Genomic DNA, 72,089 nt, shown 5'->3' with positions numbered 1-72,089 from the left:
TTAGTTGTATTTTTTCTTTTGAAATTTACAGTTACTCAGGAGTTGTTGGGGATTACAGTTACCTCAATTGAAGAAGCATTTAATTTATATAATGACTATGCTTTTAGATTGGGATTCAGTGTTAGGAAGGGCAAGCAGTACTATGTTTCCGGTAGTTAGACTATTAAAATGAAGAAATTCCATTGTGCAAAGAGTGGTTTTAAGGACAACAAAAAAGAGTCTTCAAGGTCATATTCAAGGGTAGATACACGAACAGGGTGTAATGCGTTTTGTCAGTTTGATTTGGCGTCTAATGGACAGTTGATTGTGACAAAACATGTAAAGGATCATAACCATGAGTTGTGTCCACCTTCTAACAGTTATCTTCTTCGGTCACACAGAAGTGTTATTGATACCCAATTGGATTATTTAAAAAACTTGAAAAGGAGTGGGGTTGCATTGTCGGATGGCATTTGATTTTTGAAACACCAGTCTGGAGGTTCACCTTTGGTTGGATTTACACCAAGGGATGCTTATAATAGCCTGCATACAGATTCGATAAAGAGATTAGATGGGACCGATTCAAATTCACTAATTGAGATCTTTAGACAAAGGCAGTCGAATGAACCCGACTTTTTCTTTGATTTTGAATTAGATGAGGATGCAAGACTGTGTAATTTTTTTTGGAGGGATGCAAGAATGAAGGAGGATTTTGTGTTGTTTGGTGATTTGGTAGTGCATGACACAACGTATCGTACTAATAAGTATGATATGATTTGTGGTCCTTTTGTTGGAATGAATCACCACTGTATGAATATAATGCTTGGGTGTGGGTTTTTATTGAACGAGAGGACTGACTCATTTGTTTGGTTGTTTAAAACATTTTTGCGAGCTATGGGTGGTAAGTGTCCACAAACAATCATGACCGATCAATGTGCTGCTATGTCTGCTGCAATCTCTCTGGTTTTCCCAAGTGCAAGACACAAGCTTTGTATTTGGCATATTGGAGAGAATTCAAAGAAACATATTAAATGTCTAAGGAGTCAAAACGGCTTTATGGAGTTATTTAATTTTCTATTGAAGTACACGGACACGGAAGCTGAGTTTGGATTTTATTGGAATAGGTACATATGCTATTAAATTTATCATTTTATATATTTGATTTGTCATTCTTGCATTGTGACATAGATTACTTTGTGCTTATAAAATCAAACATGTGATGTTTTACTTTTCATGTTAAGTTGGAAATTGTAGTGTTTAGAAAATGTACTTTATGTGTTATAATAATGTACCTTATGAATACTGAAAATGTATCTTTGCAGCAGCAATTTGATAAAAAAAAAATTTCTTGTTTTTCTAGTTGCATTTAAAACTTAGTTCTTTTCCTTGTTCTCTATATGTGATTCCTTTGTAGCATGTAGTAATTTGTACTAATAAAATGAAGTGTCATACAGTTTTACCTTTCATGTTAAGTTGGAAACTGTAGTGTTTAGAAAATGTACTTTATGGGTTATAATAATGTACCTTATGAATGCTGAAAATGTATCTTTGCAGCAGCAATTTGATAAAAAAAAAATATCCTTATTTTTCTAGTTGCATTTAAAACTTAGATCTTTTCCTTGTTCTCTATGTGTGATTCCTTTGTAGCATGTAGTAATTTGTACTAATAAAATGACGTGTCATACAGTTTTACCTTTCATGTTAAGTTGGAAATTGTAGTGTTTAAAAAATGTACTTTATGAGTTATAATAATGTACCTTATGAATGTTGAAAATGTATCTTTGCAGTCACACTCAGGTTTGTTGTTTTCAGGTTGGTGACGAACTATAATTTCCATAAAAATGTTTGGTTAAACAAATTGTATGATATTAGGGAGAAGTGGTGCCCTGCTTTTAATAAAGATTACTTCTCTGGAGGTATCTTATCTTCCCAACGGAGTGAGACTACAAATCACTCAATTTCAAGAAGGTTATCTAAAACATCTGGGTTGTCTGATTTTTACAATTCTTTTGTTAATGTGGTTTCTGAGTGGAGGAGCAAAGAGAATGGGGAAGATGTGCGGTGTTCTCTAGGGTTGCCTACAATGGCATTGGATCATGTAAAACTTCTTTTACATGCTAGGAATGTATACACTATTGAGGCTTACTACTTGTTTGAGCAACAATTTTTGAAAGGTGCTGCTTGTCATCAAGAGAGTGTAGCGAGCAATGTTGATGAGCTTAAATATCACATTTGGCGGCCGGATATTGACATTATTCGGCATGAGGTTTGTTTCAATATTAAGGATATGAACATATGTTGTACTTGCAAGTTTTTCTCCGAGATGGGTATTCTTTGTTCACATTGTTTGCGTATTTTGAACATTCATTGTGTTGAAAAAATTCCTGAGAAATATATTTGTAGAAGGTGGACAAAAAAGGTTGTTGAACACAGGATTATGGACATTGCATCTTCTTCTAGTATTTTGGCAGTTACTTCTCCAATTTGGGTTATAGATATGGGTAGAAAATGGCAAAAGTTAGTTCTATCAAGTCAAGACAATTGCAAAGCTCGACAAGTATGTGAAAACCTTATTGAAGATGGAAGAAGAAGGATTGAAGGTGAGGTTGGTCCTATTTGCTTTGATGATTTGGAAAGATCTATGCGAAGTAGTGGTATACAAAATCCAGAACGAAGTGGTGTGAAAGGCGACCGTAATCGAAGGCCAGTTAGTACAGTACAAAAAAAGTATAATCAAGCACGTGGCCGAAAAAATTATGCAAAAAGAGTTGAATCTAACACAAAGGCTGCCGTCCAATCTTCTATGCAGGAAGTTGTGTCTAATATTGTTGGTAGTGGGTATCTTGTTCATCCTAATGACACTACTAGTTCAGAATTGATTTGTGTTAGGTCTAAGTCTCAAAACAATTCAAATGATAATTAGGAGTTGTACTGAAATTTTGTTTACTTATATATGCACTTCACAGATTATGAATTGGTTTTATATTGTGTGAGTTATTTACAGATTATGAATTGGTTTTATATTCTGTGAGTTTTTAAAGGAAGTATTTGCACTTGACAGATTATGAATATTTGTGTTTTATGCATTAATAAAATGTTTTCTTATTTGGTGATGTATTCAGTGGGTTAAAATAATGTACCTTGTGCTCTAAAATAATGTACCCTATTTGTTAACAAAATGTATCCTTGCAGTCTTGATTTTGGGTAATGTACTCTATGGGTTAGAATAATGTACCTTGTGCTCTAAAATAATGTATCCTATGAGTTAGCAAAATGTATATTAGTTAAGGTCACGTGTTCATGAATTGATCACCACTTAGAGTCTTAGAGATGATGGGTGGTATATTCCTCAACCCCAACCCCGTCCACGCCGCTATGGGAAATTAGGGGAAGGGTTCGTTGGTAAAACGAACTATTATTTTATATTTTCAAAACATATTTTAATAATTTTTAAATTTGACTTTTAATTTTATGTTACTTTTTATAGTTTCTAAAAACATATTTTTTGGTTTTATGTATTAATAAAATGTTTTCTTATTTGGTAATGTATTCAGTGGGTTAAAATAATGTACCTTGTGCTCTAAAATAATGTACCCTATTTGTTAACAAAATGTATCCTTGCAGTCTTGATTTTGGGTAATGTACTCTATGGGTTAGAATAATGTACCTTGTGCTCTAAAATAATGTACCCTATGAGTTATCAAAATGTATCTTAGTTAAGGTCACGTGTTCATGAATTGATCACCACTTAGAGTCTTAGAGATGACGGGTGGTATATTCCTCAACCCCAACCCCGTCCACGCCACTATGGGAAATTAGGGGAAGGGTTCGTTGGTAAAACGAACTATTATTTTATATTTTCAAAACATATTTTAATAATTTTTAAATTTGACTTTTAATTTTATGTTACTTTTTATAGTTTCTAAAAACATATTTTTTGGTTTTATGTATTAATAAAATGTTTTCTTATTTGGTAATGTATTCAGTGGGTTAAAATAATGTACCTTGTGCTCTAAAATAATGTACCCTATTTGTTAACAAAATGTATCCTTGCAGTCTTGATTTTGGGTAATGTACTCTATGAGTTAGAATAATGTACCTTGTGCTTTAAAATAATGTACCCTATGTGTTAACAAAATGTATCATTGTAGTTGTAGTCACTTGAATTTTGGTAATGTACTATGTAGGTTAGAATAATGTACCCTATGAGTAACTTCACAATAGCTTCTGCTGATTGAGCAATTAACTCCACAATGAAAAGCAATTAACTGAAAAGCAACTAACTAAAAAGCAATTGACACATAAACAATTTCAGCATATCTTGATATCACTAGCTAGCACCCAATTCAACACCACCTCTGAATTGTTCAAACAAAAATTTCATCTAACACAAAAACCATCAATTACAATGATCATTGTCTACTTATAAAGATTACGGGCTGCCTGTAGTATGGATTGTTTGTGCTCATTCATTGGTAAAAATAATATGTCGGCAGCATATTTTGCCCTCAAAGATGTCAAGAATATTGCCTGCATTTATATTCAAACAAAATGGCAGTTATATAAGTCCAATTAGGTATTTATAAAAATGAAAAACATGTACTTTAAATCACAGTACTTACATTTGCAGGTGTTCTGTTAAATCCATATTCCCAATTCAGTCCATTACCCTTAAAGGTCTGCATATGACGCATGCAATAAACTCCACAATCAGTAACATTAGTGGCATTTTTCCAAGACATCTTCACCAATTCATGGTTAAACACATCATCCTCATCATCATGCTTTGTCATTTTGTTTAACAAAGTTGTGATCCTTTTAAATTTGCAATACTCTTTGAATGCATTAACCTGCACATTAGTTAATGTTCATTATAATATATCAAGTACCTAACAGTATTCAATTTAAACTCATAACAATCTTAGATTTTGCAACTTACTAGGTTTTGATCACAATTATCATATCTTTCTAGAAAGTTGGTATTCTTGCCCAGTGTTCTATTGTCAACTACTTGGACAATCCTTTTCTTGAAGTTCAAGCACATGATGAAGTAGTGATGATAGCGTATAACAGGGAAGAAAACCTAAATACATATGATTTTAGAAGTATATCCAATGAGTATATATAAAATGAATTTCACATAATTTATTAATTTATAATATTATGAATGATAAATTACCAGTTCAGCATCAGAGATGTCAATGTTAGAGGCCAATTTAATCTCATAATCCAAAGATCCATTGAATCGTCTTTGTTTTTCCTCTGCAGAGAATTCTATTTTCCGTTCAGTAGCATCATCAATTTCCATCTGAACACAAAATTATATTACTAAGTAAACATATTACACCATCAAATTCTGTATTATATACACCAAAGCTTTATGTACACAAATAATGTACTCTGTGAACAGAAATAATGTACCCTGTGAACAAGAATAATGTACTTTGTGCAGAAAAACTAATAATCAATAAGAACTTGCATTATCAATTTACTTTTTTAATATAAGAGAAAGTTCAAGCACTTACAAAAGGATTGGTGGTGAAGTAGATGCATTTTGGTTCACCCATTCCACGAGTGATATTTTCAGAATTCATTCTTAAGCTCCAAACATCTATAATGGTCTTCTCTACTTCACCGTCCCGTAGAGTCAAGAACTGGTCCCTTGCAATGTGGTACCTTTTATACCTAAACAGTGTTTCACTTCAAGAAAAATAACTTTTTAACACATATTAAAGACAAACATTAGTATTAAACATAATTAAAGTGAAAACCTACTCTATTGGATGTTGAATAGACGGTTCCATGAATGCAAAATCAGACAGCATCTTCTCTTTCGCAGAGACAAAGGAGAGTTTTTCATTGTTTTTCGTCCAATATGGAGACCTCAATCGCAATGGAACCTTTTTCAATTTTCTTTTCTCTCTCTCCCCATGTTGGACATTCTCCCTCTCTGATTCCTCAAGTGCACTTCCACATAAAAATAATGTACCCTACTCATTAAAATAATGTACATAGTGACCAGAAATAATGCATCTTAATCAGAAACACAACTTTTAGAGTTTAACTTACATGTCAAACAATGTTTGTTCCTTTTCTGTGCTTCTTTCCCCACCAGGGAGTGTAGTAGTTGTTTCGTTTGGTTTTTGAATATCCGGGGGTAGGTGTTAACAAATTGAAGCGTGGTGGTGAAAATGTTTCAGGATCAACAGGTTCTTCGGTGCTTCTGGTGGCCTTTTCCAATGCTTCTATTGCTGCCTTTTCCAATGATGCAACTGCTGCAAGAAAGCTCTCGCTGCTGAAGATTGGATCATCGTCCAATAATGTCGAAGTCTTGTCAGGCTGGGAAGTTGATGCAATGTTCAGCATATCAGACATCTTGCTGAAAGTCTTCTTTATAATTTCTTGTCTGGTGTTTTTGCTCCCAACTTCAGCCATTACTTCCCCAAATTCAACTATGGCTGCAGTCAGTTTCTTCATTCCCATAGATATCTTCTCTACATCACTCATTTTAGCTTTATCACCAACTACCTGTGCCTCCACCCCATCCCCAACAATGTTGTTTTCAATCTCACCAACCGATTTCCTAACTCTATCCAAGACTTTTCCCCTGCCATACCCACCAGAACTCTTTTCATCTGCTAATCTTTTTTGGACCATATCCATTGTCCAAACTGATATCGCAGGGTATTTCCTTGGGATTTGCTGCCCTTTAAATTGCATCCTATCAAGGTATGAAACCTAAATAAAATAAAATAAAATAAGTTAGTATGAAAGCAAAAAATGCATTAATAGAATAAGCAACATAAATTGAATTAAAGGTATTACCATCAAGAAGACCAATGGTCCAGTGAAGAATGTACTTTTTGACTTCTTCCATTTATCCACTGTTGTAGTGAGACTATTAAAAATGTACCTACACCAATTCAAATTTTTGATTTTTTTCACGTCTACCAATGAGTACAAAATTTTGAAGTTTGTTGTCCAATTAGCGTGGCCCTTGAACAAACTAGAAACAACAAACACCACAAAATCCCTTTTGAACATGTCCCCGTGGTCTTTCTTCTCAACTATACCATGGCCAAGGCTTTTCACCAATGGAGAACAATTGTCTAATTCCCAGCGTGTTCTCCATTCCTCCAACAAGGTTTTGTATTCTTCAGTTGCATTTGAGTTGTTCCCTTCAACAACTTCAACCTCACCCTTGGGGAGACCTAATGTGCTCTCCACATCATCTTCTGTGAGCTCCATCTTTGCACTCTCCAACATTAGGGAACAACTAAAAACATCATAGTTTTCTACCAAATATGTATTTAGTGAATTGTCCATGCTGGACAATCTAAGCTCGAGTAATGATCCAAACCCAATCTCTTTAATCGCATTTTTTTGTTCATCACTGAGATTTGCTACCATTTTGTTAAACTCCATTGGTGACATCCTAGTCTTGAGCTGAATTTTCTTTGGAGCTTTTTCTTTCTTTACAGTCCTATTAGTGGCCTTTTCTTTATTTCCGTCTTCTTCATTACTGGTAGATCTTTTCCTTTTCCGATAGGTTTTGGTAACATCTTTTAATGATAAATCTACTTCTTGGCTAGACATAGTTGCTGCAAGTAAAATGTTAGTTAATGGAATGTATAAAATGTATACACTATTCACTACAAAATGTATAAAATAAATCATGCATAAAAAGAGGGTACCCTGTGTATTAAAATAATGTACCTAACGAACAGATATAATGTACCTTAATAAAAAACACAACTTCCAAATCTGAATGTACCCTATGTGTTAAAATAATGTACCAACTTACCATAAATAATGTACCTCAATAAGAAACACAAGTTTCAAATCATAAAGTACTCATAGATCATGAATTAAATTAGTGTACCCTATGGATTAAAATAATGTACCTAATGCATATAAATAATGTACATCTAACAGAAACAGAATATTAGTGCACTTATGAGCTAAATGTTTTGTAACAATGTGATGCACTTATGAGCTAAAGGTCTTTTTCCAGTTCACATCAGTTTTCTTCTGAAATTTCTAATTAAGTTTTGATGATTTCACTCCAAGATCATACCATGTTTAGCTCCAAGATTTAGTGATATCTGAGAGACAAGTGTTGGCCAATTACATGTACACAACACTACTGCTGCCTAGCTTCCATTCCATGATTATTAATAATGTTTGGTTCTAATAAAGTTTACAAATTAAAGCTGGAATTGCAGAGATCACCCACACTACTATTTCTGTTTTTATCCATCCCAATTCATCGTTTGAACTATGTTCTGCTTAGCTAGGAAACCTAAATAGCATTTTCATTTGCCTATGATCAAGATTCTGGTTGTCTATTTCTGATGCTGTTATAAATGATCATTTGACTTCCTATTTAGAAGATTTAAGCACAGTTTACATACAATAAGTAGTTAACATTCTGCATAGAAAGACAACAAAAAGTAATTTCCCAACAAAAAATAATTAAACTTCCTATTTCTAATTGTTGATTGAAAACTCAAAACTGGAAACCAAAGGTGTTCTTGACAGAGCTAATCAGCAGCAAAATTTTTTGAGTTTCTTGAAAGAATTGAACGAGAAAAAATAACACTAATAAAGTTTACAAATTAAAGTTGGAATTGCAGAGGAATTTGAATTACAAATTAAATCATAGAAGACCATAAACAAAGACAGAGTGTTGAGGAAAAAAAACAGAGAATGGATAATATGCAATGGGCAAGCATTTAGCCACTATACAAGCCAATATTCTAATGTAATGCAAATATGCAATGAATGCACATATTAAATGTTCATCAGCATGCAAAACTGAATAAATACACATTTCATTCAGATTTCTGATTACTATTCTTCTCTTTCAGACACATTTGGTTAAATGGAAAAGATTCAGATGATACTTGATGACCCAAAAGTTGTTGAACCCCCCAAAATCAGTGATTAAGTGTGTATAGTTAATGCTAGTCTATGACCCTTGTACTGCTTTCTTGAAATAAGAAGGAAGAAGCCAAGATAGTGTCAGGAAATGAATAAATACACAGCTACAAGTAAAATTAGAATAGAACAGAACTACTCAAAACTCAATTTTAAAACCCTAGGTAGTTGAAAATGTACCTAATCAGTAGATGGAGATGGCGTCGGAAACGGTGTACAAGAAAGTTTTTGTGGCGTTGGTTTGTAGTAGCGCGCGCTGGAGGTCGCGTCGGAGACGGTGGAGATGCGCAAAGAAGCTGTCGAAGAAGCTGTCGGAGATGAGCGAAGAACACCCCAACGATTTAGAATTTTTTTTTTTAAAAGATGTCTAACGGCGCCGTCTCTCCTTAAATGGAGAGACGGCGTCGTTTTGGACCATGGTTCAGCCAACTTGGCTGGACCATGGTCCAGCCAATAATTTGCCAACAAAACGAGTGTAGTCGCACCTTCTAACAACCACGTTGAACTAAGTTTTTTGTTGGAATTGGCCTTCAAGTGAAACTTAAGTCGACCTCTCTTAACAAACTAATTATCCATGAATTCACATCCACATACGTCAAACCCAATCACTATGAGTGGGGGCAAATTATGGTCCACACAATTGTATGGATCAGGAATATCAGTTAGATTTTTAATTAAAAGTACATTAATTTTGTATTGAAGGTACATTATTTTTATACTGAATGAATATTATATAAAATAATATACCCTTAATATATTAAAAATATATTTTCAGAAAATATACCTTATGTACATAAATAATGTATCTTTAATATATTAAAAATGTACTTTTTATTTATAGTCTACACAATTGTGTGGACCATTGTCCATGCAATAATCATTGGTGAGTGGGACACTGCACCAATTTTTACCAATTAACTCTCTTTTTTATGGCCTTGCAAATTCTATCCCCCTTGTAGGCCAATAGTTATGCTGTGCAACCGAATGTACCATGCGCATGGTGCATACGGTTCAAGACGACGTCGTTTTGATTAAAAACGTGCGTCCCACTTTAAAAAAAAAAATCAGGTTCGACTCTCAGCAATAGCATTATTGTGGATATATAGTTATGAAATTGTGGATATATAGTTATGAAATTGTGGTTATATAGTTATGAATTTATTGATATTTAGTTCATTCATTGTGGATATTTAGTTCAATCATATATTGTGGATATTTAGTTCATTCATTGTGGATTTTTACTTCATTCATTCATTCATTGTGGATTTTTACTTCATTCATTCATTCATTGTGGATTTTTACTTCATTCATTCACTGTGGATATATAGTTATGAAATTGTGGATATATAGTTATGAAATTGTGGTTATATAGTTATGAATTTCTGGATATATAAAAATGCTATTGCCGGGAATCGAACCTGATTTCTTCTTTAAGTGGGACACGCGTTTTTTTTAACCAAAACGGCGCCGTTTTGCAACCGTATGCACCTTGCAAGGTGCATTCGGTTGCACAGCATAATTTGCGCTTGTAGGCCTATTGGGCGGAGCATTATTTGGGCTCCCAAGTTAATGGAGATTTGGAAGGGAAAGAATTAATGGGTTAGGAAAGGAATGGGCTTTAAGGGGGTTATGTGGTCCAGGGGGTTGGGGTTCACAAATTATTTTGTGGACCCGGGTCCTCCTTGAAAGGTGGATCCAAGTTCAAATGTTTTCACAATTTACTAACTAAATGTTCATTATTTACCTTTCAAAAACTCACAATTTGTATACTACAAACACACAAGGTTAACATATATGTAATTGATTACCTTGTTTTGTATTAATAAGTTCCTTTCAAATACTGCAGTCACACAATATTAACATATTAGAATTTGAGGACCATGTATTGTATTCACAAATTTCCATCTACAGTACAATTGTTATGTGTTTTGACTTAGGAATACAATTTATATTTTAAAAGTTCACAATTCTAATACTAAAAATCTACAGTTTATAAGTTGTATAGAACCATTGTCCACCTTGTAAGGTGGACCCTGGTCCATGGTATAACAACTCGTTTGGACTTGGGATGTTGTGAAGTTGTGAATATTACAACCACAATAACCTAATTGTCTACAAACATTATTGTTTATGAACTATCACAAACAGAAAATCATTTTGTTGCATTTTTATGTCATGTTTACTATTTAGTGATCAAATCAACTCTTCTTTCTTTGTTAAATTTTATCTAATTGTTTTTATAATTTTTAAATTTGAATTATTTGTGTTTAAATAATAATTTTGACCTAATTTCTAAATATATAAATTTTATTTACTAATGCTAAAGTAATAACTTGGATCTAGCCTTTTAAATTAAAACGAGACCACAAAAAAGATTATTTGTTTCTAATTCTGAAAATACTAATTTTAAAATTTTTTGTAGAAAAGTTGATTAGTGTGAACTTTTTCACTAGAACTTTATGGCCAAAAAGTAGTCTTCGGGTCTCATCTGCGTGAAAGGTTTGCTAATGCTTTACAATATCATGAAGAATTGCTATAAATCATATTCATGCATTCGTTATATGAAAGAGAACATCTATTGAAGTGATCATAAATGGGTGGTTTGTGCATCTTAGGCCCAAACTATATATATTCTTAAATTTAGAACTTAGAAGACAATTCAGCTATGGAGTGTATGGGTTTATGTTGAAATACTGGAGGATACCAAAATATTTTGTTTAATGTATAAAAATATCAAAACCCATTAGTATAAAAATGATCAAAAAAATTTAACAATGTGGGTACGAGAATTGTCAGGCGGCTTTTGTAGAAAGACTACCTGCAACGCATATTGTTAAGGTTTTTTTGAACAAAACCGCCCCAGCCCTTCGTCTTCCCCAGAGCATCTGCCTTTCTCTTCTCTATTCCAGCCAACAAACACTCCCACAGCCGCCGCCGTCTTCCCCATGCACCGTTCGTCCATCGTCCAGCCGTAGCTCGTGGCTTCTATCGTCCCCTCCATCATATATTCCTGCTTAAATGCTTTGTTGTGCTCGGCATGAGTTCTCATTTTGGTGTAAGAATTCCATGGTGTTTGTGTGGTTTGTTTATTCAGGAATCAGGACTGCACTTTGATTGAAATGTTTACAGTTTACTTAGTTATACGTTGTTGGCTACGGTTTATAAATGATGTATTCTGTGTTATTATTATTATTATTATTATTATTATTATTATTATTATTATTATTATTATTATTATGTTACCATTGTAATAGTCAATGGTTGTATTTATGTTGTTATAGAATAGTACAATTAGTTTAGACTTTTACTAAGTGTTAGTTAGAAGTCTATTACTGATATACTTGTAACTCCTATTCTGTTGATTAATTGATTTTACTATTCACATCTCTCATCTGGTATCAGTCAGGTGTCGAATCCATCTCGACCGAAAATCTACCCCCTTACCATCACCTTGAGACCAAATGTCGTCCAATTCATCGGAAAGAACGGTGTCGGCCGCCGGAACTCCATCTCCGGCCGGCGCCAATCCTCTTGCCGGGGCACACCATTACGTGTCCATGAAGCTCACGTTTCGCAACTTTCTGTTTTGGCGTACGCAACTCCTCCTCTTTCTCCGGAGCCAAGAGTTGCTCGGCTATGTCGATGGGACTATCCCGTGTCCTCCGGCGACCATCGACGTGCCATCCTCCGGTGAGTCCTCCTCCGCGGCGACTACGGTGGTTGCTCCCAATCCAGCGTTCAAAGCGTGGGAGAAGCAAGACCAAGCGATTCTCTCGCTTCTTGTGTCGGCGATGTCCGATGAGGTGTTACACCTCACAGTCGGACGTAATACTTCGGCGGAGGTGTGGGCATTGATCACGCAGGCTCTCAGTTCATCCAGCCAAGCGAGATGCCTTAGTCTCCTGGGGCAGTTTCAAATGCTTCGCCAAGGCAATGCCGCCATCGCGGACTACCTCGGACGTGCGCAACTGTTGGTCGAGTCTCTTGTAACTCCTATTATGTTGGCTAATTGATTTTACGATTCACATCTCTCATCTTGTGGTTGGTGGCGCTATATATCTAAACCATTTTTCTAAGGCTTCAGAAAATTAATAATATTAAAGCAATATAGACCCTTTCTCGCAAAATTAATCTCTTGAAGCCTTTTGAGTCCTAATCCACCGTTTGTTTTTGAGAGGGTCACATTATTCAATTCTCCCATTTGATCATGTGGACACCCTTCCCCCAAATAAAGGTACGGATTTGCTTTTCAATAATGTCACACACGTACTCCTTTAGGAATCAACATAGACTGCATAATATAGAATAGAATTGCCGTTAACACACTTTGTGCAAGGATTACTCTACCCGCCAAACTGATCGAGGTTCCTGCCCTTCCATCCTCAAGTCTCGCATCTATTTTCTCAATTAAGGGCGTGAAAAAGACCGTCACCCTTCCATGGATGGACGGGACACCTAAATACCGGCCCAAGTTATCCATGAGAAGAATTTCAGCTAGGGTGGTTATGTTGTGTATTAACATTTTCTTGTAGTTTTATATCACTTAATGAAAAGTTAAATTCTCTCTAAATTTATAATACATGCTATTCTCATAATCCGTGCATGCACCCGCTAGCGCGTTATTAGGCGCATTTTTTTTTTTCTTTTGCATCAGAATGCTTTTTTTTTTTTCTTTTTTTTTTTCTTTACTCCCCTCATCTCTCTCCTACTTTGCTTCTTAAATATTGTGAAAAAACTAACCGATGTGGTTGCTATTATGACATCCCTATTAGCTACTTTATCACAGTTTTTGAAGAATTTTTAGCCACCTTAGAAGAGAGAGAGGATGTGAGGGTGTCCAGCAAATGAGGGATTTTTGCAGAGATGTAGGACCCGCCATTGAAGAGAAGAGCCGTGAGGCGCAATTTCTTTTTAATTTCTTTTCTTTTCTTTTTTTCCCCTCCCATTTTCACTTTTCTAGTCAGCACTATTGAGGATGCTCTTAGGTATAAAAGGGATTCGAGTAAATGTGAAAATTTCTCTATGTAGTATTTTATAATTAATAACATTGTTGTAACTTTCAATTTATTCCCAAATAAGTAGTAAAATAGGAGTGCACAAAAATTGGTTTTTGTAAGGATGGACATGGACTCCAAACTTATTTATATATACACAAAGAAAACGCATGAACAATCACACCAAAAATGAAGTCTCCCTTCCTTACACCACTATCCATCATTTTGTTTCTCCAACAAATCTCCTTCGCCGCAGTTTCCCAGAACGGCACACAAGTGATTAAGATCGCTTGCGCGCAGACCAAAGCGATCGATCTGTGCATTTCCGTCATAAAATCCGATCCCCGCAGCGCCGCCGGTGACGTGAGAGTCTTTAGCATAATCGTCCTCGATAAGGCGTTGGGGGAAGCCGCCGACGGTCTGGACAAAAGATGCCCGGAGGCATACACGAAGGTCGTTGGGGACGCCGGAGATGCCATAGGGAAATTGAAGAGCAAACAGCTTGTGCCTTCGGTTGAAGATAGCATAAAGAATGCCATTAACGATGTTGCAGGTTGCCGTCACGGTGATGATTCTCTCCTCACCTTTCTTAATATTGCTAAAGATGTTCTCAAAATCATTAATTAATTAGGATTCCAATACTGCTTTAATGGAAAAATAATATTTCAAAATAGTGCCACTAATTATGTTATTAATACTCATGGTGTACGGGTACCAAGTTGTTTTGTGGTAATAGTTGATGTAGTAGGGAATCCCTCTTCCCTTAAAGAAAAAAAAAACAAACTATATTATTAATAAAAAGTGGACTAACGAGTTGGTCCGTTTATCCTGCCAACTCACTCATATCGGTGTTGGGCTTAACTACCTAACTCATAATGGGCCAGTTCATATGGACCGGACGTCCCATTTTGGCAATGCCACTGCCACCACTGGACCAATCGTTATACCATACACCACAGCGCACATAACACTGTGCGCCGTGCGCCTCCCAAAACGACGTGGTTTTGGGGTCGTTTTGGGAGGCGCGGTAGGAAATTGCTGGGATTATGTGTATTTGTTCACACAGTTATGTGTATTTGTTCATACAGTTATTTTATTTGTTCATACAGTTATGTACATTTTTTATACAATTATGTACATTCTTTTTATACAATTATGTACATCCGAATCAGAAAATTTGTGTGTATTATGTTAATAGTTGATGTGTATTATGTTAAAAGTTTATGTTTATTATGTATTATGTTAGATTATGTGTATTATCTTTTAAAAAGAGTATGTATATTTTCTTATATAATTATGTACATTCATGTATACAATTATGTGTATTCTAGTATAACATTATGTACATTCTTGAATAGCGGGTTTTTTTTTTTAAAGAAAAAACTACTGCCATTCACTGGGGCGGGAAATTTCAAAAAAAAAAAAAAATTAAAACGACGTCGTTTTGCATCTAGGCGCATAGTGCAACGCGCGCCGTGGTGTAGGATATAAATTGCCCCACTAGACACAGTGGGCAAATTATTGTGGGGATCATGGTCCACACATTGTTGTATAGACCATAACAAAAAGTATATTTTTAATATACTAAATGTACATTATTTTTGTACTGAATATATATTATACAATATAATATACACTCAATATAAAAATAATGTACATCTCCTAAATACAATGTACATCATTTTACAGTATACAAAATATGGTACATACAACTTGTGTGGACCATAATGATTTGACACAATGACTCGTGAAGATTTCAATCTACTCCTATCCATGACCAATAATCAATCCCTTAACATTTAGTTAATGATAAATGAGTCTCATCCATTCAACTACACCTCTCAGTTTATGGATCATTGTCTATTGTATAACGATTGCTTGACATTTTGGTGGATTGTGCAAAGCCCATCTGAAATGGGTGAGGCCCATAATAAATTGATGAATAATAGCCCATTTAACAGGCCTCAGCCTGTAACGGTTATGGCAAATTATGCTGTGCATCTATATGCACCATGCATGGTGCATACGGATGCAAAAACGACGTCGTTTTATTAAAAATGCGAGTTTTCCCATAAAAAAAAAATTAGGTTCAATTCCCAGTAACAACATATGAACTAAAATTTCAGAATCGATGAACTATAATTCCATAATCGATGAACTATAAGTCCAGAATCTATGAACTAAAATTTCATAATCTAATCTATGAACTAAAAATTTCAGAATGAATGAACTAAAATTCCAGAATCTATGAACTAAAATTTCAGAATCGATGAACTACAATTCCAGAATCGATGAACTATAATTCCAGAATCAATGAACTATAATTCCAGAATCAATGAACTAAAATTCCATTATGAACTAAAATTCCAAAATGAATGAACAACATAATGCTGTTGTTGAGAATCGAACCTGAATTTTTTTTAAGGAGAGACGCGCGTTTTTAATAAAACGACATCGTTTTTGCATCATGCACAGCATAACTACTCGTTAACGCCGTGATGAACCACGTAAAGTCAGACCCGTTTTAAAATTGAATTGGACCATAATATTCTTTTGCTCAATTAGGAGAGTATGAAGTCAAATCAATTCAAACTCAAATTGGTGTATTTAACAGACTCTTGAAAATTTACAAATAAGTAGGGCTATTAACGAATCCAACATAAACGAACAAAGGTTGTTCGTGTTTGTTTGTTAAGGTTTTTTGGAGTGTTCGTGTTTGTTTGTTAAGATTTTGAAAATTCTGTTCGTGTTCATTTGTTAAGTGTTCATTAGTGTTTGTTAACGTTCACGAACGTGTTCGTTAACATTAACGAACACGTTCACGAACATGTTCGTTTACATTCATAAACACGTTCGTGAATGGTTAATAGCCAAATATATGAACATGTTCATGATCACAATTCGATCGTGAACAAGAAATAATATATGTTCATGAAAAATAACCAAACAAGTAATACAACTACAAAGAGAATACAAACAAATATTAAACGAACACAAACGAGCTTGTTAATAAACATTATTAAACAAACATTAAACGAGTTTGTTCGCGAACATTATTAAACGAACACAAACGAACCTGTTCACGATCTCTTAGCAAACGAGCTTACAACTGTTCAGACTCTGTTCGTTTATAAACCAAGCTCTAAATTTTATTTGTTAATGTTCGTTTACCTTAATAAATGAACAGAAACGAACCGAATACGAACACGAGTAATTTATCGAAAGCTCTGTTCGCTATCACCCTTACAAATTACAAGTGGAACTGGAACCCATATGTACCACATACTACTACATAATTATGTTGCGTGTGATAGCATATATGTTGTACGGACTATATGGTACGTGTATATATATATATATATATATATATATATATATATATATATGTAGAATAATAGAGATAATGGATGAAATGATGAGCTATAAGTGATTATATAGATGAAAGACCTTCGTACACTCTAAAGATTACAAGCAAGCAAGGTTGGTAGCCTCTGCTACGATCAGAATGTATACTAAGGTGCTTAGTCCAAAAGTCCCTTCTAAAATATGAAACTTGGCTTTTATAGCGCTAAAGGGGAATGCATGTCGAAATATCTAAAGATAGAATTGTTAAAACGGGTTAAGCCGATCGAGCCGACAAGTCATGTTAGCCTACAATAAAGTGGAACAATCATTATCCTATGGACCTGTGTCTAGCATATATACATTATGGATACAATAACAGTGTCAATAGTGACACTGTTATCTTCCACTATTTTTTTTTTTTAAAATTTCAGACCGCTTCGTTATAGGAGTATATGCTCATAATTTTATCACTATATGTTCATAATGTCAGAGCTCTGTGTTCATAATTCCATAACTGTACATTATGAAAAGAAACAGAATCCGTTTCGCGTCGTTCTGCAAAAAATAATATGTTTTTCAGTTTCATTTTGTATACACTGCAGTTTCAGTTAAACACAACTACAGTTTCATTTCGATATAAATACAGTTTCATTCAATATTTATACACTAAAATATGCGAAAATGTTATTTAATTTTATTTTATATACACTATAGTTTTATTAAAACACAACTACATGATCATTTTGATATAATTACAGCTTCATTGTACAATATACACTCAAATATGTGAAATGTTATTCGATTTCATTTTATATATACTGCAGTTTCATTTCACCACAACTACAATATCATTTTAATATAACTGCAGTTTAATTTTATAATATAAAAATAATACGTGAGGCAGTGTCAGTTTAGATACACTATAGTGTCACTCCATTAACACTAACAGCGCGCCGTTTCTTTATTTAAAGAAACGGGGCGCTGTTTCTTTACTTAAAGAAACGGCGCCGTTTTGATCGATGGGCGGTGCATAATCTATTATGCACCGTGGTCCATGATGAAAAAGCCCGTGTATCTTGAAATCAATTTAACACTAAGGATTCTACTTGATTTTATATTACGAGACAATTTCGCTGTTTAATTAAATCAATTTAATCAACGTATAAATAACGAAATTGAAAGCATAAATAAAGTAAAGACACAGTAGAATGGTTACGCAGTTCGGAGCTCCTTCTCCTACGTCTGCGGGGCAACCCACGTCTGCCCAATCCACTAGATGTTCACCACAGAGTATTACAATAGGTAACTACAAATGGCTCACAGCTTTTACCACTGCAACTCTTCTAAAACACCTATTCAGGACTGAACCGTGCATGCCATAACCATCTTTGGTGTAGCGCTTCAGCTGTCACAGGTACTGACTTGAAGTACAGAATTAAATCACAAATATAACATAATCAATATTAAAGCAGTAATATAGGAAGCTTGCGTATGTGTTCAGAATTTTAGAATTGGCAACTTCCTCTTTCGTTTTCCCTTCCTTATGTACTGTACGTAATTTCCATTTCACCAAGCCTTGATTGTAGCTTTCATATGTGGCTTGAATTCTTCTCAACCACATCTTCTTTAACTTGAGATCTTCATACTTGCTCTTTGTCCAACTTATTAACAATAAATCTCCACCACACATTTTAGCTTGGTCCAAAATACTAATTACAACTCATACTAATTAACATTACATATTAATGAAATAAACTAATAAATTAGCCAATCTAAAATGTACTATTTGGTACACTTACAATATCCCCCATTGGCAATTTATTTGGTAAAATAATAGTATCATTATACTTTGGGAAAAAAGAAATGAATATTTTATTAACATCCCATAGTATACGTACTAAACATATAAAGAAAATTAAATATGCAATTTTAAATCTTTTAGAACCTGACCAAAGCTTATTTGTGTGTGGGATTTTATTTTGGACCTTAGTTGATGTTGACTCACATACTTCATCCAATCAATAAATAGTGAATCATGCACGAATTAGTGTTGTATCAAACATACAATATATGTCACACTTTTCATACTGTAATTTGAATTACTCCCCCTAACTTGGAGCTTTCCTTTCTTCATATGCATTCCAATTAAAACCAATTCATACCATGCAGTCAACATACCAAATATCTCAAGACATTCATACTTAAGTCATTCATAGTCATACCAAAATTATTAATAGCATCCGAACCAAGGATTAACATCATACCATACCAAAATATACCAAAAACCAAAAACTTACCAAACATCCAAACATTCCAAAATTTCCTTTCTTCCCCTTTCTCCAATACTCCCCCTTTGTTTATGCCAAATAAATGACAAACAAACCGGTGAACATCATACTAGTGGATTAGATTAACTTGCAGACCGGGTGCCCGACTCAGATTCATCGCTCTCAGATATAGAACCAGTGCCAGTGCCAGTGCCAGTATTAGTTCGGATCCGAGCATAGATGGCCTCCATTCTGGCTATTTCTTCCAACTGAGCACCCAACAGCTTTTCTAAGCCATCAATGGTTATTTGTTGAGAAGCAACCGATGTGCGAATTTGAGCAATTGACGCTTGAAGAGTGAGAACAATTTGACGGTGATCCATGAGCGTCTGAGATTCCTTGAACACTGCCGTAGGACGAGGATTCGGGGCTGAAGCAGTGTCAGCAGATGATGCAGGGGCAGACACAGAGGGCGTGGCAGTTGGTGCGTCGGGAGTGATCATGAGCGTAGCTCTATCATCATAGTGATCCTTATGGGTTAAATGATCATCATATTTATAGACTGAGTCATTAGCAATCACCACCTCATCTTTGTAAGGCTTGAACCCATGTTCCTGTAGAATCCCGAAAATTAGACTAGGAAACGGAAGATGTACCTTAGGTTCCCTATGTCGCACAAATTGAGCGAGATGTCCAAAGATGATTTCTCCAAGATTGAAAGGGAGTCGGTTCCTGATCTTGTAAAGGAGGGCAGCAAGCTGGTCAGACACAAGATGATGACGAACAGCCGGCATCCAATTTGTTGAGGCAAGCCGTAAAAGAACAGAGTAGACCGTGGTGAGCTTTAGGCTTTCGAGTCTGGTGCTTGGCCAAGTGACGATTTTGTTGTGAGTTAAAGCAGCGGCTAGGAGATTAGGACTCGGGTCAGGGGCAGCCTGATGATTTGGAGTACCCAAATAGGAATTGATCACGGTCAGACTTAAGGGATACCATTTATCCCGGATGAAAACTTGATGAAACCGAGGTGACCCCTCCGAAAAAGTATCCAAAGACAAATTCGTGTAGAACTCGGCAGTGAGCCATGTGGAATATGGTCCAACATGAACAAGTGAGGCAAGCAGGCATTGATCTCGCAAGATAGGGACAATGTTGCATTTTTCTGTCAACTCATCCACATTGATGGATTTCTCCAGAATAAGATCTCTAGTAGCATGAACACTCCAATCAGACATCAAAGCCGGAGACAGTAAAATAGGGTGGTATTTCTTCTTGGGTTGTTTCATCTTTGAGCCAGAAGGGACAGTAACAGCTGCTGGTGCAGGGGCTGGACTTGGTACTGGGCCTGAAACTGATCTGGACCTTGTCATCCTGGGTGGCAATGTGGACCCTCTTTTTGATTGCTTGGAATCAGACAAGCAGACAACATCCTCCAATGCTCCAATTTTTCTTTTCTCGGCTGTACCTGAAACAATAATTTTTTCTTTCCCTTTTCGGGAAAATTTGCCCACGGGCACAGAGATAATAGGAACAGAGTCATGTGAGGTGGGCACAGGGATGGGAACCTCTGCGAATTTTGAGACTGGAATGGTTATGGGAATAGAGAATGCAGCACAAGTCATGGGAGACACATATTGATTAATATTTCGAATGGTGAAGGGAGATGACACAGCATGCACTAAATCAGATAATGGCACAAGATTTTCAGGAAATTTTTGTGAAGAAGGATCATATGGATCACCTTTTATAGGAATGGAAGGGGCACACATATCACTAGAGGGAATGGTAGACACAAACTGATCTGGCAAAGAAAGGTTGAAATCTAACTTTCTAGAAGCTGAAACATTGTCATCTAACGGTGAGGAGATTACCGTATTTTCCGGAGATGAGGCATGCACCGTCTCCTGTTGTGATGGAGGCGGTTTGGGTAGATCCGCCTGAAGAGTCCACGGCTTGGCTGAGATGAACCGGGTAAGAGCTTTGATTTGTCGAATTTCTTTGTCCGAAAGGCCTTCAAGGAGACTTTCACATATTTTAACCGTGGCAAGCACTCGATCGGTGTCATCGGATGTGAGGGGAGAATCAGCGTCGATAATCTGTCGAAGGAGCTCTAATCTTTCCGATTTCGTGGTGAAGATAGCAAAAGGATTGTCTTCTTCCATTGTTGAAGAGTTTTCGAAGGAAGCTTTAAGGATGAAGATGAAAGTGACGGTGGTGATGGGTAAGAGAGCCAAAGAGATAATGAATTAATTTGTTAATGAATGATGGTGAAGAGATGGTTCTCAAAAGACGTGAAAGTAGGGAAATGATTGACTAGGTTGCAGGGTTGTAAAAATCGGTCTAGGCGCCTCTAGACCATGGCGATTTCCCCCATAGGCGCCCGCCTAGGTTACCGGCCGCCTAGGCGTCCGCCTAGCGCCTAACTCGGCCGATTTGGCCGCCTAGCGTCTAAGTTAGTCGAGTTAACTCGTCCATTTCGGTCGAGTTAACCCGATCGGCTCGGCCTATTTTTTTTTTATATATATATATGTGTGTGTGTGTGTGTGTGTGCGCGCATACATATTTATAATATGGCATATATACACTCGTAGACTAGTTTGATACTTTGAATCTTTGGATGATTGAAGTATTTGAGTATTATATATTTGAGTATTTTTAATTTTTAATATTGTTTTAATGTTTTTTTTTTTCAAAACCATTGTTTTGATGTTATGACTTATGAATTATCATTAATTCATTTATTTGAATGTGTTATTTGATTAAATGTTGAAAACAACCTCATTAAAATTGTCAAACTGCAAGTCTACCACTGTTTTTTTTTGCGCCCGCCTAGCACCGCCTAGATTCCGCCTAGGCGCCGCCTAGACCGCCTAGGCGCTAGGCGCTGTCCGGGCGCCCGACTAGCGCCTAGCGCCTACTGCAACCATGCTAGGTTGTAAGAGTAGAAGGTAGTGTTATAATAGAAGAGTATTGTGGATGATAGAACCAGTATCTGAGTTTAAGATTTAATTTTGAGAATAAATTGAATATGAGAGTTCAAATGAGCCGTATAAGGTAATTAATTTTTAGATAGAGGTTTGGGGAAAATTTGAACTATATGGTTTGGTTTTAACTGGTATTAAATATGGGGAAAGGATAATATTATGGATTAAAAAGTTGAATGAGCCCTTCTGCAACACAGTTAAACAAACAGCCATGTTAACGTAAAAAGATTAATTGGAATTTATTTGTAATACCTGGTGTGGTAGATTAAGCCGTGGGATTGCAAACTCCAAGTGCTGCTCTAAGTAGTTCAAATCTCGATTTGTCTAACGGCTTGGTGAATAAGTCTGCAAGATTTTTATCTGTTGAAGTATATTCCAAAGTAATTTCTTTCCCTTCAACAAGTTCACGAATAAAGTGGTGTCGAATGTCTATGTGTTTCGTCCTGGAGTGTTGGACTGGATTTTTAGAGATGTTGCCAGCTGCATCGGTTTTGTTGTGAAAGATCCATTTGGTACCTACAACATTAACATTGTTAGGTTTAGGAATTAGAGACCATACCTTATTTCGTTCGAACTGCCCCAGTTCTTCTTGCATTGCCTTGATCCAGTGTTAGTCTGTTAGAGCTTCTTTGATATTCTTTGGTTCGATCTGCGAAGTATAACAAGAATATCCTGCTAATTGAAGATAATCACGTTTCGGTTTACCTCTGGTTTTTACGCCGGAACTGGGGTCTCCAATTACGTTTTGTATTGGATGAGCTTTCTGGATGCGAGTAGGGATATCAATGTTACAGTGATCAGTGTCAGATTCAGACTCAGACTCAGTTCCTTGCTCAAGTTGAGTTGATGTGGGAGATGACATAGAGGACTCTGGATTAGGTTCAGGGGTTCTGGAATCAGAAGTTTCAGGACAACTTGTGTCAGGTTCTGTCACTGGTCCAGGCTGAGACGTTGTGATAATATCGCCCGGTTGATCATCGATTACAACATTTGTGGACTCCATGATGGTTTTGGTAACTTTGTTGTATACACGATATGCTTTGCTGTTTGTTGAATAGCCGAGGAAGATGCCTTCATTGCTTTTTGGTTCAAACTTTGCGACAGGGTTTCGATCCTTCAAGATAAAACAGCGTGATCTGAAAACATGAAAATATTTAATGTTTGGTTTCTTACCTTTCCATAATGTATACGGGGTCTGATTCATGCTTGGACGTAGATAGACTCGATTGATGATGTGATATGCAGTGTTCACAGCTTCTGCCCAAAATTTTTGAGGCAGTCCTTTGGCATTGAGCAGAACTCGTCCTATTTCTTGAATTGTGCGGTTCTTTCGTTCAACAACTCCGTTTTGTTGAGGTGTTTTTGGTGCTGAGTATTCATGTGTGATTCCTGTTTGGTTGCAGAAGGTATCGAACAGATTGTTTTCGAATTCTCGTCTGTGATCACTTCGGATTCGAATGATGGGTTCATTTCTTTCTTTTTGAAGTTTCAATGCTAGAGTTTTGAAGGCTTCAAGGGTCTCAGACTTGTCCCTGAGAAAGGTAACCCAAGAAAAACGAGAATAATCATCTACGCAAACTAGTATGTATTTCTTACCTTCAACACTTTCTGTTTGAGTTGGACCAATGAGATCCATGTGGATCAGTTCCAAGCAGTGACTTGTGCTTATGGTGTGCTGAGCTGGATGAGAGGATTTGGTTTGCTTTCCTGCTTGACATGCACCACATATGGTTGGTTTGACTTTTAGCTTGGGTAATCCACGAACACCTTCAATCTTCACAAGCTTGTCAAGAAGTCTGTAACTTAGATGTTCTAGCTTTTGGTGCCAAAGCTTAGTTTCATCTACATTGATCCTGCAACACAAAACATTGTTAGTGAGAATAATCATCTACGCAAACTAGTATGTATTTCTTACCTTCAACACTTTCTGTTTGAGTTGGACCAATGAGATCCATGTGGATCAGTTCCAAGCAGTGACTTGTGTTTATGGTGTGCTGAGCTGGATGAGAGGATTTGGTTTGCTTTCCTGCTTGACATGCACCTCATATGGTTGGTTTGACTTTTAGCTTGGGTAATCCACGAACACCTTCAATCTTCACAAGCTTGTCAAGAAGTCTGTAACTTAGATGTCCTAGCTTTTGGTGCCAAAGCTTAGTTTCATCTACATTGATCCTGCAACACAAAACATTGTTAGTGAGAATAATCATCTACGCAAACTAGTATGTATTTCTTACCTTCAACACTTTCTGTTTGAGTTGGACCAATGAGATCCATGTGGATCAGTTCCAAGCAGTGACTTGTGTTTATGGTGTGCTGAGCTGGATGAGAGGATTTGGTTTGCTTTCCTGCTTGACATGCACCTCATATGGTTGGTTTGACTTTTAGCTTGGGTAATCCACGAACACCTTCAATCTTCACAAGCTTGTCAAGAAGTCTGTAACTTAGATGTCCTAGCTTTTGGTGCTAAAGCTTAGTTTCATCTACATTGATCCTGCAACACAAAACATTGTTAGTGAGAATATAGCAATTATCAGTTGACCTTGTACCTTCCATAACACATTGATTTGTTTTGTCTAGCACACTGCAGTTATTTTTGGTGAAGCTCACGTTCCAGTTTTGGTCACATAGTTGACTTATACTTATAAGATTTGCATGAAGTCCTTTGACTAGTAGAACTTTCTCTAGTTTTGGCAGACCAACTACGTTTAGCGTGCCTATACCAGTGACTTGTCCTTTTATACCGTCGCCAAAGGTAACTTCACCTTTGCTTGTATTTACGTTACTCAAAAATTTAGCATTTCCTGTCATGTGACGTGAACACCCGCTATCGAAGTACCATTTTTCTTCTCGGCCTGTACTTTTAGAGTGGAAAGATACGAATGAGATATAATCTGTCTTTTTAACCCAGATTTGTCTTGTAAAGGGTTGGATGTTCTTGTGTTTGAACTTCTCGATTCTTTGATCCTTGTAGAAGTAGTAGCATTCAGGTCTGGTATGACCCCGTAACCTGCAATAATGACATACCGGGTTATAGGATTTATAATATGGCTTGAGTGATCTTACTGTACCAACGCGATGTGTCGCTGTGCTAGATTCTGGAATATCTCCTTGACCAGGGCCTGACGCTTTGACAAACACCGTTTTATCCTTTGAGATGTTTCCTGTGAAACCTATACCAAATTTTGCAGAAGTCTTTCTTCCAGACTCAAGGATTCGTCAAGTGTAGACGTGGTATCCATCATTTGGATTTGGCGTTTGTAGGTGTTCAGCTCCTGCTTCAGAGTCTGTACCTCTTGTTTCAGTTTTTCTTCTCGGGCCAATGTTTCTTTAAGGAGCAGATCCCTATCGGCTATTTGAGTTTGATACACTTTCTTTGCAGTTGTTACAATCCCTATTTCACTAGTTAATCTACTATTTTCTTTCCCTAGTGCTACCCATTTGGGATACAACTTATTAAACTCAATTTCAAAAGATGATTCACTTGACTCTAAATCTTCTGCAGAGATATACTCGCCTCCCTCTGATTCAGCAACATCTTCATGACAGGTCCAGCAGCCATATGTGCAGTAAAGGCAACAAAATTACCAGAAATTTCGTCTGGATCAGATCCTCCCGTTTCACCGTCCGAGTCATCATCATTCCAAGTAACTGCTGACATGGATTTCTTGCATCGAAAATAGGTGGGGAACTCTGCTTGTACATGTCCGAAGCCCTCACATTCATAGCATCTGATCCCTTTACTGTTGGGTTTCTCTTTGGACTGTCCTGGACGTGAACCAGAAGGCTTGAAGGTTGATGATCCTGATTTAGAACTCGTTTTAGATGATGACGCTCCCTTTTGCATATTCTTGTTTCGTGAACCTTTTGATACCTGTTTCAAAATTTTAGTAAACTGTTTAGTAAGAAATACAACTGGATCATCACCTATTTCATCTAAGTCAGGTATACAATTATTTCCTTCAGCGGTAAATGCTACTGTTTTTTGTTTTTTCGTATGATCTGTTAAGATTTCCATCTCATAAGTTCTTAGATTCCCCATTAGTTGTGTTACGGTCTTTTTCTCCCAGTTTTCATGTTCCTGGATCGCTGTTACTTTCATCCGGAACCGAGGTGGTAACGATCGTAGAATTTTTTTCACCAACTTTTCTTGAGTGAACGGTTCTCCGAGGACCATAGCTCGATTTGCTAGCTCTTGCACACGAGTGTGAAAGGTCACGATGGTTTCATCTTCATTCATCCGGAGCTCCTCGAAGTCTGACTGTACCAGTTGCAGTTTCGATTGTTTTACCGACGTTGTGCCTTCATAGGTAGCCTCTAGTGCTTCCCATGCGCCTTTAGCTGAATCATGGCCTGCAACAATAGGAAATTGACTTTTATGAATTAGCCCATAAATAATATCTAGTGCCTTATCGTTGTGTCCAGCACTTGTTTTCTCAGCTTGGGTCCATTCATTTTCAGGTTTCGTCACTCGAGTTTCATCCTCACTGGTACTGGTTTTGGTTGGATGTTCCCAGCCTGTTACAATGATACATCATACTGCTTCACCTTGTGCTTTGAGATGAGTACGCGTGCGCACCTTTCAATATGCATAGTTGTCACCGACTAGCTGGGGAAGAGCTTTACTGTGCTCCATTCTGTAACACTCAACAACCCGTGAGATCGAACAATTAACAAAATCAGAAATAATAATAATAGCCGCTGAAGAATTGAGATCAAGGGGCACGGAGTAGCCAGATCGACAGACTAATAACTTAAGTCTGGTGGCTCTGATACCAAATGAAAAAGCCCGTGTATCTTGAAATCAATTTAACACTAAGGATTCTACTTGATTTTATATTACGAGACAATTTCGCTGTTTAATTAAATCAATTTAATTAACGTATAAATAACGAAATTGAAAGCATAAATAAAGTAAAGACACAGTAGAATTATTACGCAGTTCGAAGCTCCTTCTCCTACGTCTGTGGGGCAACCCACGTCTGCCCAATCAACTAGATGTTCACCACAGAGTATTACAATAGGTAACTACAAATGGCTCACAGCCTTTACCACTACAACTCTTCTAAAACACCTATTCAGGACTGAACCGTGCATGCCATAACCGTCTTTGGTGTAGCGCTTCAGCTGTCACAGGTACTGACTTGAAGTACAGAATTAAATCACAAATATAACATAATCAATATTAAAGCAGTAATATAGGAAGCTTGCGTATGTGTTCAGAATTTTAGAATTGGCAACTTCCTCTTTCGTTTTCCCTTCCTTATGTACTGTACGTAATTTCCATTTCACCAAGCCTTGATTGTAGCTTTCATATGTGGCTTGAATTCTTCTCAACCACATCTTCTTTAACTTGAGATCTTCAGACTTGCTCTTTGTCCAACTTATTAACAATAAATCTCCACCACACATTTTAGCTTGGTCCAAAATACTAATTACAACTCATACTAATTATCATTACATATTAATGAAATAAACTAATAAATTAGCCAATCTAATGTGTACTATTTTGTACACTTACACATGATATAACGACTGCTACCAAAATTCAAATGTGTATTAGTAATAAATACAATGTATAAATGATTTGTAATGTATGCATCAATATTAACTATTCATCTGTGTTTGGAATTTTTAAATTTTGGATTAATTTTATATGAATTATCTATTCATTTAAACTTATTAGCTATTACTTAATTTAACAAATTATATTAATGTTTGAGTGAAATATCTAAACTATTTTAATATACAATTATTAACTTTTAAAATTAATTTTTAATTAAAAATAATATTTTCAGAAATTCGGGAGGTCCGCTTGTCAACGTGGGGGAGCTTTGGCAGGCCCTCACGACTACTCCACTTTGACAGTACTATTCAACGGTACTTAGACAATGGTCAACCAGTTCGATCATAACACATGTTGGTTCTGATATAACTTAGGATGAAGCAATGGATGAATAGATGTCCTTGAGGTCGAAACTTTAGTCAGGTAGATTGGCCCCCAACTTTGGAGCTTGGGAAGTGAACAAAAGAGGTGGATCAGGTTGGTATGCGTAGTATATGCTCCGTAATCGATATCATACATTTTAGATGAATGTGTCAGGTAAATACCAGAGTTGTACCATATGACCATAGGGGTCATCCGCATCATAGTTAAAAGAGTAATTCTACATGTACTCCCATTTTTACTTCTTATGATATGATATGTCTTGATTGTTTAATTTAATAGGAGGTCATGATGTTTATTCATTCCTTTTTATTTTTTTTCTCCAATCAAATGTGAATACAAGTAGAAGTAAAATTTGGGAGTACATGAAATATTTTTCTAGTTACAAATTGTTTGATGTGATGTTCGTTAAATGAGACCATTGGTGTACCTTCTTTTTTTTTTGGGGGGGGAAAAGGAGCAATTTCATTAATATAGATCCAGTGGAACAGATAAAGTTAGGAGGGTTAGAAAACCACTCTGAGCAATCAGGCATAAAAACGGGCATCCTAACTAATGCATGAGTTGTTCGATTCGCTGATCGCTTAGCAAACGATACAAATACTTGAGAAAAATCTCTTAGCAAGTTTTTTTTTTTTTTTTTTTTTTTTTTTTTTTTTTTTGGTAGAGGGAAGGGGCCAGGGCCCCAAGGGAACTAAACAACACGTTTCGTAGCTACGCCATTCGCATCGCGATCCAGGAAGTGGATGAGTCCGTCGGGAGGATGGGGAAGGATAAAAACCCCTCACGGAGAACTTTGTCCCAAGTTAGCTAGAAAATCCGCACACTGATTGCCTTCTCGGAGAGTGTGAACAATGTCAATGACTGGGAAGAACCGCATAAGTGTTTTACAGTCACAAATAAGCGTGTCCGCCTCCGGAGAAGAACTTGTATCGCCCTTTAGAACTTGCACCACTGCCAAAGAGTCCACTTCTGCCAACAAAGAGTGTAAACCAAGATCTTTCGCAAGGCAAAGACCTTGCCGGAGACCCCATAACTCTGCAACGAAGCTGTCAGTATTACCAATTTTAGTAGTAAACCCCGCGATCCATCTCCCCTGGTGATCGCGTAGGATGCCCCCCGCGCTAGCGATGCCAGTGGAGGAACGTTTCGCAGCATCTGTATTCAATTTCACTATCCCCGGTTGTGGAGGGAGCCAGTGAACCCACGTTTACTTTGCTACCAACGAGCCATTGACCATACGTGCAGGCCAACCTCATTGGTACCCTTCCGCTTTTGCTTTCGCTGAGTTGAGAATGCCCAAAGCAGACGCCCAAAGGTTGTTGAAGATAGCTGTATTCCTAGACTTCCAAATGTGCCACAAGATGAAAGGGAAGAGATGCCGCCAGTCATTAGCAGCACCTTGTAGACCATACGTGCAGGCCAACCTCATCCAGTTGAAAAGAGGAAGGTGATTGATAGTGTTGAACCCAGGTGGAGAAGAAGCAAGGCGCCAACAGTCGATCGTCCTTTCACACTGCCGAAAGTGGTGGTCAAGAGACTCATCACCAGCGCCACATATCGGGCAAATTCCATCTACTACGAGGCCACGCCTTACCCGTTTGCTATTCACTAAGAGACTATCTTTAGCCACCTTCCACATGAAAATTTTTATTTTCTCCGGACACTTGATGCGCCAAAGCCAATTGTAGGAGGCTGACTCGTCCCCTGTACCTGAAATAAAGGAAAAAAGCAGAACTAACGGTGACAATGCCAGTACCTGAATGAGGCCAAAAGATCCTATCTTCAGTGCCGCCCGAGACGGGGATGGGGATAGCGCGAATGCAGTCCACAATAGCCGCCGGTAGAAGTGGTTCTAACTCTGCCACCTTCCAATCGTTACTGTCCGAGATGAAATGACTAACCATTTTATGATCTTCTGTATCAGGTACGGGGAGGGGAATAAGAGAGGATAGCTCTTTATCTCCCATCCAACGGTCGTGCCAAAATCTTATTGAGGATCCAGTGCCAATCATCCAGCGCACCCCTTCTTTAAGAATTTGTCTGCCTTTCAAGATGCTACGCCAGCCCCAAGAGGGGTTGCCAGCATTGGAAGCAGTCCAGAAGTCCCCATTTTTAATATACTTCTCGCATATGACTTTAACCCAAAGTTTGGTCTGGTTGGTCGAGACTTGCCAGGCCAATTTGGTGAGAAACGCCATATTGAAATCACTAGCTCTTCGAATACCAAGCCCCCCAGCGTCCCGGGGTTTACATATCTCTCCCCAGTTGACCGTGTGGAATTTTCTCGTGTCTTCGGCATGTCCCCAGAGAAAATTCCTGCAAAGCTTGTCAATTTCCTTAGTAGTACTTACCAGGATGGCCAAAGATTGCATGGTGTACGTTGGGACCGTGGCAAGAGAAGCTTGGACCAAGGTTCTCCTACCCGCCATACTTAGCGCACTCGCTTTCCACATTGAAAGATTTTTCCTCATACTTAGAGACACGTTTATGAAGCATGGGAATACCCAGATAAGTGCCTAGATGATCCCCCACTGGTATACCTGTCTTTTCGCCAATCCTTCTTTTTACACCTGCAGAAGTGTTAGGAGAACAAAAGATAAGGAATTTAGAGTAATTTACCTTGAGGCTAGAGACCTTACTGAACCTGTCAAGACAACTCATAACTGCCTCTGCTTGGTTATCCGAAGCTTCTCCAAAGAGCACCAAGTCATCCGCAACGAAGAGATGAGAGAGACCAATCCCTCCTCGGGTCACGTGTAACGGCTTCCATCTTTTTGTAGCTACCATGTCCTGAATATCGTAGGCCAGACGCTCCATGATAAGGTTAAACAAGTAGGGGGCAAGCGGGTCACCTTGACGGATGCCCCGCCCCAGCGTGAAGGACGAAAGCCGGCCACCGTTCCAAAGAATGGAGATATCACTCTCACGTAAAGCAAAGAGAATGAGGTTGATAAGATTTTTAGGGAAACCAAACTTCTCTAACGTGTCCTCAAGGAAACCCCAGTCCACGCTATCATAAGTTTTATTCAGGTCAACTTTGACAATCATGAGACTTTTTTTTCCCTGCTTCTTGTTCATGGAATGAATTACTTCCTGGGTGAGCACCACGTTATCCAGCATCGAGCGACCAGGTAAGAAACTATTCTGATGAGGGCTGATGATCCTGCACATAATAGGCCTCATCCTATTTACCAGCGTTTTGGAAATAATTTTGAAAGCCACATTTAGAAGAGTAATGGGTCTAAAATCCGCTGCCGATTTGGGAGCTTCTTTCTTCGGTATAAGGGACACAAACGCTTGCAAAAGAGATTTATGAACTTCTCCGGAATTAAAAGCATGGTTGACCATTGTCGTTAGGACCAGGCCCACATCTTCCCAGAAGTATTGATAGAAGGCTGCCGGTATCCCATCAGGCCCCGGACTACCAAACTTTTTCATGCCAAACACCGCTTTCTTAACTTCCTCAATGGAGGCTCTTCATGTAAGACTAAGAAACTCAATTCTGGATAGTTTCTTATCCTCCGCAATTGGTGCTAATTCAAGAGACCTGTCACGATCACACCTGCAAAAAAGAGACGAAAAGAAACTGGTAATATGGTTAGACAAAATAGACGGGTCATCAGTCCAATCACCTTGGATCTTAAGGAACCGAACACGATTTTTATTTCTTTTGATCAGCAAGTTTTTGATATCATTAATAACTAAATGAAAATAGGAATCCCTAGTTGATGACGGGAGGCCAAGAACTACTTGCAGCAAGTCGATACATGATCCTTTAGCTAACTCAACGCTTCACGAATAGCAACCACCTCTGCTTCTCTAGATGAGAACAACACTTTCCAAGGAACATACCTTTAGCCGCAAGGAAGTTGCCATTGGTGTACCACTTAGTTACCAAAATACTACTTTATTTACCTAATTTATTATACAATATATTTTGTTATAGAATATTTGTAGTGATGTAGATTATTATTTTTTGTTAGTCCACGAGTTATACTGAACATGTCCTAATGGTAAGAGACACCTTCAAACCCGTACCATACTCAGACAAATCATGTTCGCATTGAGTGCTGGCCAAATATAATAGTGAAGTATGAAAAGAGTAAATACGAATAAAAAAAAACAATTAAGAAGATATTTGTAGTGATATAAAATTAATACAAAATTATAAATCCAATAAATTTTGAAATAAAATTAAGTGATATCACAAATATAATAATGAAATATCAAAAGAGTAGAGGCACCAAGAAGGAGATCAAAAGAGAAGAAATGAATAAATTAGAAAACAATTTCGTGGTGAGCAAATTAATACTTCTTTAGCTAGGGCAGCGGTTGTGAACATGGATTAGTCTAAGTATGGTAAGGAGTTAAAGGTGTCTCTTACAATTAAGATTTCTTCAGGACACCTCGTCATTTAACAAAAAAATTTATTTTAAATTTTTAAAAGTTGATGAACAAATTACCAATTAGTACCTACCTTTAATGTGGAGAAAATTTCATTTTTAGATTCATAACTATTATAACATTGTCATATTTAGCTCTTTAACTTTTAATTTGACCATGTTTACTCCCATGACTTTGAGTACATTGTCATATTTGGTCTTCAACCACAATTTTGATCCAATCAACTTTAATTTATAGGACAATTTAATATTTTGACAATTTTAATATTATATTCCTACCTATAAATGTCCATAAACAATATAATAATTTGATAAAATTTTTAATGAAAATTGTTTATAGAATTATATTTTTGGTAATCACAAGGTTTGAAGTTCGACTCTCCTATAAAAGCAGTTTGCCTTCTTTGTTTAATTGGTCAGCTATGACAACCTAGGCTGGTTTACCTTATTGTGGTCTTTTACCGACTATGATTACAATGCGATCAAGCTTCACCCATAATACATACTCGAGTAATGACGGTGAATTTTCTAGTAAATCAAAGCATTTTTCAACAATAAGATAAAAATAAAACTACTCCGTATAAAACATAAATTATCTTAGAAATTCACGTAATTTAATGAAAATCATAACAAATGACTAAATGTCGCAATGTTTACAAAGTCATAAGGCTAAATTCAGTAAATCGTAAGGTAGAGTCTAAATATGATAATATTATAATAGTCGTGGGCTGAAAGTGAAATTATTAATTTTAAATCTTGACAATTAGATCCTCCTCACTATTCCTATATATATGACATAGAAATCACATGAATGGTGCCACTCCAAACACACAACCAAAATGAAGCCTTCCGTTTTTGCTCTTCTCTCCTTCCTCCTATACACCACCGTTCTGTTCGCCGCCGCAGACGACCGCAACCAAGTAATCCAGACCGCTTGCGCGGAGACCCAAGCGCCGGATCTCTGCGTTTCCGTCATAGAATCCGATCCCCGCAGCACCGATGGCGACGTGAAAGTGTTTAGCATAATCGTCCTCGAAAAAGCAGTTTCAGTGATTGATGATCTGAAGGAAAGGTGCCCGGAGGCGTACCGGAAACTTGTTGGCGACGGCGGCGGCGGCGGTGAAGATGCCATAGAGAAGTTGACGACCAAACATCATGCGCCGTCGGTTAAATATAGAGTGAATGATGTAGTTCCTTGTTCTAATGCTGAGGATTATGTCCTCACGCTTCTTAGTATTTCTGTGGATGTTCTTAACGTCATTAAGGACTGATTAGAACTGGAATAATGCTTTAATAAATCCAATAAAATGTGATTAAGCTTGTGTTCTTAACATCATTTCTTGCTTCCATTATAATTTTTATGAAGAAATTATAATTACTCCAACTACTATGTAGTGTGATGACACCTCTGTTATCATTCTAAATAAGTGATTACATAATTGAATCCCGGTAGACTAAGTATAGAACAGATATGACCTGATAAAGAATCGTGATTGTTTAAAAAAAATTATAACTCCTTTTATTTTCAAACTTTATAGGCATATCTGATCTAACTTATATAATTATTTTGATTTTTCATCTCCTTTTATCTCTTAAAAGGAGAAAAAAAATATTAAATTTCAAAGTGAGAATGGCTCATTGACTTTTTTGGTCTGAATCAGTTAGATATGGACAACCAACATAGACTAGTTTAGGATAGGACAACATTGCAGGGTTTACTCCGTGCATACTCTCGGATAGTGACAGTGTGTTTCTCTTGTGTCACCAAAAAAAAAAAATTTTTGTTAAATTACTAGTTACAACATATTATTAACATTTAATAAAAATGTTTAGTTCATCCATGGAAAGTTTATCCTTTTTATTGTTCACAATTGTTTTATCTAAAATTGAGTAATGCTACATCATAATAATGATATACTTGCCTGATGGGCAGCTAAGTTGGTCACAGGGGTAAAGTTTGGAAACAATGACCCGGGATCGAGTCTCACCAGCGGTTTCTCTCGTGAGGGTGCTCCTTGTGTGCAGTAAGCAATACCATGATTTACATCATCCTAGATGCTTTATCAAAGTGAGGGCGCTCCTTATGTGCAGTAAGCAATACCATGATTTACATCATCCTAGATGCTTTGTCGAGGCGTGGGATTCAACCTTTTGAGAACAATAATACATACTCAAATCAATATAGTATTTTTAAAAAAAAAAAAAAAAATGGGACATGTTAGTCTTTTACTTTTAAAATTATTTAATTTCTTGTACATAACAAAATGAATTCACACAATTTCTATTTCAACAAACTTTAAGCTTTGCACGTAAGAATATTTTAAACTTCTTAGCTTAACTGTTAAAAACATTAAAACTAAATGTATAAATAAAACGTTGACAAAAGTAAAATTTATTTTAATTCATCACATACTCTAAAAAATTATTGATTTCCAACCACTATAATTGTCTACCTAAAAAGTACGTGGTAAAAAATTATAGGAAAAAGGGTCAAATAAACGCTCTAACTTTGTGTAAGAAGTCAATTAGTCCCCTAAACTTTTAAAAATTATAATTAGACACATTAACTGTTGGGTAATAAGGTGGAAAATCCCAAAAATAATAATCCTACGGAAAGATTAATATTATAAGGGAAAAACATAAAAACTGGGAAGGAAAAGGTGGAAAAACTGGGTAAAGGTTAGCACGAGTTTGAACACAAAGTTCTTTTCCTTAAAACCTTATTTGCTACCTCCCACAAGTGCTAGGAGCGTTGTAGCCTAGGTTTCCCAGGATAAAACGTGCTACGATTCTTTGTTTAAGCACCTAAACAAAGAACTCGGCAAACAAAGCAAGGCAGTGAACACTGTTGGCTAAAGAAGAGAGTAGAAGCAGAGTTTTGGTGCTGAAAACTTACTAGAATTCCTTTTGTTTCTTCATGTGTTAAAAAGCTTCTGCCCTACCTCTCTTTATATAGGGCTGTTGGAAGGGATAGCATTCAACATGGCCATTGATTGGTATTAAAACCAATTGTGTAACACCTGTAACAACCACCCACTAACTAGGATTAAACTCAGTTTTAAAAAAGGAATTAAAACATAACAGGTGAGTTTAATTTGTACAACAGGCTGAACTTTCGGGTTTCAGACCGTTGGGGTGCACATGTTCAGGACACGAGAGTACACCCTGAGGGTGCATCTCTCGTGCTGTGGTGCAACACGAGAGTGCACCTCTCGTGTTCACCGTTGCACGAGAGTTGTGCTCTCGGTGCACCAACCACAACCTCTCGTGCTCTCTGTAGCACGAGAGTGGTGCTCTCGGTTTCGGCCGAACCAAGTGACTATATCGGTTGGAAAATGATACCGAAGTTTGGCATAACTTATGCCCGGGCACACGAGCTCGGGCTTGAATCAAGCATTTTCGATCTCGTTTCTAGTTCTAATTATAACTTTCAAAAGTTTGGGGGCTTAATTGAAGAATTTTTAAACAAAGTTAGAGGGTGTATTTGACCTCTTTTTCAAAAGGGAAAATGGCACTTTTCCCCCCTAAGTTATATACTTATAGCACTTTTTCCCCCTCAATTATTTATGTAAGCACATTAGCCCCCTCAATTATTTTAAAAGTGGTGGTTTTTCCCCCTGATATATTAAATTGACATTTCTACCCTTAAAGTAAACATTTTATTTATTTTACTTCTCCAACAAATTATTGTGTATATGTAGCAATGATCACGGTTCGGTTCGAACTGAACCAGACACTATAGCAATCGAATTAAAAGTTTTCGGTTATGATTCAGATCTAGAATCCAATATTTAGATTTCAATTTATTAAATTTATGAACCAAAAAAACTGGACCATGAACCGTGAACCGACGGTTCCGGATCCGGTTCGCGATTTTGAACCGTTTTTATTTTATTTTTTATTTTAAAATAGTCTAAATTCAACAATAAATTATTTTATTTTTTCAGTTCGGAACATGAACCGGCCATTTCGATTTGCGATTTTAATAAACTCTAAATATCGCGTATTGATTCTAAATTGTAATTGGAATATTTTGGTTTGGTTGCTATAGTATCTGTTTGGTTTGAACCAAATTATAGTAATAATTTTTTGGAGAAGAAAAATAAATGAAATATTTATTTTAAATATTTATTTTAAGGGTAAATATGTCCATTTAACATTTTAGGAAGGAAAAGAGCCACTTAAATAATTCAGGGGGGGAAAGTGCTATAAGTATATAACTCAGGGGGAAAAAGTGTCATTTTCCCTTTTCAAAATTATATTTTAATTTAAAATTATTAGCATCTAAACACACAGTTGAAAAATAGTCAAATGTTTTTACCATATTTTTACGGGTGGTCAAAATTTTATTTACCTTAGTATCCTAATTTTCGTTCACTTCAATTGTGAGAAAATTTTAATAACAACAGAGATGCCACAAAGGAATTGATGACCAAATAGCTTGCGTCTTTAGTTGAAGATAGCGGAAAAAATGCCATAAACGATGTTTCAACTTTCCTTTGCGGTGACGGTTCTCTGACTACCTTCGTCACCCTTTGTAATATTGCTAAAGATGTACTCAAAAATCAAAATCATTAATTAATTAATATATGAAATAATCATTGAATGGAATAGATGCGGTTTGTTGAGTATTTTGCATTTATTACGACTGTTTTCTTTTAGACTTTCATTGTTTTCAATCCCCAATTCCCGGCATTCATAATATATATATATATATATATATATAGGTAGAGGATCAAATGAGGTCATGTTTCTAGATGAGGTTTGTGGTCAAATATTGACCCTTGATTTTAGTTAGATCTATGGCTATTGTTTGTTGGTTTATTTTTAGGAGGATTCTTTTTAATTATTGCCACCATTTTAGTTGGGGTCTTTTTAGTCTTTGTATTTTTTTCCTTTTAGTTGTTTATTTTATTTTTGGTGATTGCATGTTTGTAGTTGGCTTAATTATGGTAATTAAGATTTCTTTTGATTCCCTGAGTTATTTACCGTGTCTTTTTTATATTGTCTTCCTAGTTCACTGGTTTTAGTTGTGTTGCTTTGTGGTTTGTCAAACACTATTGTCAAACACTTTTACTTTTCTCGGTCCTTTGATTTTTAAATTAAAATTGCATTTACATAATTACTTAGGGGGCACACTTTCGTCTATCTAATTCGTTTGCAGTTGCTCTGTTTCTTAATTCTTAGTTGCACTAGTTTTAAACGGGTTAATACCCATTTTGCCAATATTAGATCACTACCAAATCCACGTAAAATTGCATTACTATAAACTTCATCGTTGCACACACCAGTGTTGGGGGGTTTCTATTGTTTGCACATTCTTTCACGCCATCGTTGCACGGATCCTAAATAATGAATATCCATTACTCGTTAGTAAACTGTTACAGATTCGCAAATTTGATTTTCTATTAACCCTCAATCAGTAGCCAGTAGCATGTTTCTGAACCTATTATTGCCAATGTTAGTCAATAACTTTAATGCTACAACTTTATGTATTCTAATAAATTAATGCACATTAAAGACTCTTCTAAAAAAATACCATGTTGCACAATCATCTTCTGGGAAAATTATAATGGTTGCACATTCGACAACTTCACTATTTTTTTCCAGTAAAACCATGATTAAACATTTGACGAAACGATAACACAAGATAGTTACTAGCAAATTTAAATGGTCTAGTTGCATGGTACTCTATGTTCTCCATGCCTCTTTAAGTCATAAAAAACTAATGTCAAAAGTCGTATAAAAAAGAGTAAGTCACTTGTGTTGCACCCACGTTAGCAATGAAATCCCTTTAAGTTGTTGCGGTAACTAGAGTGGCTACATCTGTTGCATGAATTCTCCATCCTCAAATATTGGTGAGCTTGCGAGGTTTTTACCGTAATGCTCGTTGCACTTGCTAAGTAGGATGTCCTTCATGTACTTCATTCTCAGTGCCTCTGTTATGGATTTGTCTCCTTTCCTTAGGCCACACTCCCACCTGGTTGCTTTCTCTCCTATGAATGTCTCCATGTGCCTCATTGCGTACACTCCACTATCCATATTTTCGTTTGCATCCCTCCATTGCATTTGCATTCTTTTTGGCTCCATTTTTAGTATTTCAGGTCCCATCTTATGGTCTTTCGTATCATCTAGGAAACAACCCATCATGTCTTTCTGTTGACATAAAATTTCAGTAGTTAGTAACTGAGCTTTGGTCACCATCTTTCATTATGAAAAACAGTGGGTACGCTCTAATTTTTTGTCACGGTCCATACCATGCGCTGTAATGCACATTAAATGGTGTCCTAAATGCAAAATATTTATTCATCCAAATGCGCAGTTTATTACTATGTGTGACCACTAATTTTATCACACATCTTCACAGTATATTCACAAATTTATACACACCAACCATTACTCTTTCATCAAACAGTTCTGCACTTTATTATATCACAGCAATGCACATTTTTTTTTATCTTTATTTTATTATCAGACTCATCTAATTATACAAACATAAAATGCGGGATGCTTACCAAAGCAATTTTACTTAACCGTGCACAGTCAACTGTGTAATATGTGCACCCAGAAACAATTTAAACAATGGACTTGTCCTTCAGTTTTGTAAACTGTGGATTTTGTCCTTCAGAAGAATATAAAGTTCTCTGTAAACCTAACCTTGTTTGCACATTAGACAGTTATTCAGTTGCACATTCAACTTCGATTACATGTTGATCAGTACAGTTTTGTGCAATAGCATGCTGTTTACAGTTTTTACTTTCACATTATTGACATTATTAATAATCTTCTAAATCTTTACTTGCATTGCATCCTCTTCTTAATATTCTTCGTTTGCTTCCATATCTTCTTCATCCGCAGCCTCGCCTCCATGCATCCTAGTGTCATCAAGTATTCAACACGGTTTTACTTTTTATCTAGTACTTCATTGTGCACAGTCACTAATATAAATTGTGCAACCAGTATCTTGTTTTTTTTTTCCTCATAAAATCCAGCAATACTCACCTCATTCATATCCTCCTGCATGTCCAAGGGTTGTTCAATGTTCCCTAAACCAAATTCTCCTTTTTTTATTTCTGCAAATTCACGCTCGTTTAACAACTTCGTTGTCCAACCTTTGAAAGACGGCCTTTGGCGCTCCACATAACGAATGAGGTTCACAACCATATCTACATATAGCATCTGCAATACCATATTTGTTTTTTGCACAGTCAAATAGAGTACGAATGTAATGTGGGCTGTTTTCACAAACGATCAAAAGTACATAACTATGAAATCACTTGAACTTAGGAGCTTACCGTTATAAACAATAGTGATCCAGCAAATACCTTCTTCTTTGGACTTTAACCAAACTTTTTTCTTTATCCAACTGCTAGGTCTGTGGTCCCCCATTATTTTTTGCCCAAATCTGTGCAACCATCAATTTATGCATTTTTATTACTTTTTTACCAGTTCTGCATATTCTAGTATCCTGTTCGTCAGCAGCACACCCAATCTGTTCCCGCAATGAACCCCATATTTCCCACCATCCTTTCGTAATAATGCACACAAAAACAAACAAGTCAAGTGGTGTTTTTGTGCATGAACCCCAATTCAAGAAGCGTTGCTCATACGGCCGGCGACACTCCACACCCATGGTCGGCCAATTTTTATTATCCACAAAAAAAAAAAAAAAAAAAAAAAAAAAAAAACACAACCAAAACCCACAGTACCAGAACCCCCCTCACCCTGTGGTGGCCACCGTCAGTTTGCCGTCCTCCCCAACCAATGACACTTCAACAGAGTCCGATCAACTTGCGGCCATTATCAGCAAGTTTCCATCATTAAAAATTATTAAAAAAAACAAACAAACTTACCCAATATCTACTCTAACGCACTGTGTTCAAGCAGCCAATTTCGCACACATGCAATATAATTTTGCACACAGCCAATTTCTTACGAAGTCTACTTGTTTCCTCAATCGATGCATATCGGTGACTTCGTCTTGGGGTTCCGTCCGCTATAGCTTCGTGCTTGCTCGCCGGTGTCTTCTTCTTATGTCATCGGACGGGTCTTCTTCGCTTTCTCCCCTCGTGCTTGCTCTTCCCACTATGTTTATCGTGCAATGTGGACACATTGACTAGACACCCCCCGTTTAAACCCTACACGGTACAGTCCCGGTGACTTCGGCCTTTCCTTTCCCATCGTGCACAAACATTTACCTAATTACCCTTTTTCCCCCATAATTAATTATTCCTTCAGTTACTTGTCTTATTTAGTGACCTTTTAATTTCTCACATTGTAAACTTTACAGCCGTTAGATGGTGTGATCTCATGGTTGCAAATTGTCCACAGACCTCACCTAACACAATAGCCTCACTTGAACCTCACCCTATATATATATATATATATATATATATATATATATATATATATATATATATAATCGCACTCAGGTGCGAATGCATTGCCCAGGCGCGAAATAGGAACGAATTCTGTTCGTCCACGTGTCCAGATCTAATGGATTAGAAACACTGATTTTTAAAAAAAATGCGGTGGTATTTTCGTAAATAATTGAACATCGAAGTGCAAGTAAAATGTATTACAAGTGCATGTAAAATGTATTATAGGTGCAAGTAAAAATTTACACTGAGCATCAATACAAAGTGCACATATAGTTATAAGTAGTTGCACCTATAGTTCTAAGTAGTTGCACAGATAGTTATAAGTAGTTGCACCTAGGTGCATGAATGTTTGCGGGTGGTTTTCAAGGGTATTACTACCCACTGAACTCAGATCAATAAATGTTAACAAGGCAAAATTACATGCACTTATAGGTGAAAGTAGGTGCATCTATAGTTATAAGTAGTTGCACCTATAGTTATAAATAGTTGCACCTATAGTTATAAGCACACCTAGGTGCATGAATGTTTGCGGGAAGTGAATGCTAACAAGGCAAAATTACATGCACTTCTAGGTGAAAGTAGGTGCACTTGTAAGTGATTTTACTTGCACTTCGATGTTTAATTATTTACGAAAATGCCACCGCGTTTTTTTTTAAGTTATTAGATCTGGACACGTGTCATGCGCTGATTCGTTCGCATTTCCTTCCTGGGAACTTATTCGCACCTGAGTGCATCCCTATATATATATATATATATATAGACCTGACCTCACAGGTCTTCCCGTGCGGTTAGTGCGGCATACACCATTAAGTATGCATAAATGCACCACACAGTGTTCGTAAATACACTATTATGTATATATATATATATATATATATATATATATATATATATATATATATATATATATATATATATATATATATATATATATATATATATATATATATATATATATATATATATATATGGAAATTATGGATCTACAGTATAGAAATTATGAATCTACATTATAAAAATTATAGATATGAAACCGTGCCTACCTTGCAAGGTAGACACGTGCTCACAGCATAATTTGCCGTCTCAAATATATATATATATCATAGGGAATAAAATTGTAATTTTACTAAAAGTGTTTTTTTTTTTTATAATTAATCAAATTTCCACATTTTTTTATTTTAACATTTCATCAAAATTTTAATTCATCTCTAGGAAGTTTATCCTTTTGATTGCTCAAAATTATTTTATGCTTTTGAAAAAAAGGTGGAATCGTTCTCTTCAAGCGCTCACACCTCAGCTCGACAATTTGTGGAGCGGTAAATCATGATGACTCAATTGACCAATAGAGAAAATCTAGCTAGAAATTTTTTATTGTGACATATTTGTTCTTTACTTTTAAATTTATTTCTTATTCATTAAAAAAAATGAATTCACTCTTTTGTATTATTTAAACAAACTCTATCCTCTGGCATTAGAAGATATTTTAAACTTCTTAAGTTGAATGTTTAAAAAATTCAAATTAAATGTCTCAAAATAAAAATAAAAGAAAATCATGGACAAAATCGATATTCTCAAATTATCACAAGTAAATTAAAATTAACTTCTATCTGCTGTAGATTCACATAATTATTTTGGTTATTTGTCTCCTTGTACACTTGTACCCATGTAGGAAAAAAAAAAAAAAGATTTTCAAAATTACACTATCACCCATAAGTTATTGAGTAAGTATAAATTTAGTCTCTAATTATTGTGAGATTTAAATGTGCCTCATAATTAATTCAAAAAAATTATTCTAAGTACTCTTAATCCGTCTTGCATCCTATCACTTAAAAAAAAAAAAAGAAAAAAAAAAAGAAAAAAAAACAAACAAACAAACAAAATACAATTCCTTCTTCAATTCAATAATTAACTGTTGAGTAGTATTCATCCTTCTTCGTTAGTATTTGAACATTTTATTGATAAATAATGCTATTTTTCTACTAAAATAATCCTTAATATTTGCTCAGTAACTTGAATTGGGTCTGATATATGACACTACTGTTACCATTCCAAACGGAAGACTATGTATAGGTTTAAATTGTAGAACTTAAAAATAAAAAAAAAAATAAAAAATCTTTAATGTTGACATTCTTACTCAAAATTATGTATACAATTTAAGAAAATTCTTCATGTTTTGAAGGGATAAGGTTCAAATAAACCCTTCAACTATAGGTCAAAGTGTAATTAGCCTCCTAAACAAACAAAAAAAACTCCAATTAAACACTTTAACTTCTCATATTTATGCAATTAAATTGATTAACAGGTTATCTCTAGGTAATCGATTATTTTTTTTTAATTTAAAAAATTAATTAATATAAAATATATATACTTTTAGTTCAGATAAATTAATTTAAAAAAAAAAAAAAAAAAAAAACCTCCGGCTGCTTCCCTTTCTAACCGGACGAAGAAGCCTGCATTGCTCCTCCATTCACTTGGACGAAGAAGCCATGGAAGCCGGCCCTGGCTTCTTCGTCCTAGATGGAGAAGCCGGATTGCCGACTTCTCCATCTGTTTTTTCTTTTAAAGTATTGATACTGTCCTATACGGTCGTAAGCAAGGCTCGGATCTCTCACGTGGGTCGGGAAGGTCCGGTCTTGCCTCGTGCCAAAAGTCCCTTCCATAGAGCATTTAATGCGCTATTTATAGGGTCCAAAAGTGGGTGGCGCCGGGCCTTCGGCATGTTGGACACGTGGTGAGCATGCACCGGGCGTTACCTGCGGCCGCGTGGCCGCCTGCCACGCGGCGCCTAGGATCTGACTCCTTTTCCTTCAACCGAGCCTTACTAACCGGCCTCTGGCCAGCATCACTCGGCGGGCCGTCTGCCTCCCGGAGGTTTCCCGGAGGCACCTCTTTGCCCGGGGCACGGCCGGGTTTTCCCGGTCGCTCCCGCCCGGGGTGGGCCATACGACTTAGCTGCGAGGGTCGGGTAGCGGCCCGGTCTTGGGACACTCGGATACTGGGCGCACATCCTTGATCCCGGGCGTATATCCCTATCATATAGCCCCCCTGGCTCGTGGTCGGACGACGCTTCGCTGGGGGAGGGGCTCGAACCAAGGCCTTGGGGAAGTGTACCCGGGGCTGGGCTCCCGTGGATCGCGGGGTACCTGCACCTGCGCCATGGGCCGTTCAGAACTCGGTGGGGCACGCGTCAGCTGTGCAACCTCTCGAGATGCGGGCCTGAAAAATCGGTACGCGGAGCGTTTATGCGTCAACTTCATATCCCTATAAATAGCAGCGTGGCTGAGGTCCCCACACGCTTTCGCTACTTCTTGCCAACAATCGGACGTTCCCGAGTGACCATCCAACTTCTCAACACTACTTCTAAGTCTTCTCAGTCGGTAAGTTAGCTTTTCTACCCTTTCCCTTCTTTCCTTATCTTTAACGATCCTAGAATCGTTTAGGCCCTTAGGGATAGGTCGGTCGATGACTCGGGCGTCTTTTAAGTGGGGCATCGACGTCTGAACACTACTTCTCCCCCTTCATCTTTTAGGGACGCAAACATGTCGAGCTCCGACAGCCAAAACTGTTCGGCACGGGATTATGCAACCGGCAACGACGACGGGTCGGCGAGAACGGAGTCCGAAAGCAGTTCATCCCGTCGTTCCGATTCGGCGAGCCACGGCGGTGCCCACTCTCCTCGGGCAGATGCTGATAACACGCTGGCCGTCGGGCGGCCCGGTGGCCGTGGTATACCGAGCGAAGCTCCCACGCCCGGTCACGCTGTGGAGGAAGACCGGCCGCGCTACGGGCCGGGCGAACAAGGTGACTTTGCCGGGGCGCCCGGTACTTCTGGGCAGGATCTCCCAACCTACGGCAACGAGGGACGGGGTTTGCAGCCGGGCGTTATGGCCGCGACCCTGGACCCTTCGCTGTCTCCCAGGTCGGCAGCCCAACTGGCTGACGACTTGCTATCCAAGAAGAGGGTTTTCTTGAGCAGCATGTCCGCCGAGAAGCACCAGAGCAAACTGACCAAGAAGGAGGCCGAGGACGCTGCTACCCTCTTGACCGGGCAAGTGCTGTTCAATACCCGGAGGTCCCAAGGGACGGTCGTCGAACGGACGCAGGGACTTTGGTTGGGGATGCACCTGGACTCCATCAAGACTCCCCTGACCTACCCGTCCAGTCCCTTTCTCCTCGGCTTCATGAGGCACTACGGCGTTCTCCCGGGCCAGATCTGCCCTAATGCGCACCGGATTATAGCGTGCTTTCCACAGATCTGCGCCCGGCATGGTTTAGTCTGCACCGTCGAGCTGTTCAACTTTCTATACACGGTTCATCCACTCGCGGCTCGGTACGGGGGCGGATTTCTAGCCGCTCAGACCCGGAGTCATCACTGCAACATCGTCAATCTCCCAGAAAACAATCGCGGCTGGAAGAACCGGTTGATCTCGATCGAATACCCTTGGCGGCTCCCGGTCAAGAGGTCTTGGTCGCGCCACTTCACTGCGTGCAAGCGTCCCGCTCCTACTCGGGCTTTGAAGGACGCTGCGGCCAAGATTTCTTCCGAGTATTACGAGTTCGTTATCTTCAGGTCGGCCACCGAATACGAGGAAGCCCATCTCGAGCCGCCCCGATATGACGAACCGGAGAAGTACGTCCCTCGACGCCTTGAGGTGACGGTAGCTGCGCCACCGGTCGTATTGGCTTCCGATCAGGAAGGTCCGTTAGTGGATCGTTTACGGGCGATGGGACTTCTCTTCTGTCTTCCCCGTTCTTTCTTTTGGTAGGGGCTAACCAGTTGTTACTTCCTCGCAGGTATGAAGCCCGGACGTACTTTCCAAACGGCTCCTTCGGTCGTTAAAGTCCCCCGACCCAAGGCCGCTCTTGGGGGGAAGAAGGTGGCGGCGCCCGACGCGCCTTTGACGGCCGTCCCAGTGACGTCTGTCCCGACGGCAGTTCCACTTGACACAACCGCCCGGGTTGACGAGTCGGGTCCGACCCTGAGCAGCGGGTCGGACTTGCAAATCATCAGGGCCACGGGCAAACGTGGCAAGGAGAAGGTGGGGGAGTCAGAGGGAGCCGTCAAACGGTCACGCCGCCAAAGTCCTCCCGACCTTACCCCTCTCATGAACTCACTGACGGGCGGCGACCTCCCGGGCAACCCGCTGGCCAAGATGAGCGCCATCTTCCCGGCCGAGGATGATATGGCCTGGTGGACCCCCGGGCAGGTCTCCGAGCGCGGTGCGCAGAATCTCGTGCAGGTATACTTTCTTTCTTTCTCTGGTTTAAATCTTAAGTCTACTCGCTCGGCTAACTTACTTCATTTCAGCTCACCCGGGTGCTCACATCGCTCTACTACCGCTCGAAGGGCGGGTCGGAGAGTGATGCCCTCAAGAAGGAGGTGAGGGAGCTGAAGAAGAAGCTGAAAACGGCCGAGGACGGCAAAGACATTGCCGAGGCCATCGGAAAAAAGGCGATCGGGGAGACTGCCGAGGCCTGGAAGGAAGCTTAGGACCTCCGCCTGCTTATCGTCAACTGACGTTCGGGGTTTTCTTTTCTTTTGTCTGTAGTTACTGTCCAGGAGCCCGGCACCATTGTGCCGGGCGTTTTAAACGCTCACTCGACCGGTTTCAATGACATTTTTGTCTCTCATTCGGTTTATCCCACTTTTGCTTATCGTGTTTGCGTTATGTCCTTTTATTTTTGCTTTCAAGCATTGTCGTTTTGGGTCTAATCACAACCCCTGTATAGCCCCCCGAGTCCGAGCGGCAGTGACGGTCGGTCACTTGCCGGTCGGACTACAAAGGTAAGGAGGCAAACGCGAAAAAATGCGTGTATAGCCCCCCGAGTCCGAGCGGCTATGACGGTCGGTCACTTGCCGGTCGGACTACAAAGGTAAGGAGGCAAACGCGAAAAACGCGTGTATAGCCCCTCGAGTCCGAGCGGCTATGACGGTCGGTCACTTGCCGGTCGGACTACAAAGGTAAGGAGGCAAATGCGAAAAACGCGTGTATAGCCCCCCGAGTCCAAGCGGCTATGACGGTCGATCACTTGCCGGTCGGACTACAAAGGTAAGGAGGCAAACGCGAAAAAACGCGTGTATAGCCCCCCGAGTCCGAGCGGCTATGACGGTCGGTCACTTGCCGGTCGGACTACAAAGGTAAGGAGGCAAACGCGAAAAAAACGCGTGTATAGCCCCCCGAGTCCGAGCGGCTATGACGGTCGGTCACTTGCCGGTCGGACTACAAAGGTAAGGAGGCAAACGCGAAAAAATGCGTGTATAGCCCCCCGAGTCCGAGCGGCTATGACGGTCGGTCACTTGCCGGTCGGACTACAAAGGTAAGGAGGCAAACGCGAAAAACGCGTGTATAGCCCCCCGAGTCCGAGCGGCTATGACGGTCGGTCACTTGCCGGTCGGACTACAAAGGTAAGGAGGCAAACGCGAAAAACGCGTGTATAGCCCCCCGAGTCCGAGCGACTATGACGGTCGGTCACTTGCCGGTCGGACTACAAAGGTAAGGAGGCAAACGCGAAAAACGCGTGTATAGCCCCCCGAGTCCGAGCGGCTATAACGGTCGGACTATAAAGGTAAGGAGGCAAACGCGAAAAAATGCGTGTATAGCCCCCCGAGTCCGAGCGGCTATGACGGTCGGTCACTTGCCGGTCGGACTACAAAGGTAAGGAGGCAAACGCGAAAAAACGTGTGTATAGCCCCCCGAGTCCGAGCGGCTATGACGGTCGGTCACTTGCTGGTCGGACTACAAAGGTAAGGAGGCAAACACGAAAAAACGCGTGTATAGCCCCCCGAGTCCGAGCAGCAATGACGGTCGGTCACTTGCCGGTCGGACTACAAAGGTAAGGAGGCAAACGCGAAAAAACGCGTGTATAGCCCCCCGAGTCCGAGTGGCTATGACGGTCGGTCACTTGCCGGTCGGACTACAAAGTTTTAGCGACATTATGGTCGTTTGGGCAACAAAGGCCGGAAGTTTAAGCGACGTTGTGGTCGTTTGGGCAACAAAGGCCGGAAGTTTAAGCGACGTTGTGATCGTTTGGGCAACAAAGGCCGGAAGTTTAAGCGACATTGTGGTCGTTTGGGCAACAAAGGCCGGACGTTTAAGCGACATTGTGGTCGTTTGGGCAACAAAGGCCGAAAGTTTAAGCGACATTGTGGTCGTTTGGGCAATAAAGGCCGGGAGTTTAAGCGACATTGTGGTCGTTTGGGTAACAAAGGCTGGAAGTTTAAGCGACATTGTGGTCGTTTGGGCAACAAAGGCCGGAAGTTTAAGCCGGTTCCGGTTGCAGCATGTTGGCGAGATTCTTGCTTGTTGGTGAAAGGACGATTTTCATTGCAGACATCTAAGTAATGACGTTACAACATTCGAGCCAACTCATGTGGTCTCGGGAAGAAAAGTACAATACAACAGGTACAAACGGGAAATGAAAGAAACAGGAAATTACAGCTCCACCTATGACATTCTACTGATGGAACATCACCAAATTCTTTGAGTTCCACGTCCGGTCAACCGGGTGTCGTTTCGAGCTTGTAGGTACCCGGGCGTATTACTACTGACACCACATACGGGCCTTCCCAGTTCTGCGCCAATTTCCTTCCTTCTTGAGGTTGGCTGGCTTCGCGTCTTCTCAGTACGTAGTCCCCGACTTGGAAGTAGCGCGGTCGTACCTGGACGTCTCGAGTGGCTTTGATCCTTTTTTGGTAGTCGGCGATTCTCCGGGCCGCTAGGTCTCTTCTTTCTTCGATACAGTCTAGATCTAAGGATCGGGCTGCATCGTTTTCTCCTTCGACGTATTCACTCTCCCTCGGGCTCGCAATCCATGCTTCGACAGGTAGGCGTGTTTCGGCTCCATAGACTAAAGCGAAGGGCGTTTCGCCGGTCGCCTCTCTCGGGGTGGTGCGGTATGTCCACAGGACAAACGGGAGCTCGTCCGCCCATGACCGGCCGGCTGAGTGGAGTTTTTTCTTTAGACCCTCTAAGATCGTCCGATTAGCATTTTCCACTTAGCCGTTCCCCTGGAGGTATGCTACGGACGACCGGATGGATTTTGTGCCAATCGTTGCTAGGAAGTTTTTGAAGTGTTGGCCCTCGAACTGTCTTCCATTATCTGTAACAATCTGCACCGGCACCCTGAACCTTGAAACCACGTTTCGCCATATGAAACGGTCGCACTGTTGTGACGTGATCGTCGTGAGGGGTTCCGCTTCCACCCACTCGGAAAAATAATCTATCGCAACTATTATAAATTTCCGTCGCCCCGACAGTTGGGGAAACGGTCCAACAATGTCTACCCCCCACCGTGCGAAGGGGATGGCTGTGCTGACCGGGTGGTAGAAGGTAGCCGGTCGTCCGGGCATCCTTGCAAATATTTGACAGGTCTCACACTCTTTGGTGAGCTTCTCACAGTCGAGCTGTATCGACGGCCAGTAGTATCCAATCAACATTATCCGCCGAGCTAACGATCGCCCGCCCTGGTGTGACGAGCATATTCCTGCATGCAACTCGTCCATGACTAGTTTGGCTTCAAAGGCGGATAGACATCTCATAAGCGGGCCCCCGTACGACCGTCTGTACAGCCGACCTTCATGTATCTGGAACCTTGGCGCTCGGAGCTTGGCTTTTCGGGCTCTCGCCTCATCATCCGGGAGTCGACCGTCTTCCAAGTATCCCATTATATCAGTTATCCAATTCTCTTCGACCGGTTGGATCGGCAGGACTTGTCGGTGGTTGATGGAAGTGTACGGTACGACGAGGACCCGGGCTACTCGAGAGATGTGCTCGGGTGCTTCCACGCTCAACTTCGAGAGGATGTCAGCGTCAGCGTTGTCCAGCAGGGGAACATGTTGAACTGCATATGTCCTGAAAGTGGTTAGACGTTCGATCGCTAGATCTCGGTAGCGCCCTAGTCGTTCGCCATTGACTTCAAAGTCTCCCAAAACTTGCCCGACTACCAGTGACGAGTCTGTTCGAGCCCTTACACTTTCTGCTCTGAGGTCCCTTGCAAACTGCAATCCTGCGACGAAAGCCTCATACTCTGCCTCGTTGTTTGTGGGAGAGAACTGGTAGATCAGAGCGTAGTAGACTTTGAATCCTTCAGGGCTCGTGATGACAACACCTCCTCCGGAGCCTTTCCGACTGCTTGATTCGTCGATGGCGACTTCCCACCATGAAACATCTTGAACTTGCTGATCTGCGGTTGGGGTCTCCCTGGCTGTACATTCGACGACGAAGTCCGCTAGCGCCTGTCCCTTGATAGCCGGTCGAGGCTTGTACTCAATGGCAAACTGTGTTAACATCATGGCCCATTTTACAAGGCGGCTGGAGGAAGAAGCCGTGCGAAGGACGGCTCCGATCGGTTGGTCAGTTAGCACTCGGATGATTCTGCCTTGAAAATAGGGGGTGAGTTTCTTTGCGGTCGTGTAGAGGGCGAGCACCATCTTTTCGAGGCGGGAGTATCTGAGCTCTGGGCCTTGAAGGGCGTGGCTGACATAATATACCAGTCGTTGTACACCGTCGGAATCAGTGCGGCATAGCGCAACGCTCACAGCTCGGTCAGAGGCAGCCAGGTAGAGGTCAAGGTCTTCGCCCGGTTCGGGCTTAGAGATGACGATCAGAGACATTAAGTATTCCTTCAATTCCTTGAATGCCGCCTGGCACTCCTCATCCCACACAAATCCATTGACCTTTCTTAGTGTCTTGAAGAAGGGTAAAGCCTTTTCCGCTAGCTTGGATAGGAATCGACTGAGAGCGGCCAGTCTTTCGGTTAGTTGCTGAACTCCCCGGACTGTGGTGGGCGGTTGCATATCCAAGATAGCCTTTACCTTAGCCGGGTTGGGCTCAATTCCCTTCTTCGTCATCATAAATCCCAAAAACTTCCCGGTCTGTACGGCAAACGTGCATTTTGCCAGGTTTAGACGCAACCGGTAGGTGCGCATCACCTCAAAACATGCTCGAAGATCCCGGGTGTGGTCCGTCCGGTCTTTACTTTTGACGAGCATGTCGTCCACATACGCTTCCATCGTTCGACCGAGCTGTCCTTCGAATAAGGCATTGATCATCCTCTGATATGTGGCCCCGGCATTCCGTAGTCCGAACGGCATGAGTCTATAACAGAAGAGTCCGTCCGGAGTTACGAAGGACGTTTTGGCTTCATCTTCCTCGGCCATCAAAATCTGATGGTACCCTCTAAATGCGTCCATGAAGCTCATGAGGTCCGCCCCAGCCGTGTCATCGACCATTTGGTGTATACTCGGTAGGGGGTATGGGTCCAACGGGCATGCCTTGTTCAGGTCTGTGTAGTCGATGCACATCCGCCATGTTGGTGGTTTGGGCACTAAAACAACATTGGCGGCCCAATCAGGATAAACGACCGGGCGGAGGTGGCCGATCTCGGTGAGGGTTTTGACTTCGCTTCTGACAAATTCCCGGCGGTCATTGAAGAGATGCCTTGTCTTCTGTTTTACCGGTCGTGCTGTCGGACTGACAGCCAATCGGTGGCATATCACTGCCCGATCTACTCCTGGCATGTCCTCCGGTCCCCACGCAAAGATGTCTGAGAACTCTCTCAGTACGAATAAGACGGCTTCCTTGATCGCCGGGGGGAGCTGCCGTCCAATACGGATCATTCTTTCCGGCCGGTCGGCCTCTATGGGAATCTCTTCGACCTCATCCGATGGTTCCGGCTGTTCTTTCCTTTCAGCTTCCGCTTTCTTGGAGATTGAGTTTACTTGGGAGTTCCAGGCCTCCTTTCTGCCGATTGCCTTTTGGTAGCACTTCCGGGCTGATCGGACGTCCCCTCGGACAACCCCTACTCCGTCGGGGGTCGGGAATTTCATGCACAAATGAGGCATGGAGATAATTCCTCCGATCGATACAATCGCCGGTCTCCCTAAGATAGCATTGTGGACGCATCGAAGGTTGACGACGATGAATTCCATCATGGTTTTGATCGTCCGGGGTCGGCTGCCAATTTCCACCGGCAATGTTATCTTTCCCTCCGAGTGGATAGTATCGCCAGTGAATCCAGATAAGGGAGTCCCGATGGGTGTTAACTCGATCGGTTCTAACTTTAGCTTCTGGAAGACGTCCATGTACAGGACATTAACGCTGCTGCCCGTGTCCACCATGACACGTTGGACGTCGATCCCCATGATGTCTATCGTGACGACCAATGCTTCAGTGTTGCAATCCTCTCCCTCGGGCATATCGCTTGGGGTAAACGTGATTGGTTCTAGCTTTTGTCTCTTCTCATTAGGCTCTGATCCTATCAATCCGATTTGGAGTTTCTCCCGGGCATTGGAACTTCCCTCCGGGCCACCGAATATGACGTGGATGACCTGTTTTTCGGTCGACTGTCGGGGCTCGGTGTCCCGGTCGTGATCTTTGTCTTTTTTGTTCTTGTTCGATTTCTTGAACGGGTTTTTCCAAGATGATTTTTTCTCATCCTTTTTGTTGGTGAACTCAGTGAGCTTTCCCGATCGTAACAACTCCTCTATGACTTGCCTGAGGGTCGTGCAATCTTCCGTTTCATGCCCTTTGCTGCGATGGTACGCGCAATACTTTGTCTTGTCACGACCCTCGCGTTGCGGTTCCGGCAGCTGGATCATGTTGCAGGACTGGGCGAATCGAAGGACATCGACTGCCGGTTTGTTCAAGGGGGTAAAGTCGGGTACTCTTCCTCGCCCTCGGCCGGATCTGCCATCCGACCTCCCGTCCTCCTGTCGGCGCTGCTGTTTTCGGCTGCTACTGGCCTCTTGTTGGCGCTTGGCGAAATTGGCTTCACCAGCATTAGCGTAGTCAGTCACCCTTCGGATTGCTTCATCGTAGGTAGCTGGAGGGTGTAGGATGAATTCCTAGTATAGGGCCCCAGCACGCAAGTTGGAATGCAGCACGTTGATCGCTGTCCGGTCGTCGAGGGGTTCGACCTCGCCGATCGCTGCCTTCCATTTGACAAGGAAGTCCGTCAGAGACTCGTCTTCCAGTTGTTTGGCCTTTTCCAGGTAGGTGAAGTGCTTTCGGACTACTTTGGAGGTGGCGAATTTGTGCACGAACCTTTTCGCCAACTCCGCAAAACAGGCAATTGAACCGGGCTCCAACGTTTTGAACCAGTCTGCTGCCCTCCCTATCAGGGTTGAATAAAACGCTCGACACATTACTGCATCGGTTACTCCCATCATCAGCATGTTTCCATAGTAGGAGTTAATGTGCGCTTCCGGGTCGGTTTTTCCGTCGTAGCCTTTATTCCCCGGTATTCGCAAGTCGTGAGGGTAGGGGAGGCTCATTATATCTGCCGTGAAGGGGTTGCGCAGTAGGGGCGCTTCAGGTTCAGACGACCGGTGGCCATGTTCACGCCTCCATCTACTAAATTCCTCCCGGACTTGCTGCAACAGACCCTTAGCTTCGTTCTGCGGATCCTCTCGGTCAGCAGCCCGTCGAGCCATTCTCCTAGACCGGCAGCTGCTAACCTCTTCGAACGCTTCTTGTCGGGGCCCTGGGAGGTTTATAGATTCCTCCACATCTTGCTGGGTTCCGACTCGCTGATGTACAGACGGCTGGAGACGAACGAAAGCGCTCACACGCGCGGGGACTTCTTCAGCACCCCGCTCGTGAGCTGCTCCCGGTCCTAGCCTCGACCGGGCAGGCCGACGCTCGGATTGGGCCCGGCGGAGCTCTGGTGCCGCTGCTGACGCTGACGCTACTGACTGGCCCGGCTCAGGCGCATTCGGCACATTCGGCATTGGCATCGGCACGTTCGGCACAGGCATGGGCATGTAGGGTTGATAGGCGCCCGGGCCTGGTGGGTACTGGTATTGGGCTCCGAAGAAGCGTTGTGGGCTTTGCCAATACGGGTACGCCGGATCAAACATCCCGGGTGCATACATCGGGTATTGGAGTGGCATTTGTCCGGGGATATCGGGGAATGCTACTCCTGGCTGGATGAAGTTAACCGGGTCCGGGGTCATCTCCCTGCCCGGTGGTGTATTGAGGTCCATCCGCGGATTCATCTGTGATCGGAGGTCCGATGAGCTCTCTTCGGCTTCCGCATCGTTATTGAAGTCCATGAATGGAAACATTTTCAGGATCGATCTGGTGTTTGCCGAACGGCTTTCAGTTCAATCCCCACGGACGGCGCCAAAATGATACTGTTTATACAGAGTGGTATATTTATACGGTCGTAAGCAAGGCTCGGATCTCTCACGTGGGTCGGGAAGGTCTGGTCTTGCCTCATGCCAAAAGTCCCTTCCATAGAGCATTTAATGCGCTATTTATAGGGTCCAAAAGTGGGTGGCGCCGGGCCTTCGGCATGTTGGACACGTGGTGAGCATGCACCGGGCGTTACCTGCAGCCGCGTGGCCGCCTGCCACGCGGCGCCTAGGATCTAACTCCTTTTCCTTCGGCCGAGCCTTACTAACCGGCCTCCAGCCAGCATCACTCGGCGGGCCGTCCGCCTCCCGGAGGTTTCCCGGAGGCACCTCTTTGCCCGGGGCACGGCCGGGTTTTCCCGGTCGCTCCCGCCCGGGGTGGGCCATATGACTTAGCTGCGAGGGTCGGGTAGCGGCCCGGTCCTGGGACACTCGGATACCGAGCGCACATCCTTGATCCCGGGCATATATCCTTATCAAGTATGTTTAAATTATTTTTTAAAAAATTAATTTTATTTGCTATTACCTTGAGTTTACTGTAAAATAAGTTAATTGCACAACTTTAAGAAGTTATTAGCTAAATTGTATAAAAGTGAAGAGATGAAGAGTCTAATTGAAACTTTTCTTAATTTAGTGGGCTAATCGTATTTTGGCCTATAGTTGAAAGTCTTATTTGACCATTATCCCTTTTTAAAAACATACAGTCAGTCACATGTTTTCCTGTTTAAAAAACACTTGCATGTAAAGACATATCAGTAAAAACTAAACAAATAAAGGAACTAATGAAACCACAGAAACCAAACACTCAAAGTCATCCAGTTTGACTATAGCTTATTTCAAATGATCAATTTCCTTAAATCCTTATGGAGAGAAAATTGAAAACATCTTTGAGTTTTAAGAAGTCAAATAATCTCTTAGTGCTTAAATTGCCAAATTCATAGATGATATTAAAAATTATTTTACCTCAAATCAATTAAGAAAATAATATGATAGGAATCTCACGGAAAGGTAAACACAACCTAATTAACCCTTCTAACAATCATACAAACTATATATGTCATCTAAACGATAGCCAATATTGGCAACACGAAATCATATCAAATTTGACAACACTTCAAGATTTCTTATCAAGACCTAGTTATTCTAAAGAATACCATCTTGTACTACCACCTTCTTGCCAGACAACTGAGACGCTCTTACAAGTGTCGTGAGTGTTCACTTCTCGATTCGGTCATTCCAATTTATTTTGTAATTGAATTGCGATAAGAAGGGTCAGGTATGGAGTTGGGTAAATTCTAGAACACATACTTCTCGTGCTGGTCCCACAAATGGCACCAATAATGATTTTTAATATACTAGACTTACCATAAAATCGAGTAGATATCAAAGAGCTAAGTCAAAAATAATAATATAATAGTAAGGCTGTAAGGGAACCCCCAAAATGTTACAATTAGACTAAAATGAGATTTAAATAAATAAAGGGATAAATTACATCAAAGTGGCCCATACCTACAACGGCTACAAGTAGGCATGATCACAGTTCGGTTCGAACCAAACCGTGCACTGTTGAATCGAACCGAACCGTCCGTACGGTTTCGGTTCTTAACCGGAACCAACATGGTTCCGGTTAAGGTTCGAGATGAAAAGGAACCGGAACCGCCGGTTCCGATTCCAAACCGGAAAAAATTAAAAATTATAGCTTTATTTTTTATTTTTTATTTTTAAATAAATCCGGTTAGAACCGGAACCTTACTATAAGGTTCCGATTTCGGTTTGTCCATTTGCGAAACTGGAACCGGCGGTTCCGAACCGGAACCGAAACCGCGGTCACCCCTACCTACAAGTCCAACCAAGGGGCTAACAGACTAGCCAAGAAGCTATTTAGAAGTTGGCTACTACTACTAGCAACCCATAGCCACAAGTGTGCCCTTTATCAGCTGCCACATTTTCTGCCAGTTTGCCATGTCTCGCAAGGAAGCCAGAAGACATCAATTGCCCACCAACCAACAACCCAACTAAATGACACCGCCTATTGACCATAAATCTCCTCGCCGATTGGCCTATCATGGTGCGCCATGGTCAAGTCGAGGCATAGGAGGTTCACTAGACCGAGGTGGACCAGCCCGTGGTTGACCAACCAAAGGGGCAAGGGTTAAACGATATAGCCTCAAATTAAGCCCACCAGCCATTAACGTCGGGCAGCCATGATTGGTGCTAGTTGAATCGGTTGCAGTCTGCCACTCTCGACCGCATTGGCGAGTAAGGTCGGTGGTACCAGCCGGCCAAGCGGGGGGCAACCACCCTCCTCCCCCTCCCCCTGGGTGTTATTTCCTCTTTTACTATATTTTTCACATTGCCAAACACTCCCTTAGTGCTATTTCCCTATTTGCATTGTGGCACCCTGTACTTTATGCCCCACCTCATTTCGCCCCCAAACTTTTCCCCTTCCTTCACTTTGTAGATTGTACCCATCCTTCCAGTATTTACACCTCAACTCCATAACTCTACTTCTTTGTCCACTTTAGATTCCAAAAACCTTTTTGATCGGTTCGACTATTTTCCAAATCCAATAAACTCCCAAATCTTTACTCCCAGACCCAACTTATTATCTTTGGACTCAGGCCCCATGGTTCTATCAACAACAATTTAAAATCAAATGCCCATAACAATATTGAGTATCATATAATAATTTAGTAGATTATCATATGGTGAACAAGTAAAGGTAAGCACCTTTTATTGACCAAATTGTAAATAATGCCTCACTACTATTACATACTATATATAATACATAATACCATAGAGAAGGCATTAATAAATAATAACGTACAACTCTAATAAATAAATTAAAAAAATACAACTAAGATGAAGCCTTCCTTCTTTGCACCAGTACTAACACTATCCATCGCCATTTTGTTTCTCCAACAAATCTCCTCCGCCGCAGACGCCCTCAGCCCGGAGACCGCTTGCGCCCAAACCGAAGCCCCCAATCTATGCATTCTCGTCATTAAATCCGACCCCCGCAGCATCAACGGCAACCTGCGAGAATTTTGCGTAATCCTCCTCGAAAAGGTGCTGTCGAAGGCCGAGGATTTGAAGTTCATATGCCCCAGGGCGTACATGAAGCTTGTCAACGACGTTGGAGAAGCCATAGAGAAATTGCAGACCAAACAGCCGGTGGCAACGGTCGTAGGTAGCGTAAAGAGTGCGATTAAAGATGTAGTTTCTTGTTCTCCTGGCCACGCTTCTCTCCTCAAGCTTCTCTGGATTGTTCTTGGTGTTCTCAAGAAAATTAAGTAATAATTATAATATGAATAATGCTTCAATTAATGGAATAAAATGTGACTGAGTTTGACCCTTTTTATTGTAGCTTGCTTTTTATTTTCTAATTTTATAATCCAACTTGAATATTTCCTAAACTAATGAACCTGTAAATCTAGTTTGGATATTCAACATCAAATTATACATTTTGGCGAATAAGGAGTACAGTCCAACCAAAACTGAAATTCTCAATGTTTATGCCAAGAATTGAATTCAAACCTTGTTGCAAGAGTAAATTTTAAATGAGACTTTCCATCCAATAAACAAATGCCTTCAATGACAAATTTTATAAGCATGACCATCTAGATTTCTCTAATTATTTTGATTTTGTTTTTGTTTTTGGAGTGATAAAGGTCCTGTTTGGTAAATGGCTGTTAGCTGTTAGTTGATTGGGTTAATTAGAGAGTATAACTAGTTGATAACATTAGCTGATTGTAGAAATGTGTTTGGTAAATTAGTTGTTAACTGATAGCTGTTTACTACAATTTCTTTTCTCAAAAAGTTAATTGAAAAAGTTGCTTTGAGTAGCTTTTTGAATTTTAGCATTTTGGAGTACAAAAAGCTAATTAACCAAACACTTATATTGATTTTTAAACCAAGTCAAACAACTAATTGTGGTCAAATAAGCCAAAATTGGCCTATAGGCTAACTATTTTACCAAGCAAGGCCAAAGAGACAAACCTGCAGGCTGCAGCCACTATCCGAGGGTATGCGTTGAATAAACTTTGCCTTGTGACCCAAATTGGCAAGGATCACACCGAAATAAATCCTCCAAAATTATTAAGCAATAATTATAGTATGAATAATGCTCCAACTAATGGAATAAAATGGTGTTTTCACACTTTTGGTCCCACAGCTATAGTGGCACTATCAGCATTGATCTACGACTTTCAAACCTTGCAATCTCGGTCCACGACTATTGTTTGTTTTTTGCAAAAATAGTCCTTCCGGCCCATTTTCTATCAATTTCTCACTGGAGTAAGAACCATTCCCGGCAAAAGCGGGCCGGAAAATGAGTCGGATTGACCATTTTTTTTTTTTGCAAAAAAACAATAATCGTGGACCGAGATTGCAACGTTTGAAAGTCGTGGATCAATCCTGATAGTGCTACTATAGTCGTGGGACCAAAAGTGCGAAAAATGTGAGTCGTGTGACTAAGTTCGACCGTTTTTCTGTAGCTACCATTTTTATTTTTAAATATTATAAGACTTTTGTTGTTATAACCTAAATTTTCTGATTTTGTCAGACTATATTTTGGACCGCATGAACCTACCTCAAGCCCATGAGGAGGTAAATGAGATTTCAATACCCAATAATAAATTGTACACTTTTACACACAAGAAATCCAACTAATTAAACACAGATCTCTAATATTCGTGGGAGACATACGACTAACTCTTATCTTACCTCTGGGAGTAAGTTTTAAATGAGACTTTTCGCCCACTCAGTAAATACCCTGGGACAAATTTATAAGCATGACCATCTAGTGCTCTATATTCGTGTAACTATTTAATTTTTTTTTTCTTTCTCCCCCTTATCGCTTGTAAAAATATATTTACTATTTATTTCATTTTAAAATTTAATAAAAAAATTTAGTTCATCCAGCGAAGCTTATCCTTTAGATTGTTCACCATTGTTTTTCTATGAATAAGTAAATGTTACACCGTAATGGCAAATTCAAATCTATCTAGCAATTTGTATTTCAACAAGCTCTATCCTTTTACATAGGATGATATTTTGAACTTTTTAGACTACATGTTTAAAAAAAAGTTAAAAATAAATATCTACAAAAAAAAAAAAAGTTAAAATCATGGACTAGATTCATATGCTTAAACTATCAAAAATAAAATTAACTTCTATATATCTATAACACACTACTTGAAAATATTTGATTTCCAATTATCATTACTAATTTACTATCCACCTAAAAAAAGTAAAAAGCTAAGTGGTTGACATTTTATTTTTTTGTCAAACATTCTAACGACCTGAAAAGTTTTCCATCTATCTTTGCTTATTGAAACGTTTTGACGCTATTGAAGATATTATAGAGAAATTGAAGACCAAACCGCTTGTGTCTTCCATATGTTGCGTTAAAGATATATACACACAAAGAATAATGATAAAGATGTTAATTAATCAGAATATATAAGAATAATATTAGTGTGACTTTGCAAGGGCAGCTCAATTGATTCTTGAGTAGTAGATTATGGGTAAGGCACAGATCGAGCCCGGATAGTTGCAGTGTGAAGTTACACCTACAATATATTTAGTTCATGGATTGAATTTTAAGGGAATAGATAAAAGTATTCCATAAAGAATAGAATAGAAAAATAAGAAAATATGTCTTCTATTCCTAAAAACTCAAGAATAAGTTAATATCATTGGAGAGTCCAATAATAGTTATTCACTCACAAGCTTTTCCTTTTTTTTTTTTTTTTTTTTTTTTTTTTTTTGAAAGGGGTGCGTATGATATTTGAAAAACTTTAAAAGAGTAATAAATGCCTGGGGTTGTAAAAATTGAAAGCTACCAAATGTCATACGCACTCCTAGTTAATGTAGATTTACATAATTTTTTTTTTTGGTGTAAAGATTTACATAATTATTTTGCTTGTTGTCTCCTTTTCCCCTTTATAAGGACCAAAAAAAAAAGTTTGGAAATTTGCACTTTCTCCTTCTACTCCCAAAACTAGAAAATGTTGAATCTCCAATTCCAAAGACCTCACATCCGGACTCAATAGAACATTTAGAAGTATGTAAATCAGGATGACTTAATGGCTCAGCAGACATGACCAAATGTCGGTGCCCACTTTGAACATAATCCGCACACTGCTGCTATCGAAATTCAAACATTAATCTCTTTTTCTAAATACCTACTGAATCAGTGAGCTAAACCCGTGTGGGCTGAAAATATGATTTACACTTTTGGTTCATAACTATTGGTCAACAAGTACGGAAGTATGGGTGAACACTTTCTGTTTGACCTCCATACTATTTCTATATATAACAGTGATCGAAGGCATGAATAACCACAACGTAACCAAAATGAAGCCTTCCTTCTTCGCAGCACTATTCTTCATCATCTCCATTTTGTTCCTCCAACAAATCTCCTTCACAGACGCCCAGAAAGCAGGAGAAATCGAGAACGTCTGCGCGCAAACCGAAGCCCCCGACCTGTGCATTTCCATCCTTAAATCCGATCCCCGAAGCATCAACGGCGGCCTGAAAACGTTGGTCATAATCGCCCTCGAAAAGGCGCTGTCGTTGGCGGACGGTCTGAAGGACAGATGCCCGGATGCCTACGCCAGGCTGGTTAACCACATCGGAGAAGCCATACAGAGAGTTCAGAACGACCAGATTCCGATGGCTATACTTAGCGTACTGGCTGGGCTTAACGATGTTGCTTCTTGTTATCACACTTCCCTCCTCACCATTCTTCGTATTGCTCTTACTCTTCTCAGACTCCTTAAGTAATTCCCAGTGACAATAATGCTTTAATTAGTGAAATAAAAATGTGATTTGAGTTTGGGTTCTTCAGTTCTTGTAGCTTTTATTTTTTTCATCGGGTCCGTCAGATCCTAGTTCCAAAGAGATTCAAATCCTCACTACATGCATCCAGCGATGAACCAACTACGCTCAGCTCCAAGAGCCAAAATTTTGTTTATCAAATTACCTAATGACGGCATATAATATATATATATATATATATATATATATATATATATATATATATATATATATATATATATATATAGGGATGCACTCAGGTGCGAATAAGTGAGGGAAATGCGAACGAATCAGCGCGTGACACGTGTCCAGATCTAATAACTTAAAAAAAAATGCGGTGGCATTTTCGTAAATAATTGAACATCGAAGTGCAAGTAAAATCACTTACAAGTGCATCTACTTTCACCTATAAGTGCATGTAATATTGCCTTGTTAGCATTCACTTTCCGCAAACATTCATGCACCTGGGTGTGCTTATAACTATACGTGCAACTATTTATAACTATAGGTGCAACTACTTATAACTATAGGTGCACCTATTTTCACCTATAAGTGCATGTAATTTTGCCTTGTTAGCATTCACTTTCCGCAAACATTCATGCACCTGGGTGTGCTTATAACTATATGTGCAACTATTTATAACTATCGGTGCAACTACTTATAACTATATGTGCACCTACTTTCACCTATAAGTGCATGTAATTGCCTTCTTAACATTCATTGATCTGAGTTCAGCGGGTAGTAATACCCCTGAAAACCACTCGCAAACATTCATACACCTAGGTGTAACTACTTAGAACTATAGGTGCAACTACTTAGAACTATAGGTGCAACTACTTAGAACTATAGGTGCAACTAAGTATTGATGCTCACTGTAAATTTTTACTTGCACCTATAATACATTTTACATGCACTTGTAATACATTTTACTTGCACTTCGATGTTCAATTATTTACGAAAATGCCACCGCGTTTTTTTAAAAAATCAATGTTTCTCATCCATTAGATCTAGACACATGGACGAACAGAATTCATTCCTATTTCGCGCCTGGGCGAAGCATTCGCACCTGAGTGCGATTCTATATATATATATATATATATATATATATATATATATATATATATATATATATATATATATATATATATATATATATAATCAAGTTTAAAAACATTAGTACATTGCGTAAATGATTTGTTATTGGCTTATGGATTAACACATTATGTATTTGATTATTTATTAGTTATTATTGTGTTTAAAAATTTACAAATACATTAATATATGTTTAAACTATTCAAATTATTTTAGCACTTATTACCTTTTTTTATATTAATTTTTATTTAAATTTAAAACTTTTAAAATTGGCGGGCCCCGGCCAAGGCCCGCGGGCTTAAGGTTAGGCGACCTCCTTTATGTCTGTATTTTGGCGGGCTTTTTAGCCCTCCCTCGCCATATGACAGGCCCCGGCCCGTCGACCCGTTTCGACAACTCTAGTTGATAGAGCATGGTTATCGTATCAAAATGTCATGAGTTCAATTCTTGTCAACACTCTCTTAGTCGAATATGTCTACAAACTAGATCCATATCCAGAAAAATGACTTTTGGAAAATATTTTCTAAAAAATAAGTCATTTTCAAGAAAACATTTTAATTTCTCATGTTTGAATTGGTTGCATTCTAGAAAACTGTCTTTGTGTATTTTTAGTTTATTTTTTTGATAAAATAAGCAGAATTGTATAATTAAAATTTTAATTGTTTTTAACTAAAAGAGATTTGACAACAGCTATGTTTTGCCTAGCTATTTGTTTTCCAAATAACAAACAAAATATTCAAAAAAAAAGTATTGGTTTCTGACATAAACCAGTACAAACCAAACTGATTTTTGTTGGAAACCAGTAGAAACTAGACTGGTTTCTGTCCAAATTGGTTTCCTGCAGAAACCATCTAGTTTTTACTTTTATTTTTTTTTTATGAAACCAATCTGGTGTCGTCGGAAACCAGTCAAGCTAGAAAGCGGAGGATGGCGGAAGAAAGCCGAGGAAGCATTCTCGGAAGAAGTCAAGAAGTAGTTGGATCTAGAAAATGACTTCCCCCAAAAAGAGGGAAGTCATTTTCCAAAAACACCAAGTTGTTTTCTCTTTGATCGGAAAGCACTTTTCATTGATTTCAATTTTTCACCATCTCCTAAACACTGAAAACCTGGAAAACCTAGAAATCATTTTCCGAATCTCCAAACACACCCTAGAGTAAAATTATTGTTATTAATGATAAATATTGTAATATTTATAATGAATATCGTGATACTTACAAAGTGTATTTTTAATGTAAATATTATAATACTTATATGTGAAAATATTACTTTTGAAAGAAATTGTAATACTTATTGTTCAAAATTTAATATAAATTTGAATTAAAAATAAATCGCTACCTAGGATAGATATTGTACGTAATACTTATATATGAAATTGTAATACTATTTAGGGTAAAACTGATTGTTACTAATGATAAATATTGTAATATAATTACTTATAATTACAATTGTGATACTTGCACATTTAGTTGTCTACGACTCAATCCGTCTTACGAACCATACACAAATTTTTGCCTATAGAATAATGATAAGATGTTAATTAATGAATTAATTAATATTAATAATAATATTAATGCTTGTGTTCAATAGTTAGTGATTCATTTTGTATTGTTGGTAGCTTCCAATTTTTACAACCCCCTCTGAGGCATTTATTACTCTTTTTAATTTCTAAATATCATGCGGACTCCCCCATGTAGATTTACATTTTTTCCAAAAGGCTAAACCCCAATGCCCGACAGAGCATTTGGGAGGATGTAAATCATGGTGGCTCAACTGAACATGCTGGTGAGACTCAATCCCTGGTCATTTTTCCAAAGTTTCACGTCTATAACCAGTTGAGCTACCCATGCGGGCCCATGTAGATTTACATGATTATTCTATGATTATTCAATAACTTAATGAACCAAAAGTGCAAATTCTCATATTTAGGGTAAAACTGATTGTTACTAATGATAAATATTGTAATATAATTACTTATAATTACAATTGTGATACTTGCACATTTAGTTGTCTACGACCCAATCCGTCTTACGAACCATACACAAGTTTTTGCCTATAGAATAATGATAAGATGTTAATTAATGAATTAATTAATATTAATAATAATATTAATGCTTGTGTTCAATAGTTAGTGATTCATTTTGTATTGTTGGTAGCTTCCAATTTTTACAACCCCCTCTGAGGCATTTATTACTCTTTTTAATTTCTAAATATCATGCGGACTCCCCCATGTAGATTTACATTTTTTCCAAAAGGCTAAACCCCAACGCCCGACAGAGCATTTGGGAGGATGTAAATCATGGTGGCTCAACTGAACATGCTGATGAGACTCGATCCCTGATCACTTTTCCAAAGTTTCACATCTATAACCAGTTGAGCTACCCATGCGGGCCCATGTAAATTTACATGATTATTTTGATTGTTGTCTCCTTTTCCCCTAGTAAGAAAAAAAAGGTTTGAGAATTTGCACTTTTGGTTCATTAAGTTATTGAATAACTAGAAACTTAGTCCCTAATTTTAATGATTTTTAAATATGCCCCTAAATTAGTCATGAAAATAACTATTTTTGTTTTTTCACACGATTAAAATAGCCAATAGCGAATGAAATTTCTGTTTTCTTCAAAAAAAAAAAAAAAAAATAGCCAATAGCGGAAGTTACACTTTTGTTTCTAATATATCTTTAGACAACAAAATAAACTTATTTTTAAACTAAATATTAGACTGTTATAATAATATTATTATTATATTAAACCAAGTAAGATGAGTTAGTTGGTTAAAAATAATGGGAGTAATTATAGGTGCAGTACATGGCCATGATATTAGCTTTACATGGAGCATTAATTCCTTAATTTTAGCATTTGAGTTATCTTATCTAGTATAAATAGTCTTTGTATTCAAGCTTTTATTATCAATCAAGTTATCTATTCCTCTCTCTCTCTCTCTCCTCAATATATATAAATATAATATATATACATATTATATTTAATATAAATTATAGATATATTATATTATATTTAATATATATTATATTAAATATATTATATTTAATATATCTAACATTTGGTATCAGAGCCAGTCAACCTTTCAACCCCGAGATATTTTCCGTCGTGAAATATGGCTGCAAATTTCAATATTGTATGGACGGGTCCCAAATTAGACGGGAAACTCGATTACAATTATTGGCAAATTATGATGTCCACACATTTGCAAGCTCAAAATCTTTGGAGCTTTGTTGATCCCGATCTACCCGAAGGAGCTGATGCAGCCGCTATACGGCGAGATAAATTGGCCTTGGGTTAGATTCACCAAGGTGTTCATTATTCCATTTTTGGGCAATTAGCTCGTGCTCAAACAGCAAAACAAGCTTGGGACATCTTAAAGGTCTCACACAAAGGAGTCGATCGGGCACAGAAGTCTAAGTTGCAGTCGTTGAGAAGGTTGTACGATAATTGTGAGATGACCTCTACAAAAACAGTAGATGTGTATTTCACTCGTCTTATTGATATGGTGAATAAGATGAGGTTATACGGAGATACAATTGAAGATGGTGCAGTGGTTGAAAAAGTTCTTCGAACTATGCCGATGAAGTATGACCATGTGGTGGCTTCAATAACAGAGTCACACAAAACCGAGCTCTTATCAATTGCAGAGCTGAAAGGTATGGTAGAAAGTCATATTGACAGGATTGCGTCAAAATCAGAACCACTAGCAGAAGAAGCTTTGAAGAGTCAAGTCACCCTTAATGTGACTGGCACTAATCAAAGAGGTGGAGGATTTGGTAGAGGTCGTAGAAGAGGAAGAGGAGGTTCTAGTGGAAGAGGTCGTGGTAACTTCAACCAAGGAGGAGGACGTGGTAACTCCAACCAAGGAAGAGGTGGAGGTAATACCAAACAAGGTAAATTTCCATTTCATTGCTACAATTGTGGCAAGTATGGGCACAAGATTGCAGATTGTTGGTATAATGAGGACAACAATCGTGGAAATCAAGCAAACATTGCTGAAAACACTGCTGAAAAGTCTGGTGAGAGTTCTGAAACTTTACTTTTAGCCAGCGATAGTTTTTCTGCAGATAAGAACATATGGTTCTTGGATACTGGGTGTAGTAACCATATGTGTGGGAAGAAAGAATTGTTTTCTGAATTGGATGAATCAGTCCGGTCTGAAGTGACATTTGGCAATAAGTCAAAGGTGCCAATTTTGGGAAAAGGTAAAATCTCAATTCAGTTGAAGGATGGTACTCACAATTTTATATCCGATGTGTTCTATGTTCCTGAACTACACCAAAATTTGTTGAGTTTGGGTCAGTTGTCAGAAAAAGGATATAAGATACATATTGCTCAAGGGTGTTGTACCATTGAAGATGCTAAAGGAGTTTTGATTGCAAAGGTAAATATGTCCCAAAATCGACTATTTCCTTTGACAATTAAGCATACTCTCCTTGATTGCTTTAATTCTGAAGTTTGTGATGATAATTGGTTATGGCATATGCGGTTTGGGCATTTCCATTTCTCTAGGTTAAACTATCTTGCGAGAAAGGAACTTGTTTCTGATTTACCTGTTGTGAATGTCCTTGATCGTATATGTGAGATTTGTGTGATTGGGAAGAAGCATAGAGATCCCTTCCCCGTGGGCAAGTCAAGGAGAGCTACAAAACAGTTGGAGATTGTTCACTCAGACCTGTGTTCGTTGGAGGTTCCCTCACATGGAGGTTGTAAGTACTTTATTACTTTCATTGATGATTTCAGTAGGAAAACATGGGTTTACTTTCTGAAGCAAAAGTCTGAAGCATGTGATGTTTTCAAACAATTTAAGACTTTTGTTGAAAAGCAAAGTGGTTATGAGATTAAAATCTTGAGAACTGATAGAGGTACAGAATATATTGCCTGTGATGATTTTATGAAAGAAAAGGGTATTCAGCACCAAATGACAGCTAGATACACTCCACAACAAAACAGAGTGGCTGAGAGGAAGAATAGGTCTATCATGGATATGGTAAGGTGCATGTTGAAATCCAAGAATCTGCCTAAGCCTTTTTGGGCAGAAGCTGTTGCTTGTGCTGTCTATGTGTTGAATAGGTGTCCAACTAAAAGTGTCAGTGATAAGACACCTGAAGAAGCATGGAGTGGGAGAAAACCCTCTATCAAACATCTCAAGGTTTTTGGATGTTTGGCATATGCACATGTGCCAGATCCATTGAGAAAGAAGTTGGATGATAAAGGTGAGAAATGCATATTCATTGGTTATAGTGACGCTTCAAAGGCTTATAAACTATACAATCCTGAAACTAAAAAGGTTGTTATAAGTCGTGATTTCACTTTTGATGAATATGGTGCCTGGGATTGGTTAGCTAAAGATGAAAGTTCAGTTGTTATTCATGCTGTTGAAAATATTGTTGAAGAGCAACTGATTCCAGATAATGTCCAGTCTCCTTCACAGCCAGAATCGTCAGTTCGGCGATCTCAGCGCGAGCGCCACTTACCAGCTTGCTTGCAAGATTATGTTTTGGGTCATGATAATGACCTGTCTGATGAAGAGATTGTTCAATTTGCTCTCTTTGCAGATTGTGATCCTTTAACTTTTGAGGAGGCTGCTACAGAAACTCATTGGCTTAAGGCGATGGATGAGGAGATACGTGCCATTGAGAAGAATGGTACCTGGGAGTTAACAGATGTACCTCTTGGGAAGAAGCCAATTGGAGTAAAGTGGGTTTACAGAACGAAATACAAGTCCGTATATCCAACTTGAAGACAGAGACATTTCTTAAATTGAAGAAGGAGATATTGGGATGACCAATATATCCAACTTGGTTTAAAGGAGGCAAATGTTATAATAATAATATTATTATTATATTAAACCAAGTAAGATGAGTTAGTTGGTTAAAAATAATGGGAGTAATTATAGGTGCAGTACATGGCCATGATGTTAGCTTTACATGGAGCATTAATTCCTTAATTTTAGCATTTGAGTTATCTTATCTAGTATAAATAGTCTTTGTATTCAAGCTTTTATTATCAATCAAGTTATCTATTCCTCTATCTCTCTCTCTCTCCTCAATATATATAAATATAATATATATACATATTATATTTAATATAAATTATAGATATATTATATTATATTTAATATATATTATATTAAATATATTATATTTAATATATCTAACATAGACCTTAAAATAGAGTCAGTAGCATTCAAAAAAAATTAAAAAATATTAGAACTTAAAATTTTTTACATTGACACGATTATACATCACGAAACCAAATATGAAAATTATAAGTTTAGGTTTACTCTTGTTTTGTCATGGGTTGTTAGCGGTATTCCATAATAATAACATGCTTAGTAACAAGATTTAAACAAGTTAACCCGTTAAGCCAACATATATAACCGCTTTAGACATTCAAATTATTGTATCTACATGTTTATACAAACTTGTTGCACATGTTAACAGTCTGTTAATGATATTTTCACAATTTTAATACACATTTTTAGAATAATAACAACAATGGCGATGACAACAAATTTACAACTAACCTATTAGCATTGCAAACTAAATTCCAGTGGAGTTTTGCAACAGATTTTACTATATTATTTGTTGCAACAATTGCAACGGATTAAATTCTATTGCTATATTTACATCGAGAATAATACGTCAGGGAAAACTCACTGCGAACATTAGAATGGAAATTGCAATGGATTGAATTCCGTTGTTATATTTACAACTGAGTACCGAGTAGGCATGAAAAAAATCATTGCAAACATTGCAACGGAATTTACAGTAAAACTTAACCTATTGTAAAATTTGCAATGAAAAAATTTCATTGCAATTAAGTTGTAATTAATGTTGTACCAACGGAATGCATTCCATTGCAAATTACGTTACAAATCATGATTTGCAATGAAATTTGGACATTTTACAAAAGAATTCTATTTGTTGCAATTCAAACGTTTTTTAATAGTGTTAGAACACTGAAATATTACTTGAACGCTTGTAGTTTCTCGCTTTTATCTTATGGATTTTTAGATCAACACTTTTGTTCTAAGCTTGGGGGCCCCATAGATGAAGGAGGTGTTGAGTGTACATTCAAATTCAAATATGCCTGTTATCACTCATGCAAGTGATTGCAATCTAAAAGCTGTCGCGATCCGCAAAAATTCACTGTCAAGATCATATGGTAAAGATTATTTCCCTGTTTGCGTAAACTCCCTGTTTTCTTCAAGAATAATACGCCTTGCAGCTTCTCACCTAATTGTCTCCAAAGTAGAGCACTCCATGTTAGACTTTTCGAGAATGTTAACGAGTCTAGCAACCTTTTTTTTTTTTTAATAACGTCGACTTCTCAAATAACTAGCTTTTTCGTATAAAACTCCTTCCGAGGTTAATTCGTCTTTTTGTAAAGAGAACATACTTGTTGAGCCTTTTGGCAAGTGTTTTGTGGAGACAGCTAGTGGATTAAGAATCCCGAAACCACTTTCTTTTGGTTGCTAGAATAATTTTTTTCCAGTGTCTTCCTTCCTATCTTGCATCTTTTCGGTCGAGTCATTAATTTATCAGGTGGTAGTGCTTGGAGTGTGGTTCATGGTCCTAATTAAAGTGAAAGTTGTTTCCAACTAAAAGAAAAGAAATAGTTTTTCTCATTTTTGGTCCCACAAGTATTATGACACTAACAATGTTGATCCACAACTTTAATTTCAAAACTTGCATAATTGGTCCATGAGAATCAAATTTTTAGTGCAAATGATCATTCAGGTGAAGTCTCCGTCAATTTTTCAGCAGAAAAATTATTTCTACTTTATAGCAAGGTATAATGATCTTTTTCCTTTTACCACCACGTTTTCTCTTTAAATTTTTTTTGCACTTTAATTGGTCCTACGAGTATTGTGATAGTAACAATGTTGATTCACAACTTTAAATTAAAAATTACATAATTGGTCCACGAGTATCAATTTCTTAATACAAATAGTCCTTCTGGTGAAATATAGATAATATGTGAGCTATATTGGGGTTTTCTATTCAAACCATTTTATCCAATTGATTATATTTTATATTGTCATGAATATTTTTTTTATCAGATTTCGAAGTGCTTTAATTTTTCGCCTCCGGTCAATAATATTTCTTACTCCGTCCCACACAACATGAATGTGGCTATTTTTATGTAGTTAATACGCTTTTTTTTTTTTCCTCTGTTTTTTAAATTCTAAATTTCAATTCAATATAAAATGTCACATTAAAGAGTAAGTTTTTATGAGTGGTAAATGTAGGGGACTATAACAAGATTATTTATAAGAATTGAAAATAAGAGGTGTTAGGAACAGATGTATTTAGATTTTGATGATACCAAGTTTACTAGGAAAGTAGACCCCTCTTTTTACTCTCGTTATTCTGCATCTTTTGTGTTAGACGAAAGTAGTTACAACTCATCATGTGATTCGTGCTTAGTAGCACATCTACACGAATCAGAGTTTTATTTAGTCAATTAGATCTACTTGAAGAAAAGAAGATCAAGAGAAGACCGAGAGAACAACCTAGACCGAAACATGGATGGGTCTAACTCTCGTGTAAACGTCAAATAATAAGAAAGATCACTTGACTAGAAGGAAAGACGAAAGATAAGGACAATCTTTCGACTCCGAGAAACAAAAAGTCTAAGTCAGACTTGAATAGACAATTTCTACACGTGAACAAGAAGAATGTTTGTCTATGTCTCAAAGCTGGGCAATCATCCTAGACAAAAGGAATCCTAGGAATGGTATTCAAAAAAACCAAGAAGCATTAAATGATTAGTACCTTTGTTAGTGAAAAAGGACAAATCACTTTTGCCACCAATGGCTACACAGTACAACCGAATTAAATGCTTCATGCCCAGTGGTTATTACACATTGGATAATAGGTTTGAAATTTTATCTCCCTCCAGCGGATGAATTTTTCCTCACCTATAAATACCTCTCTTCACCACTAAAGAAGGTGCTGGTTTTTCACTCAATCTTCATCTACAAAAGCTTCATTAACAAGTGTCATTCAAAAATCTTTCAAAACCAGTGTGTTGTTGTGAAGGTTCTTTTTAAGAGATCATCTAGACTTCAATCTTTCACAACACAAGGAAGCCTTGCATTTTATAATCGAAGATTCAAGCTTATCAAGTCACGGTTTCACGAGTTGGAGAACATCATCAATTCTTTCCAACCCTCAACTCTGAAGAAGACGTTGATAGAGGCGGAGTAAACTCGAGGAGTTGAAAAACCTACACAAGTAGCTATCCGGCTTAGTGATCAAGGAAGCTAGCTTGTTTAGTTTGTACTAGGAGTGATAGTGCAAACCCTTTCACGAGTTGTGGAAGAAGAGTGAAGTAGGCTTTGTTAATAGTTAAACCACTATAAAAATCTCTCTCTCTCACTCTCTCCTTACTTTTGTTTATCTATCTATCTGGCATTGCATTCATACTGACCAAACCCTAAGATTTCTCATAACTAAATCGTGCAAAGTTTAACTTTAAAAAACTCACATTTTCCCGCTGCGTATAACTTCCGAAATGAATTGTTTTCAAAATTCGAGTAGAGTCTATTCACCCCCTCCCCATGTAACACGTACCCCCGATTTTACCAAAATTTAAAAGCTTAAACAAGAGACATAAAACTAAACATTAATCATTAAACAACGGAAGCAACGTCTAAACACGGAGATGTTATGCCACACCTATATCAAACATAGGTGCACATGCAAACTACTAAACAAACCACAGCAGCTAACGGTTAAACTAACTAGGCTCGCAGGCCATAAACAACTAGAAAAGCATAAGGAGCTACACCAG

General features: G+C 38.8%; 2 protein-coding genes across 2 annotated transcripts; both read left to right on the top strand.

Annotated features, from left to right (window-relative positions):
• The first annotated feature begins 14,102 nt into the window (after nucleotides 1-14,102).
• LOC109169129 (cell wall / vacuolar inhibitor of fructosidase 1-like) lies at nucleotides 14,103-14,540 on the top strand. The gene has a single exon (XM_019318004.1). It carries the CDS (start codon nucleotides 14,103-14,105, stop codon nucleotides 14,538-14,540), a length of 438 nt encoding a protein of 145 aa, XP_019173549.1.
• Nucleotides 14,541-60,732: 46,192 nt separating this feature from the next.
• On the top strand, nucleotides 60,733-61,161 carry LOC109169128 (pectinesterase inhibitor-like). Its single transcript, XM_019318003.1, has one exon. It carries the CDS (start codon nucleotides 60,733-60,735, stop codon nucleotides 61,159-61,161), a length of 429 nt encoding a protein of 142 aa, XP_019173548.1.
• Nucleotides 61,162-72,089: the final 10,928 nt, after the last annotated feature.

This window comes from Ipomoea nil, unplaced genomic scaffold (genome assembly GCF_001879475.1).
Source record: "Ipomoea nil cultivar Tokyo-kokei standard unplaced genomic scaffold, Asagao_1.1 scaffold3251, whole genome shotgun sequence".
Lineage (NCBI taxonomy): Eukaryota > Viridiplantae > Streptophyta > Magnoliopsida > Solanales > Convolvulaceae > Ipomoea > Ipomoea nil.
This window is presented reverse-complemented; position numbering and strand designations above follow the sequence as displayed.

Excerpts from the sequence above, each read along its gene's own strand:
- LOC109169129 (XM_019318004.1), top strand. The coding sequence starts at position 14,103 with ATGAAGTCTCCCTTCCTTACACCACTATCCATCATTTTGTTTCTCCAA.
- LOC109169128 (XM_019318003.1), top strand. The coding sequence starts at position 60,733 with ATGAAGCCTTCCTTCTTCGCAGCACTATTCTTCATCATCTCCATTTTG.